Source organism: Neofelis nebulosa, chromosome 3 (assembly GCF_028018385.1).
Source record: "Neofelis nebulosa isolate mNeoNeb1 chromosome 3, mNeoNeb1.pri, whole genome shotgun sequence".
NCBI lineage: Eukaryota > Metazoa > Chordata > Mammalia > Carnivora > Felidae > Neofelis > Neofelis nebulosa.
In genome coordinates this window covers 39,163,909-39,235,166 of record NC_080784.1, presented here as the reverse complement: position 1 = coordinate 39,235,166, position 71,258 = coordinate 39,163,909, and positions in this window count along the sequence as shown.

Below are 71,258 nucleotides of genomic sequence, written 5' to 3'. Positions count from 1 at the left end.
TCCATAATACTCTTTCACACAATCAAGAATATGCCACTTTCATCGTAATTCCCCGAAAATGTTTACAGAAACTTCTAACGGTGAAACAAGATGTTTCAACCGAAGGGCTGAGTTGAGGGCACAAAGGAGGGTGCCGGTCAGGATCCGTCTTTGGCTGCCAAGGCCACACACCTCGATCGGCCCTGGTGGAGGAGGCCTCCAGAATCCTCTCGGGCAGCTGTAGTGGGGCCTGGGAAACGACATGCTGAGCTTCCAGGTTCCATGCCGTGTCAGCCTGCACCGCTTCTGGATCCTAGACGCGTGGTGTTGTCAACCGTTGGAATTCGGTCCCCATGGCGAGAGAGCCTTAGCTAGGGTTAGGGTTCGGTCCAGGGACGTCGCCCGGGCCGAAGCGACTCCGGTCTCGTGATCTCCCTCGTGGGCTGAAGTGAGGGCACATGACAGAAGGCGGCTCAATTGCAGGGTTAGGGTTCGAGGCAGGCTTACGTTTCGGTGGAGGGTCACGGTTCGCGGAAGTGTTAGGGTTACGGTTACGTCCCAGGAGGCCCCAGGCGCCGAACGCACAGAAGGGCAGTGGTCGCCCCGAAGGGATGAGTTGAGGGCACAAGGGATGGTGCCGGTCAGCATCCGTCTTTGTCTGCCAAAGCCATAGACGTGATTGGGCCCCTGGTCGAGGAGGCCTCCGGAAACCTGTCGGGCAGCTGAGGCCGGACTTGGGAAACGACATGGTGAGCTTCCAGGTTCCATGCCGAATCAGCCTGCACAGCTTCTGGATCCCTGGGGCGTGGTGCTGTGAGACGTTGGAATTGGGTCCCCATGGCGAGAGAGCCTTAGCTAGGGTTAGGGTTCGGTCCAGGGACGTCGCCAGGGCCCAAGCGACTCAGGTCTCATGATCTCTCTCGAGGGCTGAAGTGAGGGCTCAACAACAAGGCGGCTCAAGTGCAGGGTTAGGGTTCCAGGCAGGCTTAGGTTTCGGTGGCGGGTCCCGGTTCGTGGTAGGGTTAGGGTTACGTCCCAGGAGGCTCCAGGCGCCGAACACACAGCAGGGCAATGGTCTCCCCGAAGGGCTGAGTTGATGGCACCAAGGAGGGTGCCGGTCAGGATCCGTCTTTGGCTGCCAAGACCACACACCTCGATCGGCCCCTGGTCGAGGAAGCCTCCGGAATCCTCTCGGGCAGCTGCAGCCGGATCTGGAAACGACCTGGTGAGCTTCCAGGTTCCTTTCTGAGTCAGGCTGCACCGCTTCTGGATCACCGGCGCATGGTGTTGTCAGACGTGGGGATTGGGTCCCCATGGCGACAGAGCCTTACCTAGGGTTAGGGTTCGGTCCAGGGACGTCGCCCGGGCCAACGCGACTCCAGTCTCGTGATCTCCCTCGAGGGCCGAAGTAAGGGCTCAACACCAAGGCGGCTCAAGTGCAGGGTTAGGGTTCGAGGCAGGCTTAGGTCTCGGTGGCGGGTCCCGGTTCGTGGTAGGCTTAGGGTTAGGTTTAGGTCCCATGAGGCTACAGGTGCTGAACCCACAGCAGGGCAGTGGTCTCCCTGAAGGGCTGATTTGAGGGCACAGTGGAAGGTGTCGGTCAGGATTTGTCTTTGTCTTCCAATGCCACACGCGTCGAATGGCCCATGGTTGAGGAGGCCTCCGGATTCCTCTCAGACAGCTGCAGCCGGGCCTGGGAAACGACATGGTGAGCTTCCAGTTTCCATCCTGAGTGTGCACCGCTTCTGGACCCCAGGCGCGTGGTGTTGTCAGACGTTGAAATTGGGTCCCCTTGCGGAGACAGCCTTAGCTAGAGTTAGGGTTCGGTCCAGGGACGTCGCCAGGGCCTAAGCGACTCTGGTCTCGTGATCTCCCTCTTGGGCTGAAGTGAGGGCCCATGCAACAAGGCGGCTCAAGTGTAGGGTTAGGGTTCGAGGCAGGCTTAGGTTTCAGTGGAGGGTCCCAGTTCGGGGTAGGGTTACGGTTAGGGTTAGGGCCCAGGAGGCTCCAGGCGCCAAAGGCAAAGCAGGGCAGTGGTCTCCCTGAACGGCTGAGTTGAGGGCACAAGGGTCGGTGTCAGTCAGGAACCTTCTTAGGCTGCCAAGGCCACACACGTGATTCGACCTCCGGTCGAGAAGGCCTCCGGAATCGTCTCGGGCCACTGCAGCCGGGCCTGGGAAACGACATGGTGAGCTTCCAGGTTCCATGCTGAGTGAGCGTGCACTGCTTCTCGACCCCAGGCGCGTGGTGTCGTTAGACATTTGTATTGGGTCCTCATGGGGAGAGAGCCTTAGCTAGGGTTAGGGTTCGGTCCAGGGACTTTGCCTGGGCCGAAGAGACTCCGGTCTCATGATCTCCCTCGAGGGCTGAAGTGAGGGCCCTTGCCACAGGGCGGCTCAAGTGTAGGGTTAGGGTTCAAGGCAAGCTTAGGTTTCGGCGAAGTGTCCTGGTTCAGGGTAGGGGTAGGGTTAGGGGGTTCGGGGCTCGGAGGCTCCAGGCGTCGAACCCACAACAGGGCATGGGTCTCCCCAAAGGGCTGAGTGGAGGGCACAAGAGACGGTGTCGGTCAGGGTCCGTCTTTGGCTGCCAAGGCCACACAAGTGATTGGGACCCTGGTGGAGGAGGCCTCCGGAATCCTCTCGGGAAGCTGCTGCCGGGATTAGGAAACGACACGGTGAGCTCCAGGTCCCATGCCGGGTGAGCCTGCACCGCTTATGGACCCCAGGCGCGTGGTGTTGTCTGACGTTGCAATTGGGTCCCCTTGAGGAGAGCGCCTTAGCTAGGGTTAGGTTTCGGTTCAGGGACGTCGCCAGGGCTGAATCGACTCTGGTCTCCTGATCTCCCTCGAGAGCTGAAGTGAAGGTCCATGCCACAAGGTGGCTCAAGTGCAGGGTTAGGGATCGAGGCAGGCTTAGGTGTGGGTGGAGAGTCCCGGTTCGGGGTAGGTTAGCGTTAGGTTTAGGTCCCAGGAGGCTCCAGGCGCTGAACCCACAGCAGGGCAGTGCTCTCCCCGAAGGGCTGAGTTGAGGGCACAAGGGAGGGTGTCGGTCAGGATCCGTCTTTGCCTGCCAAGGTCACACACGTGATTGGGCCCCTGATCGAGAAGGTCTCGGGAATCCTCTCGGGCAGCGGCAGCCGTGCCTGGGAAACATGGTGAGCTTCAAGTTTCCATGCTGAGTGAGCCTGCACGGCTTTGGATCTCAGGAGCGTGGTATTGTCAGATGTTGGAATTGTGTCTTTTACGGGAGAGAGCCTCAGCTAGCGTTAGGGTTCGGTCCAGGGAGGTCGCCAGGGCTGAAGCGACTCCGGTCTCGTGATCTCCCTGTAGCGCTGAAGTGAGGGCCCATGCCACAATGCGGCTCAAGTGTAAGGTTAGGGTTCGAGGCAGGCTTAGGTTTCGGTGGAAGGTCCCGGTGTGGAGTAGGGTTAAGGTTAGGGTTAGGTCCCAGGAGGCTCCAGGCGCCGAACCCACAGCAGAGCAGTGGTCTCCCCGAAGGATTGAGTTGAGAGGGCACAAGGGAAGGTGCCGGTCAGGATCCGTCTTTGCCGAGGCTACACACGTCGATTGGCCCCTGGTCGTGGAGGCCTCCGGAATCCTCTCGGGCAGCCGCAGCTGGGCCTGGGAAAGGAAATGGTGAGTTTCCAGGTTCCATGCTGAGTGAGCCTGCACGGCTTCTGGACCCCAGGCGCGTGGTGTTTTCAGACGTTGCAATTGGGTCCCCTTGCGGAGACAGCCTTAGCTAGAGTTAGGGTTCGGTCCAGGGACGTCGCCAGGGCCTAAGCGACTCTGGTCTCGTGATCTCCCTCTTGGGCTGAAGTGAGGGCCCATGCAACAATGCGGCTCAAGTGTAGGTTTAGGGTTCGAGGCAGGCGTAGGTTTCGGTGGAGGGTCCTGGTTCTTGGTAGTGTTATGGTTAGTGTTAGGTCCCAGGAGGGTCCAGGCGCCGAACCCACAGCAGGGCAGTGCTCTCCCCGAAGGGCTGAGTAGAGGGCACAAGGAAGGGTGTCGGTTAGGATGCGTCTTAGCCTGCCAAGGACACACACGTGATGCGGCCCTGGTGGAGGATGCCTCTGGAATCCTCTCGGGCAGCTGCAGCCCAGCCTGGGAAAAGACATGGTGAGCTCCAAGTTTCATGTGTGGTGCGCCTGCATCGCTTCTGGACCCCAGGCGTGTGGTGTTGTCAGACGTTGCAATTGGGTCCCCTTGGGGAGACAGCCTTAGCTAGGGTTAGTGCTCGGTCCAGGGACGTCGTCAGCGTTGAAGCGACTCAAGTCTCGTGATCTCCCTCGAGGGCTGAAGTGAGGGCCCACGGCCCAAGGCAGCTCAAGGGTAGCATTAGGTTTCGAGGCAGGCTTAGGTTTCGGTAGAGGGTCACGGTTCCGGGTAGGTTAGGGTTAGGTTTAGGTCCCAGGAGGTTCTAGGCGCCGAATCCACAGCAGGGCAGTGGTCTCCCCGAAGGGCTGAGTTGAGGGCACTTGGGAGGGGGGGTGGGGTGCTGGTCAGGATCCGTCTTGGCTGCCAAGGACACACATGTCGATGGGCCTCTGGTCGTGGAGGTTTCCGGAATCTTCTCAGGCAGCTGCAGCCCGGCCTGGGAAAAGACATGGTGAATTTCCAGGTTCCATGCCGAGTGAGACTGCACTGCTTCTGGACCCCAGGCGCGTGGCGTTGTTAGACATTTGTATTGTGTCTCCATGAGGAGAGAGCTTTAGCTAGCGTTAGGGTTCGGTCCAGGGACGTCGCCAGGGCTGAAGCGACTCCGGTCTCGTGATCTCCCATGAGGGCTGAAGTGAGGGCCCATGCCACAATGCGGCTCAAGTGTAAGGTTAGGGTTCGAGGCAGGCTTAGGTTTCGGTGGAGGGTCCCGGTGTGGAGTAGGGTTAAGGTTAGGGTTAGGTCCCAGGAGGCTCCAGGCGCCGAACCCACAGCAGAGCAGTGGTCTCCCCGAAGGGTTGAGTTGAGAGGGCACAAGGGAAGGTGCCGGTCAGGATCCGTCTTTGCCGAGGCTACACACGTCGATTGGCCCCTGGTCGTGGAGGCCTCCGGAATCCTCTCGGGCAGCCGCAGCTGGGCCTGGGAAAGGAAATGGTGAGTTTCCAGGTTCCATGCTGAGTGAGCCTGCACGGCTTCTGGACCCCAGGCGCGTGGTGTTTTCAGACGTTGCAATTGGGTCCCCTTGCGGAGACAGACTTAGCTGAGGTTAGGGTTCAGTCCACGGACGTCGCCAGCGCTGAAGACACTCTGGTCTCGTGAGTGAGACTGCACCGCTTCAGAAACCTCTAAGGGTGAAACAAGATGTTAGTTGAAGGATGGTTTCACCACACTATTGCTTCGCAGAGCTGAGTGATGGCGCTTTCCGTAGAGTTGCCCACGTGGGTTTTCTAACAGGTACAAACTAGTGACATCAAGTGGTAGTTGAGAGATGGTTTCACCACAGAGTGGAGGATATGGCGCTTCTCTCATAGTTGCTCGCGTACGTTTTCCACCCCGTCCAAATTAGTGAAACCGAATGTTTCTTGAAAGAGGGTTCCCCGAAATGTTGTTGTTTCCCATATTTGAGTATAAGGCACTTTCCCTGTAGGTGTCGCATAGGTTTTCAAACTGTTCCAACCTTGTGCAACAAGAGGTTAGTTGACTGAGGGTTTGAGCAGACTCTTGTGCAGAGTTGAGTGTATGGCACTTTCCGCATAGGCTCCGCATAGGTTTCAAAGATGTTTTTCATCGTAGGGATACCAGATGTCAGTTGAAAGATGTTTCATACAGTCGTGCATACGGCAGTTTCGGTGTTGGCCCCACATGGGTCTTCAAACACTTCTAACTTGGTGACGCCCGACGTCAGTGGATAGATAGATGGTTTCACCACACGGTTGTTTCCCAGGGTTGAGTGCATGGCACATTCGGTGTAGGCCCCACATGGGTCTTCAAACTAAGAGCGGTCTAATGTACTGAAACAGGATGCTGGTTGAAAGATGGTTTCCGCACAGTGCTTTTTGCCAGACCCGAGTATATGACACTTTATTCTTAGGCCCCACATAGGTTGTCGAATACCTCTAACGTAGTGAGACCTGATGGTAGTTGAAGGATGGTTTCTCCACGGTAATTTTTCAGCGTGGAGTGTATCTCGTTTTCCTCATAGGTTTTCAAACACTTCTCAGCGAAGCAAGATGTTAGTTGATAAATGGCTTATTTATGAAAAGTGTCACATACTTAACGCGGTGTAAAATCACTGTGCGGAAACATCTTTCAACCCACAACTTGTTCCACAAAGTTAGAAATGTTGGAATCCTAGACATAGAAGTAACAAGGAAAGTGCACTTTACTCACTTTGTCAAGGATCGTTGTAGACAAACCACTTTTCAACCAAACTCTGGTTTAACTAAGTGGGAAGTGTTCGCAAACGCTTGCGGGGCCACAAAGACACTGCCATGTACTCAGCGCTGTGAAACACCAGTGTGGTGATGCCTTTTACCAACTAACATCTGCTTTCACGGCATAGGTTTTCAAGTGTTTGAAAACCCATGTGGGGACGAAACGGAAAGGGCCATAGGCTGAAGTGTATGAAACACTGTTGGGGGAACCACCTTCCAACTAAAATGCTGTTTCAGTATGTTGGAAGCGTTTGCAAACCTCTGCGGGGCTTAGGCGGAAATGCCTACACGCAGCTCTGTGAAACAACCACGGGGAAAGAGTCTTTCACCTAACATCAGGTTTCAGTAAGCGAGAACTCTTTGAAAACCTATGCGGGGCCTACAGGGTAAGGGCCAGAGAGTCACCTCCGTGAAACAACACCGTGGGGAAACCGACTTTCAAGTAACATCTATGTGATTTCACAAAGTGAGAAGTGTTTGAAAACCCATGCAGGGCCTGGGCGGCGAGGGCCCGTACACTCAACTCCGTGAAAAAACACTGTGGGGTATCCAGCTTGCAACTAACCTCTTCTTTCGGCAAGTAGAATTGGAAAGCCTAGGTGGGTCGTACGGGGACAGTGCCATGCACTCAACTCTGTGAAACAGAAAAGGGTGAGGGAAACATCTTTCCACTAACATCTTGTTTCACCAAGTTAAAAATGTTTCAAAGCCAATGCAGCACCTACACCGAGTGTGCCTTATACCCAATACCATGAAAACACGCTAGGGAAATCTTTCTCCCATCGTCTTATTCATTAAGTTTGAAGCGTCTGGAGACCTATGCGGAGCCTAGGTGGAAAGTTCTATGTACTCAACTCTACCAGGCAGCACTTGAGGGAGACTATCTTTCAACGAACATCTTGTTTCACTAAGTCACAAGTGTTTGGAAAACACTGTAGGCCTACCCTGACCAGTGCCTTGTACCTAACTTTAGGAAGTACCGTGGGGATACCATCATTCAACTAACGGCTACGTTTCACAACGTGAGAAACGTTAGTAAATACGTGCGGGGCCTACACGGAAAGTGCCTTATACTCACCTCTGGAAAAAAGAGTGAAACATCGGGTTTCGCTACGTTACAATTGCTTGAAAACTAGGCGGGACCTAGAGGTGCCCTGGGCACCGTCACGGTCGAGAGACAATCTCCCAACATCTGGTTTCACTCGGTTACAAGTGTTTAAAACACACGCGGGGCCTCTGTGGAGAGTACCCAACACTCCACTCCGTGAAACACACACTGTGGGGAAACCACCTGTCAACCTCTATGGGGTTTCTTTGAGGTAGAAGTGTTTGAAAACCTATGAGAAGCCAACTGGTTAAGTGCCATACCTGCGCTCAACGGTGAACAACGACGGTGTGCTAAAACAATATTTCAACTAACAACATCTGGTTACACTAATTTAAAAGTGTTGGAAAACTATTCAGGGTCTGGGAGGAGAGTGCCATATGCTCAACTCTGTGACAGAACACAGTGGGGAACACCGTCTTCCGACTAACGTGTGTCAGTTTGAAAACCATGAGGAGCTACACCCGGAAGGGACTTACTCTATGAGACGCCCTAGGGAAACCGTCTTTGAAGTAACTTCTCGTTTCACAAACTTACAAGTGTTTGAAAACCCATGCATGCAAGGCCTGCGCAGAAAGTGCCTATAGTCAACCCTGTGAAACAACACTGTGGGTCTCCACGTTTCAACCAACCTCTCGTTTCACTTAGTGAGAAGGGTTTGAAAAACCTACGTGCGTTCTACGCAATGAGTGCCATATGCTCAACTCTGTAAGACAACACTGGTGAAACCATCCTTCAAATAGCATCATGGTTCACTGTTGGAAGTGTTTGAAAACCTATGCGGAGCCTACCCCGAAAGTATCTTACACTGCACTCTGGCAAAGACTTTGGGGAAGCCGTCCTTCAACTGACATTTTACTTCACTATGTTACATGTGGTTGCAAACCATGCGGCGCCTACAGCCAAAGTGCCACCCATATACTCAACTCTGTGAAACAACGTTGTGGGGAAACGGGTTCAACTAACACCTGGTTTCACTACGTAAGAAGTGTTTGAGAAACCCGTCGGGCCCTCTGTCAAACTGCACATTGCAGAAGCCCTCTTTTAGCCAACATCTTACATCTCTAGCGTATGGATGGCACGTATGCTATGTACATTGTTTGTGTCTGTGTGTTATTTGTGTGGTGAATGTGGTGTGTGTATGGTGTGTCAGTGCTTTGTAGGTGCTGAATGTGTCCTTCTGTGTTGTCCTCGAGTGTCATATATGTGTTGTGATTGTAGTATATCAGCTACGTATGCGCCGCATAGAACGTTTGTGCGTGTGTGTGTGTTTTGTATGTGGTGCACGTGGGGTTTTGTGGTGTGGCATACGGGTGGAGTTTGGGCAGTAAAAGTGTGGTGTGTGTGGTGTGCGTGGTGTCTGTATTTCATAGATGTATGGACTCTCATGGCGTGTGTATTGTGGATGTGGTGTCTGTGTAGTGTAAGTGCGTGGTGTGCGGTATAAGTTTGGCATGTATGTGGTGTATATATGGAGTGTGTTTGTGTGCTATACGTGTGTACGGTGTGTATATGTGTGGTACGTGTATTAGGTGTAGTAAGTAGTGTGTGGAAGATGTCTGTGTGATGTGTAAGTGGTTTGGTGTGTATGTGGTGACTGGGTGAGGTGTTTGTGTGGTATTCACGTGTCATGCGAGGTATGTTTGTACCCTGTTGTGTGTCCGGTGTAGGAGGGGTGTGGCTGTGTGGCATATGTGTCACCGTTGTGTCTCTATGTGCAGTGTGTGTGGTGTCCTTGTAGTCGATGCGTAGAGGAGGGAGCATCTGTCTTCCGTATAAGTGGCGTAGGTTTGGGGTGTGGGGCGTGTATGTGGAGGGTGTATGCGTGGTATACGAGCAGTGGTTTGTTTGGAAACTGTGTGCTGTATGTGTGTTGAGTGTGGTAATACTGTGCGAGGGTGATAACTGTGGGTGTGTGGGGCATGTGTGATGTGTGTTGGATATGTCTGTGGCATATGCATGGTGTGTGTGTGGTGAGCATGTGGTGTGTGTGATGTATGCATGTGTAGACGGTGTATGTGGCATGCAGGTGTGTAGGTCGTAGGAAGGTGGCCAATGCGGCGTGCCAGGTGTGTGGAATGTGCAGGGGGTGCGTGAATGTGTGTTATAAGTGTCTTGAGTGTCTTGCACGGGTGGCCGTGTGTGGTGTGTTTTCCTTAAATGTTTTGGGTGTGTGTGTTGTGTGTTTGGGTACTGTGGTATGTGTGATATATGTGTGGGTTTCCGTGTAATTCGTGTCTTGTGTAGGCTGCACGTTAGTTGAAAGTGCAGTTTGACAGAGTTGATTGAGTATATGGCACTTTCCACATGGTCCCCGCCTAGGTTTTCAAACACTTCTAACTCAGTGAAACAAGGTGTTAGCAACACGATGGGTTTTCCCCACAGTGTTATTTCACAGAGTTGAGTGTATGGCACGTTCGTCGTCGTTCCCAGCAGTGTTTCAAACGCTTCTAACTTGGAGAAACAAGATGTTAGTTGAAAGACGCTTTCCCCAAAGTGCCATTTTCACAGAGTTGAATATATGGCACTTTCTTTCTGCACAGTCCCTGAATAATTTTTCAAACCCTTCTAACAGTGAAACTGGATGTTAGTTCAAAGGACGCTTTCCCACCGTGTTGGTTCCCAGAGATGAGTATATGGCGGAGACCTTGGAGGCCCTGCATACGTTCTCAAAACTTCCAACTGGGTGAAACATGTGAGTTGAAAGATGCTTTCTCCACAGGAGTCTTTCGCGACGGCTGGTGTGTGTGACTTTCCACATCATTCCCTGCATAGGTTGTCAAACTCTTCTCACGTAGTGAAACGACAGGCTAGTTACAAGACATTCTCCCCACAGTGTTGTATCACAGGGTTGAGTATATGGCACTTACCCTCTAGGCCCCGCGTAGGTTTTCACACGGTTCTCACTGAGCGAAACCACATATCAGGTGAAAGCTGGTTTCGCTACAGTGTTTTTTGGCAGGATTGGGTATACGGCCCTTTCCGCATGGGCCCGCGTAAGTTTTTCAAACACTTCTAACTTAGAGACACCAGATGTGACTTGAAAGATGGTTTCTCCACAGTATGTTTTCTGTGAATCGAGAATTCTGAGAAACTCGAGAATTCCGTTGAAGACGAATCTTCGTTCCCAAAGCAGTTTTTCAAACACTTCTAACATGGTGAAATAAGATGGTAGTGGAAAGATGGTTTCCCCAAGAGCTGCTTGACAGAGTGGAGTGTATGACACTTTCCGCCAAAGCCCCCACAGGTTTGCCAACACTTCTTACTTAGAGAAACAAGATGTGAGTGGAAAGATGGTTTCCCCACAGTGTTGTTTTCACAGGGTTGAGGGTATGGCACTTTCCTTCCAGGCCCCACATGGGTTTTCCAACACTTCCACGTTAGTGGAGCCAGAGGTTAGTGGAAAGATGGTTTCCGTAGAGTGCAGATTGACTGAGTTGTGTACAAGGCACTTCACTCTCCACATAGGCCTCCCACATGGGTGTTCCAACACTTCCAACGTTGTGACACCAGACGTTAGGTGAAAGATGGTTTCTCCACAGGATTCTTTCACAGTGGCTGGTATATGTCACTTTCCACATCGTTCCCCACATAGGTTTTCAAACTCTTCTAACCTAGTGATTGATACAAGCTGTTAGTTGAATGTTGGTTTTCCCCAGAGTGAAGTCTGACAGAGTTGGGTACATGGAACTTGACGCGTAGTCCCCGCGCAGGTTTTCAAGCCCTTGGAACTGAGTGAAACTAGGTGTTAGCTAAAAGATGGTGTCCTCTGAGTGTGCCTTCACGCGGGTGACTATACGGCACCTACCTTGCCGGCCCCGCAAAGTTGTCAGACAGCTCTCTTCTAGTGCAGCAAGATATTAGGAGAAAGACCGTTTCGCCACACCATGTTTCACATGATGGAGCGTAGGGCACTTTCTACGCAAGCCACCGTAGGTTCGCAAACACTCGGACCCGAGTGAAATGAGATGCTAGCTGAAAGATGGTTTCTCCACAGGGTGGAGGGTGACTTTCCACGTCGTTCTCCGCATAGAATTTCAAACAGTGCCAACCTGGTGATACAACATGTTCCTGGAAAGATGGTTTCCCCAAATGTGCAGCCTTCACTATAGGCCTCCCATCACTGTTCCGCCTCTTCTCACTTAGGGAAAGGAGATGTTAGCTGAAAGGTGTTTCCTCCCACCCCCCCACCCCCGCCCCCCACGGTTTTGTTACACACAGTCGAGGACAGAGCACTTGCCGTGTACGTCTGCATACGCTTTCAAACTCTTGCAACTTAGTCAAACAAGGTGTCAGCTGAGAGACGGTTTCTCTGCAGGACTCTTTCAGAGTATCGAGTACTTGTCACTTTCCACATCATGCCCCGCGTAGGTTTTCAAACGCTTCTGACTTAGTGATACAAGATGTCAGTTGAAGGGCGGTTTCCCCGAAGGGCAAACATTTGACAGAGTTGAGTGGCACGCGCCGCATAAAGCCCCCACAGGCTTCACACGCTTCTTACCTGGTGAAACCCAATGTAGTTGAAAGAAGGTTTTCCCCAACAGTGTTGTTTCACAGCGCTGAGAGTCTAGGCCCCACATGGGATTGCAAACACTTCCAAGTTAGTGGAACCAGAGGTGAGTGGAAAGCGTCTCTCCAAAGTGCAGTTTGCCCGAGTCGACTATATGGCACCTTCCACGGAGGCCCCACGATACGCGTTTGTTCAAACGCAGGTCTAACTTAGCGATACAAGATGTTCCTTCACAGAGCCGAGTTTGTGGCACTGACCTTACATGTGGGCGCCGCATAGGTTTTTCGAACAGTTCTCCCCCAGTGAGCCAAGATGTTAGTTGCCAGATGGCTTCTCCACTGGACTTTCTCACACTGCCGAGTAAATGTCACTTGCCCCTTCTTTGCCCGCAGAGGATTTCCGGCAAAGCTAACCTAGTGATACGGGATGTTATTTGAAAGGTGGTTTCCCCAAAGTGCCTCTTGACAGAGTCGCGTATATGGCACCTTCATCATAGGCCCCGAATGGGTTTTCAGACACCTGTGCCCAGTGAAACGTGATGTCAGTCCACAGTATTCTCTCCCACTGTCGAGTATATGTCACTTTCCCCCTGGCTCCCCACAGAGGGTTTCAAACACTTCTATGTTAGTGATGCAAGCTGTTAGCCAGAAGAAGGCTCCTGCAATGTGCAGTGTGACCGTGCTCTGTATATATATGTATATGTATATGTATATGTATATGTATATGTATATATATGTATATGTATATGTATATGTATACACACATAGCACTTTGTGCTTAGGCCCCGACGGGTTTCTCAAACACTTCTAATTTAGTGAAACCACGTGTTAGTTGAAACGGTCTCCCCACAGTGTTGTTTCAGAGTTGAGTATGTGGCACTTTCGCTGTAGGCCCCGCACGAACGGTTTGCAACCACAGGTAACATAGTGAAGTAAGCTGTTAGTTGAAGGACGGCTTCTCTGCCCTCCCCCCTCCCCACACACACACCCCAGGTGTTGTTTGACAGAGTGGGGTGTCTCATACTTTTGGTGGGAGCTCCGCATAGCTTTTCAGACACGTCTAACAAGGGAACCCAGATGCTATTTGAAGGATGTTTTCACCACAGTGTTGTTTTACAGAGTTGAGCACATGGCGCTTTCTGCGTAGGAAGCCCCTCGTTTCCGAAACTCTTCTCAGTAAGGGAAACGAGAGGTGTGTTGAAAGGCCACGTCTCCACGGTGTTGTTTCACAGAGTTGACTCTACAGCACTTTCGTCGCAGGCCCTGCATGGGTCTTGAAGCCCTTGTCACTTTGGGAAACGAGCTGTTATTTGAAAAGTGGTCTCCCCCCAACGTCTCAGAGTTGAGGGTAGGGCCCTTGCCGCGTAGACCCCCAGCAGTTTCCAAACACTCTTAAGTTAGTGAAACCCGGTGTTATTTGAGTGCTCGTTTCAGCACACCATCGTTTCTCACAGTTGAGTAGACGGCACTCAACCGTTAGGCTTCTCGTAGGTTTTCAAACCCTTCTACCTTAGAGAAACCACATGGTAGTTGAAGGGCGGTTTGCCCACAGTGTTGTTCCCAAGAGTTGAGAGCATACGGTCCCGTGCGCTAGGCGCCTGCGAGCCTTTTGAAACACCTGTGGTTTAGTGAACCCAGATGTTAAGAGACAGATTGTGTCCCCACAGTGTCGTCTCACAGGGTTCATTATATGGCACTCTCGTGGTAGGCCCCGCAACGTTTGGAGCTACGTCTACCTTAGCGAAGCGAGATGTCAGTGGAACGACGGCTTTCACCGTGTTATTTGCCAGAGCGCAGTGTGAGATACGTTCGGGCTAGGCTCCGCGTAGCTTTGCAAACACTTAAAAGTGTTAAAACGAGGGAACACAGATGCTGTTTGAAGGAGGGTTTCACCAGTGTTGTTTTACAGACTTGCGCACAAGGCCCTCTCTGCGTAGTACCCACGTAGGCTTTCGAACCCTTCTCACTAAGCGAAACGAGCGGCTAGGTGAAACGTGGAGACTCACAGTGTTGTCTCACAGAGTTGAGTGTATGGCATTTTCCGTCTAGGCCCTGCATAGGTTGTCAAACACTTCTCACTTTGTGAAACGAGATGTGACGGGAAAGATGGTTTCCCCCACAGCGTCTCAGAGAGTTGAGTATACGGCAGGTTCGTTGTAGTCTCCGGATGCTTCTCAAACACTTCCAACTTAGTGAAACCACTTGGTAAGTGGAAGAAGCTTTCCCCACAAGGTCGTGTCACAGAGTTGAGTGTAAGTCACTTTCTACATAAGCCTCCGCAGGTCTTCAAACACGTCTGCCTTAGTGAACTGAGATGTTAGTTGAAAGGTGTTTTCTCCACCGTGTTTTTCCCCATAGCCGAGTATATGGCACTCACCGTCCACGTCTGCATACGTTTTCAAACTCTTCTAACTTAGGCAAACAAGGTGTTAGTTGAAAGATGGTTTCTCCACAGTATGTTTTCACAGAGTCGAGAACATGGCTCTTTCCTCATTGTTCCTAGCAACGTACGTCTAACATGGTGAAACAAGATATTAGTTGGAAGATGGTTTCCCTAAAAATTGACAGTGGAGCAGATGGCACTTTCCGCCTAAGCACCCCCCCCCCCGCAAGTTGCGAAACACTCCTACGAAATGAACCCAGATGTTACTTGAAAGACGGTTTCACCACAGTCGTGTTGCGCAGCGTTGAGCAAATGACACTTTCTTTGTAGACCTGGCATAGGTTTTCAACCACTTCTAGGTGAAGAGCAGTTAGCTGCAACTTGGATTCACCACAGTGTTGTGTCACAGAGTTGAATGCATGCTCTACGCGCCTAGGTCCCGTGGGTCTTCTCAGACACTTGTAACCGAGTGAAACCAGAGGCTAGAAGAAAGAGTCTTTCCCCCACAGTGCTGTTTCACAGAGTTGAGTGTATGGCACTTTCGGACTAGGCCCCACATGGTTTGCATCTACATCTAACATAGTGAATTAAAATGTGAGTTGGAGGACGGCTTCCCCAGGTGTTGTTTGACAGAGTGGAGTGTATGATTCTTGCGGTGTAGGCTCTGCATAAGTTTTCAAACACTTCTAACAGGGGAGCCCAGATGGTATGTGAAGGGTGGTCCCCCACCGTGTTGCTTTAGAGAGTTGAGCACATGGCACTTTCTACGTAGAACGGCATACGTCTCTCAAACACTTCTAACTGAAACGAGAGGTTAGTTGAAGGTGGAGTCCCCACAGTGTTGTTTCACAGAGTTGACCAGGTGGCACTTTCGGCGCAGGCCCTACAAGGGTTTTCAAACGCTTGTAAGTTTGTGAAATGAGATGTGAGTTGAAAGATGGTTTCTCCACAGTGTCTCACAGAGTTGAGTCTGTGGCGCTTTCGGTGTCATCTCCGCGTGGTTTTCAAACACTGCTAACTTACCGAAACAACATGTTAGTTGGAAGAGGGTTTCCCCGACTGTGTTGTGTCTCGGAGTTGAAAATATGGCACTCTCCTCATAGACCCTGGATAGTTTTCAAACAAGCTTGAAGCAGGGAAACCAGATGTCAGCTGAAAGATCGTTTTGCCACACCATTGTCTCTCACAGTCGAGTCCATGGCACTTAACCGTTAGGCTTCCCATGGGTTTTCAAAGACTTCTACCTTAGGGAAACCAGACGGTAGTTGAACGATGGTTTCCCCATAGTGTTGTTTCACAGACTTGACTGTATGGCACTGTCCGTGTGGCCTCCACTTAGGTTTTCAAACCCTTGTAACTACGCGCACTGAGAAGCTAATGATAAGGTCGTTTCACCACAGTGTTGTTTGATTGAGTGGCGCGTATGGCGCTAGCCACATGGGCCCCGCATGTGTTTTCAAACACTTGTAACAGTGAAACCAGATAGTAGTTGAGCGATCCTTTCACCACACTGGTATTCACACAGTTGAGTATAAGGCACCTTGCGATTAGGCAATCCTACGAGAGCATAGGATTTCCACACACTGCTCACTTAGAGAAACCAGCTGGTAGTCGAAGATCGTTTTCCCACAGTGTTGTTTCACAGAGTCGAGTATATGGCACGGTCTTCATAGGCCCCTCAGGGGTTTGAAACCCTTCTAACTCTTTTTTAGTTAAAAGTTTTTAGTTAAAAGTCAGTTTGTCCTATGTTGTTTCCCAGAGTTGAGCGTACGGTGGGTGCTATGCACCTAAGCCCCCTCCCCCCGTCTTTTCAAACCCTTGTAACCTCGCGAATCCAGATGCTCGGAGAAAGACTGTGTCACCATAGTGTCTGTTCTCGGGGCTGAGTATATGGCACTTTCGTTGTGGGCCCCGCGTGGTTTTCAAACACATCAAACTTAGGGAAATAAGATGTGAGTTGGAGGACGGCTTCCACCAAGTGTTGTTCGACACAGTGCAATGTAAGATACACTCGGTGTAGCCGACGCATGGCATTTCAAACACGTCTGACAAGTGAACCCAGGTGATATTTGGAGGATGGTATCACCACACTGTTGTTTTACAGAGTTGAGCATACGGCACTCTCTGCGTAGTCCCTGCATAGGTCTTCAAACACTTCGAACTTAGTGCACCAAGATGTTAGTTGAAAGAGGGTTTCTCCACAGGATTCTCTACAGTGTCCTGTACATGTCACTCTCCACATCGTTCCCCACATAGAGCTTCACAGACTTCTACGCGACACGACACGTTAATTGACAGGCCATTTCCACAAAGTGCATTTTGACAGAGTTGAGGATGTGGCACTTTCACCATAAGCCCTGCATTGATTTTCCAACACTTCGAACCTAGCGAAACAAGATGGTAGTTGAACGATTGTTTTCATTACACTGCTGCTTCACAGAATCGAGCCTATGGCACTTTCATGTATCCCGAGCACAGTTTTCCAAACACTCGAACCTTAGTGAAACCTGATGTTAATCGAACAGTGGTCTCCTCACAGAGTTGTGTAGATGGCACCTTGCGGAGGCCATTCAAGTGTTTCTAAACACTTCAGACTTTGTGAAACCAGGTATTAGTTGAAAGACGGTTGCCCCACAGTGTTGTTTCACAGGGAGATGGGTGTTTAGCACCTTCCGCTTGGGCCCCTCATAGGTTTTCAAACACTTCCACCTTAGCGTAATGGGCTGTCACTTGAAAGATGGTTTCCCCCGTAACTTATCAGACAGGTGTGTATGTGACACTTTTGATGTCGCCCCCCGCATGGGTGTTCAAGCACACTAAGATAGCGACACCAGATGTTAACGGATAGATGTTTGCACCACACAATCGTTTCAGAGGGTTGAGTACCGGGCACTTTGGCTGTAGTCCCCGCATGAGTTTTTAGCCACTTCTAGTGTCGTGAAACAAGACATTGGTTGAAAGATGTGTTGTTTGCCAGAGTTGACTATGTGGCACCTTATGCATAAGCTTTATGCAAAGGCTTTGGAACACGCCTAGCAACGTGAAACCGTTAAGTTAGTTGAAAGATGGTTTCCCCACAGCAGTTTTTAGAGTCGAGTATATGTCACTTTCCCCATAGTCCCTAGTGTATGTTTTAAAGCAGTTCTAACAGTGAAACAAGTTGTTAATGGGAAAGTTTTTATCCCACAATATTGTTTCACAGAGTGGAGTATATGGCGCCTTCCTCTAGGGCCCTCATAAGTTTTTAAACTTTTCTGAATTTCTGACATCAGATGGTAGTTGAAAGAGGATTTCACCTCTTTCACGTGTTGTCTCACGGAGTTGAGTATACGGCACTTTCCTCATAGACCCGGCATAGGGTTTCAAGTACTTCGGTTAGTGAAACAAGATATTAGTTGAAAGACCGTTTCTCCATAATACTCTTTCACACAATCAAGAATATGCCACTTTCATCGTAATTCCCCGAAAATGTTTACAGAAACTTCTAACGGTGAAACAAGATGTTTCAACCGAAGGGCTGAGTTGAGGGCACAAAGGAGGGTGCCGGTCAGGATCCGTCTTTGGCTGCCAAGGCCACACACCTCGATCGGCCCTGGTGGAGGAGGCCTCCAGAATCCTCTCGGGCAGCTGTAGTGGGGCCTGGGAAACGACATGCTGAGCTTCCAGGTTCCATGCCGTGTCAGCCTGCACCGCTTCTGGATCCTAGACGCGTGGTGTTGTCAACCGTTGGAATTCGGTCCCCATGGCGAGAGAGCCTTAGCTAGGGTTAGGGTTCGGTCCAGGGACGTCGCCCGGGCCGAAGCGACTCCGGTCTCGTGATCTCCCTCGTGGGCTGAAGTGAGGGCACATGACAGAAGGCGGCTCAATTGCAGGGTTAGGGTTCGAGGCAGGCTTACGTTTCGGTGGAGGGTCACGGTTCGCGGAAGTGTTAGGGTTACGGTTACGTCCCAGGAGGCCCCAGGCGCCGAACGCACAGAAGGGCAGTGGTCGCCCCGAAGGGATGAGTTGAGGGCACAAGGGATGGTGCCGGTCAGCATCCGTCTTTGTCTGCCAAAGCCATAGACGTGATTGGGCCCCTGGTCGAGGAGGCCTCCGGAAACCTGTCGGGCAGCTGAGGCCGGACTTGGGAAACGACATGGTGAGCTTCCAGGTTCCATGCCGAATCAGCCTGCACAGCTTCTGGATCCCTGGGGCGTGGTGCTGTGAGACGTTGGAATTGGGTCCCCATGGCGAGAGAGCCTTAGCTAGGGTTAGGGTTCGGTCCAGGGACGTCGCCAGGGCCCAAGCGACTCAGGTCTCATGATCTCTCTCGAGGGCTGAAGTGAGGGCTCAACAACAAGGCGGCTCAAGTGCAGGGTTAGGGTTCCAGGCAGGCTTAGGTTTCGGTGGCGGGTCCCGGTTCGTGGTAGGGTTAGGGTTACGTCCCAGGAGGCTCCAGGCGCCGAACACACAGCAGGGCAATGGTCTCCCCGAAGGGCTGAGTTGATGGCACCAAGGAGGGTGCCGGTCAGGATCCGTCTTTGGCTGCCAAGACCACACACCTCGATCGGCCCCTGGTCGAGGAAGCCTCCGGAATCCTCTCGGGCAGCTGCAGCCGGATCTGGAAACGACCTGGTGAGCTTCCAGGTTCCTTTCTGAGTCAGGCTGCACCGCTTCTGGATCACCGGCGCATGGTGTTGTCAGACGTGGGGATTGGGTCCCCATGGCGACAGAGCCTTACCTAGGGTTAGGGTTCGGTCCAGGGACGTCGCCCGGGCCAACGCGACTCCAGTCTCGTGATCTCCCTCGAGGGCCGAAGTAAGGGCTCAACACCAAGGCGGCTCAAGTGCAGGGTTAGGGTTCGAGGCAGGCTTAGGTCTCGGTGGCGGGTCCCGGTTCGTGGTAGGCTTAGGGTTAGGTTTAGGTCCCATGAGGCTACAGGTGCTGAACCCACAGCAGGGCAGTGGTCTCCCTGAAGGGCTGATTTGAGGGCACAGTGGAAGGTGTCGGTCAGGATTTGTCTTTGTCTTCCAATGCCACACGCGTCGAATGGCCCATGGTTGAGGAGGCCTCCGGATTCCTCTCAGACAGCTGCAGCCGGGCCTGGGAAACGACATGGTGAGCTTCCAGTTTCCATCCTGAGTGTGCACCGCTTCTGGACCCCAGGCGCGTGGTGTTGTCAGACGTTGAAATTGGGTCCCCTTGCGGAGACAGCCTTAGCTAGAGTTAGGGTTCGGTCCAGGGACGTCGCCAGGGCCTAAGCGACTCTGGTCTCGTGATCTCCCTCTTGGGCTGAAGTGAGGGCCCATGCAACAAGGCGGCTCAAGTGTAGGGTTAGGGTTCGAGGCAGGCTTAGGTTTCAGTGGAGGGTCCCAGTTCGGGGTAGGGTTACGGTTAGGGTTAGGGCCCAGGAGGCTCCAGGCGCCAAAGGCAAAGCAGGGCAGTGGTCTCCCTGAACGGCTGAGTTGAGGGCACAAGGGTCGGTGTCAGTCAGGAACCTTCTTAGGCTGCCAAGGCCACACACGTGATTCGACCTCCGGTCGAGAAGGCCTCCGGAATCGTCTCGGGCCACTGCAGCCGGGCCTGGGAAACGACATGGTGAGCTTCCAGGTTCCATGCTGAGTGAGCGTGCACTGCTTCTCGACCCCAGGCGCGTGGTGTCGTTAGACATTTGTATTGGGTCCTCATGGGGAGAGAGCCTTAGCTAGGGTTAGGGTTCGGTCCAGGGACTTTGCCTGGGCCGAAGAGACTCCGGTCTCATGATCTCCCTCGAGGGCTGAAGTGAGGGCCCTTGCCACAGGGCGGCTCAAGTGTAGGGTTAGGGTTCAAGGCAAGCTTAGGTTTCGGCGAAGTGTCCTGGTTCAGGGTAGGGGTAGGGTTAGGGGGTTCGGGGCTCGGAGGCTCCAGGCGTCGAACCCACAACAGGGCATGGGTCTCCCCAAAGGGCTGAGTGGAGGGCACAAGAGACGGTGTCGGTCAGGGTCCGTCTTTGGCTGCCAAGGCCACACAAGTGATTGGGACCCTGGTGGAGGAGGCCTCCGGAATCCTCTCGGGAAGCTGCTGCCGGGATTAGGAAACGACACGGTGAGCTCCAGGTCCCATGCCGGGTGAGCCTGCACCGCTTATGGACCCCAGGCGCGTGGTGTTGTCTGACGTTGCAATTGGGTCCCCTTGAGGAGAGCGCCTTAGCTAGGGTTAGGTTTCGGTTCAGGGACGTCGCCAGGGCTGAATCGACTCTGGTCTCCTGATCTCCCTCGAGAGCTGAAGTGAAGGTCCATGCCACAAGGTGGCTCAAGTGCAGGGTTAGGGATCGAGGCAGGCTTAGGTGTGGGTGGAGAGTCCCGGTTCGGGGTAGGTTAGCGTTAGGTTTAGGTCCCAGGAGGCTCCAGGCGCTGAACCCACAGCAGGGCAGTGCTCTCCCCGAAGGGCTGAGTTGAGGGCACAAGGGAGGGTGTCGGTCAGGATCCGTCTTTGCCTGCCAAGGTCACACACGTGATTGGGCCCCTGATCGAGAAGGTCTCGGGAATCCTCTCGGGCAGCGGCAGCCGTGCCTGGGAAACATGGTGAGCTTCAAGTTTCCATGCTGAGTGAGCCTGCACGGCTTTGGATCTCAGGAGCGTGGTATTGTCAGATGTTGGAATTGTGTCTTTTACGGGAGAGAGCCTCAGCTAGCGTTAGGGTTCGGTCCAGGGAGGTCGCCAGGGCTGAAGCGACTCCGGTCTCGTGATCTCCCTGTAGCGCTGAAGTGAGGGCCCATGCCACAATGCGGCTCAAGTGTAAGGTTAGGGTTCGAGGCAGGCTTAGGTTTCGGTGGAAGGTCCCGGTGTGGAGTAGGGTTAAGGTTAGGGTTAGGTCCCAGGAGGCTCCAGGCGCCGAACCCACAGCAGAGCAGTGGTCTCCCCGAAGGATTGAGTTGAGAGGGCACAAGGGAAGGTGCCGGTCAGGATCCGTCTTTGCCGAGGCTACACACGTCGATTGGCCCCTGGTCGTGGAGGCCTCCGGAATCCTCTCGGGCAGCCGCAGCTGGGCCTGGGAAAGGAAATGGTGAGTTTCCAGGTTCCATGCTGAGTGAGCCTGCACGGCTTCTGGACCCCAGGCGCGTGGTGTTTTCAGACGTTGCAATTGGGTCCCCTTGCGGAGACAGCCTTAGCTAGAGTTAGGGTTCGGTCCAGGGACGTCGCCAGGGCCTAAGCGACTCTGGTCTCGTGATCTCCCTCTTGGGCTGAAGTGAGGGCCCATGCAACAATGCGGCTCAAGTGTAGGTTTAGGGTTCGAGGCAGGCGTAGGTTTCGGTGGAGGGTCCTGGTTCTTGGTAGTGTTATGGTTAGTGTTAGGTCCCAGGAGGGTCCAGGCGCCGAACCCACAGCAGGGCAGTGCTCTCCCCGAAGGGCTGAGTAGAGGGCACAAGGAAGGGTGTCGGTTAGGATGCGTCTTAGCCTGCCAAGGACACACACGTGATGCGGCCCTGGTGGAGGATGCCTCTGGAATCCTCTCGGGCAGCTGCAGCCCAGCCTGGGAAAAGACATGGTGAGCTCCAAGTTTCATGTGTGGTGCGCCTGCATCGCTTCTGGACCCCAGGCGTGTGGTGTTGTCAGACGTTGCAATTGGGTCCCCTTGGGGAGACAGCCTTAGCTAGGGTTAGTGCTCGGTCCAGGGACGTCGTCAGCGTTGAAGCGACTCAAGTCTCGTGATCTCCCTCGAGGGCTGAAGTGAGGGCCCACGGCCCAAGGCAGCTCAAGGGTAGCATTAGGTTTCGAGGCAGGCTTAGGTTTCGGTAGAGGGTCACGGTTCCGGGTAGGTTAGGGTTAGGTTTAGGTCCCAGGAGGTTCTAGGCGCCGAATCCACAGCAGGGCAGTGGTCTCCCCGAAGGGCTGAGTTGAGGGCACTTGGGAGGGGGGGTGGGGTGCTGGTCAGGATCCGTCTTGGCTGCCAAGGACACACATGTCGATGGGCCTCTGGTCGTGGAGGTTTCCGGAATCTTCTCAGGCAGCTGCAGCCCGGCCTGGGAAAAGACATGGTGAATTTCCAGGTTCCATGCCGAGTGAGACTGCACTGCTTCTGGACCCCAGGCGCGTGGCGTTGTTAGACATTTGTATTGTGTCTCCATGAGGAGAGAGCTTTAGCTAGCGTTAGGGTTCGGTCCAGGGACGTCGCCAGGGCTGAAGCGACTCCGGTCTCGTGATCTCCCATGAGGGCTGAAGTGAGGGCCCATGCCACAATGCGGCTCAAGTGTAAGGTTAGGGTTCGAGGCAGGCTTAGGTTTCGGTGGAGGGTCCCGGTGTGGAGTAGGGTTAAGGTTAGGGTTAGGTCCCAGGAGGCTCCAGGCGCCGAACCCACAGCAGAGCAGTGGTCTCCCCGAAGGGTTGAGTTGAGAGGGCACAAGGGAAGGTGCCGGTCAGGATCCGTCTTTGCCGAGGCTACACACGTCGATTGGCCCCTGGTCGTGGAGGCCTCCGGAATCCTCTCGGGCAGCCGCAGCTGGGCCTGGGAAAGGAAATGGTGAGTTTCCAGGTTCCATGCTGAGTGAGCCTGCACGGCTTCTGGACCCCAGGCGCGTGGTGTTTTCAGACGTTGCAATTGGGTCCCCTTGCGGAGACAGACTTAGCTGAGGTTAGGGTTCAGTCCACGGACGTCGCCAGCGCTGAAGACACTCTGGTCTCGTGAGTGAGACTGCACCGCTTCAGAAACCTCTAAGGGTGAAACAAGATGTTAGTTGAAGGATGGTTTCACCACACTATTGCTTCGCAGAGCTGAGTGGTGGCGCTTTCCGTAGAGTTGCCCACGTGGGTTTTCTAACAGGTACAAACTAGTGACATCAAGTGGTAGTTGAGAGATGGTTTCACCACAGAGTGGAGGATATGGCGCTTCTCTCATAGTTGCTCGCGTACGTTTTCCACCCCGTCCAAATTAGTGAAACCGAATGTTTCTTGAAAGAGGGTTCCCCGAAATGTTGTTGTTTCCCATATTTGAGTATAAGGCACTTTCCCTGTAGGTGTCGCATAGGTTTTCAAACTGTTCCAACCTTGTGCAACAAGAGGTTAGTTGACTGAGGGTTTGAGCAGACTCTTGTGCAGAGTTGAGTGTATGGCACTTTCCGCATAGGCTCCGCATAGGTTTCAAAGATGTTTTTCATCGTAGGGATACCAGATGTCAGTTGAAAGATGTTTCATACAGTCGTGCATACGGCAGTTTCGGTGTTGGCCCCACATGGGTCTTCAAACACTTCTAACTTGGTGACGCCCGACGTCAGTGGATAGATAGATGGTTTCACCACACGGTTGTTTCCCAGGGTTGAGTGCATGGCACATTCGGTGTAGGCCCCACATGGGTCTTCAAACTAAGAGCGGTCTAATGTACTGAAACAGGATGCTGGTTGAAAGATGGTTTCCGCACAGTGCTTTTTGCCAGACCCGAGTATATGACACTTTATTCTTAGGCCCCACATAGGTTGTCGAATACCTCTAACGTAGTGAGACCTGATGGTAGTTGAAGGATGGTTTCTCCACGGTAATTTTTCAGCGTGGAGTGTATCTCGTTTTCCTCATAGGTTTTCAAACACTTCTCAGCGAAGCAAGATGTTAGTTGATAAATGGCTTATTTATGAAAAGTGTCACATACTTAACGCGGTGTAAAATCACTGTGCGGAAACATCTTTCAACCCACAACTTGTTCCACAAAGTTAGAAATGTTGGAATCCTAGACATAGAAGTAACAAGGAAAGTGCACTTTACTCACTTTGTCAAGGATCGTTGTAGACAAACCACTTTTCAACCAAACTCTGGTTTAACTAAGTGGGAAGTGTTCGCAAACGCTTGCGGGGCCACAAAGACACTGCCATGTACTCAGCGCTGTGAAACACCAGTGTGGTGATGCCTTTTACCAACTAACATCTGCTTTCACGGCATAGGTTTTCAAGTGTTTGAAAACCCATGTGGGGACGAAACGGAAAGGGCCATAGGCTGAAGTGTATGAAACACTGTTGGGGGAACCACCTTCCAACTAAAATGCTGTTTCAGTATGTTGGAAGCGTTTGCAAACCTCTGCGGGGCTTAGGCGGAAATGCCTACACGCAGCTCTGTGAAACAACCACGGGGAAAGAGTCTTTCACCTAACATCAGGTTTCAGTAAGCGAGAACTCTTTGAAAACCTATGCGGGGCCTACAGGGTAAGGGCCAGAGAGTCACCTCCGTGAAACAACACCGTGGGGAAACCGACTTTCAAGTAACATCTATGTGATTTCACAAAGTGAGAAGTGTTTGAAAACCCATGCAGGGCCTGGGCGGCGAGGGCCCGTACACTCAACTCCGTGAAAAAACACTGTGGGGTATCCAGCTTGCAACTAACCTCTTCTTTCGGCAAGTAGAATTGGAAAGCCTAGGTGGGTCGTACGGGGACAGTGCCATGCACTCAACTCTGTGAAACAGAAAAGGGTGAGGGAAACATCTTTCCACTAACATCTTGTTTCACCAAGTTAAAAATGTTTCAAAGCCAATGCAGCACCTACACCGAGTGTGCCTTATACCCAATACCATGAAAACACGCTAGGGAAATCTTTCTCCCATCGTCTTATTCATTAAGTTTGAAGCGTCTGGAGACCTATGCGGAGCCTAGGTGGAAAGTTCTATGTACTCAACTCTACCAGGCAGCACTTGAGGGAGACTATCTTTCAACGAACATCTTGTTTCACTAAGTCACAAGTGTTTGGAAAACACTGTAGGCCTACCCTGACCAGTGCCTTGTACCTAACTTTAGGAAGTACCGTGGGGATACCATCATTCAACTAACGGCTACGTTTCACAACGTGAGAAACGTTAGTAAATACGTGCGGGGCCTACACGGAAAGTGCCTTATACTCACCTCTGGAAAAAAGAGTGAAACATCGGGTTTCGCTACGTTACAATTGCTTGAAAACTAGGCGGGACCTAGAGGTGCCCTGGGCACCGTCACGGTCGAGAGACAATCTCCCAACATCTGGTTTCACTCGGTTACAAGTGTTTAAAACACACGCGGGGCCTCTGTGGAGAGTACCCAACACTCCACTCCGTGAAACACACACTGTGGGGAAACCACCTGTCAACCTCTATGGGGTTTCTTTGAGGTAGAAGTGTTTGAAAACCTATGAGAAGCCAACTGGTTAAGTGCCATACCTGCGCTCAACGGTGAACAACGACGGTGTGCTAAAACAATATTTCAACTAACAACATCTGGTTACACTAATTTAAAAGTGTTGGAAAACTATTCAGGGTCTGGGAGGAGAGTGCCATATGCTCAACTCTGTGACAGAACACAGTGGGGAACACCGTCTTCCGACTAACGTGTGTCAGTTTGAAAACCATGAGGAGCTACACCCGGAAGGGACTTACTCTATGAGACGCCCTAGGGAAACCGTCTTTGAAGTAACTTCTCGTTTCACAAACTTACAAGTGTTTGAAAACCCATGCATGCAAGGCCTGCGCAGAAAGTGCCTATAGTCAACCCTGTGAAACAACACTGTGGGTCTCCACGTTTCAACCAACCTCTCGTTTCACTTAGTGAGAAGGGTTTGAAAAACCTACGTGCGTTCTACGCAATGAGTGCCATATGCTCAACTCTGTAAGACAACACTGGTGAAACCATCCTTCAAATAGCATCATGGTTCACTGTTGGAAGTGTTTGAAAACCTATGCGGAGCCTACCCCGAAAGTATCTTACACTGCACTCTGGCAAAGACTTTGGGGAAGCCGTCCTTCAACTGACATTTTACTTCACTATGTTACATGTGGTTGCAAACCATGCGGCGCCTACAGCCAAAGTGCCACCCATATACTCAACTCTGTGAAACAACGCTGTGGGGAAACGGGTTCAACTAACACCTGGTTTCACTACGTTAGAAGTGTTTGAGAAACCCGTCGGGCCCTCTGTCAAACTGCACATTGCAGAAGCCCTTTTTTAGCCAACATCTTACATCTCTAGCGTATGGATGGCACGTATGCTATGTACATTGTTTGTGTCTGTGTGTTATTTGTGTGGTGAATGTGGTGTGTGTATGGTGTGTCAGTGCTTTGTAGGTGCTGAATGTGTCCTTCTGTGTTGTCCTCGAGTGTCATATATGTGTTGTGATTGTAGTATATCAGCTACGTATGCGCCGCATAGAACGTTTGTGCGTGTGTGTGTGTTTTGTATGTGGTGCACGTGGGGTTTTGTGGTGTGGCATACGGGTGGAGTTTGGGCAGTAAAAGTGTGGTGTGTGTGGTGTGCGTGGTGTCTGTATTTCATAGATGTATGGACTCTCATGGCGTGTGTATTGTGGATGTGGTGTCTGTGTAGTGTAAGTGCGTGGTGTGCGGTATAAGTTTGGCATGTATGTGGTGTATATATGGAGTGTGTTTGTGTGCTATACGTGTGTACGGTGTGTATATGTGTGGTACGTGTATTAGGTGTAGTAAGTAGTGTGTGGAAGATGTCTGTGTGATGTGTAAGTGGTTTGGTGTGTATGTGGTGACTGGGTGAGGTGTTTGTGTGGTATTCACGTGTCATGCGAGGTATGTTTGTACCCTGTTGTGTGTCCGGTGTAGGAGGGGTGTGGCTGTGTGGCATATGTGTCACCGTTGTGTCTCTATGTGCAGTGTGTGTGGTGTCCTTGTAGTCGATGCGTAGAGGAGGGAGCATCTGTCTTCCGTATAAGTGGCGTAGGTTTGGGGTGTGGGGCGTGTATGTGGAGGGTGTATGCGTGGTATACGAGCAGTGGTTTGTTTGGAAACTGTGTGCTGTATGTGTGTTGAGTGTGGTAATACTGTGCGAGGGTGATAACTGTGGGTGTGTGGGGCATGTGTGATGTGTGTTGGATATGTCTGTGGCATATGCATGGTGTGTGTGTGGTGAGCATGTGGTGTGTGTGATGTATGCATGTGTAGACGGTGTATGTGGCATGCAGGTGTGTAGGTCGTAGGAAGGTGGCCAATGCGGCGTGCCAGGTGTGTGGAATGTGCAGGGGGTGCGTGAATGTGTGTTATAAGTGTCTTGAGTGTCTTGCACGGGTGGCCGTGTGTGGTGTGTTTTCCTTAAATGTTTTGGGTGTGTGTGTTGTGTGTTTGGGTACTGTGGTATGTGTGATATATGTGTGGGTTTCCGTGTAATTCGTGTCTTGTGTAGGCTGCACGTTAGTTGAAAGTGCAGTTTGACAGAGTTGATTGAGTATATGGCACTTTCCACATGGTCCCCGCCTAGGTTTTCAAACACTTCTAACTCAGTGAAACAAGGTGTTAGCAACACGATGGGTTTTCCCCACAGTGTTATTTCACAGAGTTGAGTGTATGGCACGTTCGTCGTCGTTCCCAGCAGTGTTTCAAACGCTTCTAACTTGGAGAAACAAGATGTTAGTTGAAAGACGCTTTCCCCAAAGTGCCATTTTCACAGAGTTGAATATATGGCACTTTCTTTCTGCACAGTCCCTGAATAATTTTTCAAACCCTTCTAACAGTGAAACTGGATGTTAGTTCAAAGGACGCTTTCCCACCGTGTTGGTTCCCAGAGATGAGTATATGGCGGAGACCTTGGAGGCCCTGCATACGTTCTCAAAACTTCCAACTGGGTGAAACATGTGAGTTGAAAGATGCTTTCTCCACAGGAGTCTTTCGCGACGGCTGGTGTGTGTGACTTTCCACATCATTCCCTGCATAGGTTGTCAAACTCTTCTCACGTAGTGAAACGACAGGCTAGTTACAAGACATTCTCCCCACAGTGTTGTATCACAGGGTTGAGTATATGGCACTTACCCTCTAGGCCCCGCGTAGGTTTTCACACGGTTCTCACTGAGCGAAACCACATATCAGGTGAAAGCTGGTTTCGCTACAGTGTTGTTTGGCAGGATTGGGTATACGGCCCTTTCCGCATGGGCCCGCGTAAGTTTTTCAAACACTTCTAACTTAGAGACACCAGATGTGACTTGAAAGATGGTTTCTCCACAGTATGTTTTCTGTGAATCGAGAATTCTGAGAAACTCGAGAATTCCGTTGAAGACGAATCTTCGTTCCCAAAGCAGTTTTTCAAACACTTCTAACATGGTGAAATAAGATGGTAGTGGAAAGATGGTTTCCCCAAGAGCTGCTTGACAGAGTGGAGTGTATGACACTTTCCGCCAAAGCCCCCACAGGTTTGCCAACACTTCTTACTTAGAGAAACAAGATGTGAGTGGAAAGATGGTTTCCCCACAGTGTTGTTTTCACAGGGTTGAGGGTATGGCACTTTCCTTCCAGGCCCCACATGGGTTTTCCAACACTTCCACGTTAGTGGAGCCAGAGGTTAGTGGAAAGATGGTTTCCGTAGAGTGCAGATTGACTGAGTTGTGTACAAGGCACTTCACTCTCCACATAGGCCTCCCACATGGGTGTTCCAACACTTCCAACGTTGTGACACCAGACGTTAGGTGAAAGATGGTTTCTCCACAGGATTCTTTCACAGTGGCTGGTATATGTCACTTTCCACATCGTTCCCCACATAGGTTTTCAAACTCTTCTAACCTAGTGATTGATACAAGCTGTTAGTTGAATGTTGGTTTTCCCCAGAGTGAAGTCTGACAGAGTTGGGTACATGGAACTTGACGCGTAGTCCCCGCGCAGGTTTTCAAGCCCTTGGAACTGAGTGAAACTAGGTGTTAGCTAAAAGATGGTGTCCTCTGAGTGTGCCTTCACGCGGGTGACTATACGGCACCTACCTTGCCGGCCCCGCAAAGTTGTCAGACAGCTCTCTTCTAGTGCAGCAAGATATTAGGAGAAAGACCGTTTCGCCACACCATGTTTCACATGATGGAGCGTAGGGCACTTTCTACGCAAGCCACCGTAGGTTCGCAAACACTCGGACCCGAGTGAAATGAGATGCTAGCTGAAAGATGGTTTCTCCACAGGGTGGAGGGTGACTTTCCACGTCGTTCTCCGCATAGAATTTCAAACAGTGCCAACCTGGTGATACAACATGTTCCTGGAAAGATGGTTTCCCCAAATGTGCAGCCTTCACTATAGGCCTCCCATCACTGTTCCGCCTCTTCTCACTTAGGGAAAGGAGATGTTAGCTGAAAGGTGTTTCCTCCCACCCCCCCACCCCCGCCCCCCACGGTTTTGTTACACACAGTCGAGGACAGAGCACTTGCCGTGTACGTCTGCATACGCTTTCAAACTCTTGCAACTTAGTCAAACAAGGTGTCAGCTGAGAGACGGTTTCTCTGCAGGACTCTTTCAGAGTATCGAGTACTTGTCACTTTCCACATCATGCCCCGCGTAGGTTTTCAAACGCTTCTGACTTAGTGATACAAGATGTCAGTTGAAGGGCGGTTTCCCCGAAGGGCAAACATTTGACAGAGTTGAGTGGCACGCGCCGCATAAAGCCCCCACAGGCTTCACACGCTTCTTACCTGGTGAAACCCAATGTAGTTGAAAGAAGGTTTTCCCCAACAGTGTTGTTTCACAGCGCTGAGAGTCTAGGCCCCACATGGGATTGCAAACACTTCCAAGTTAGTGGAACCAGAGGTGAGTGGAAAGCGTCTCTCCAAAGTGCAGTTTGCCCGAGTCGACTATATGGCACCTTCCACGGAGGCCCCACGATACGCGTTTGTTCAAACGCAGGTCTAACTTAGCGATACAAGATGTTCCTTCACAGAGCCGAGTTTGTGGCACTGACCTTACATGTGGGCGCCGCATAGGTTTTTCGAACAGTTCTCCCCCAGTGAGCCAAGATGTTAGTTGCCAGATGGCTTCTCCACTGGACTTTCTCACACTGCCGAGTAAATGTCACTTGCCCCTTCTTTGCCCGCAGAGGATTTCCGGCAAAGCTAACCTAGTGATACGGGATGTTATTTGAAAGGTGGTTTCCCCAAAGTGCCTCTTGACAGAGTCGCGTATATGGCACCTTCATCATAGGCCCCGAATGGGTTTTCAGACACCTGTGCCCAGTGAAACGTGATGTCAGTCCACAGTATTCTCTCCCACTGTCGAGTATATGTCACTTTCCCCCTGGCTCCCCACAGAGGGTTTCAAACACTTCTATGTTAGTGATGCAAGCTGTTAGCCAGAAGAAGGCTCCTGCAATGTGCAGTGTGACCGTGCTCTGTATATATATGTATATGTATATGTATATGTATATGTATATGTATATATATGTATATGTATATGTATATGTATACACACATAGCACTTTGTGCTTAGGCCCCGACGGGTTTCTCAAACACTTCTAATTTAGTGAAACCACGTGTTAGTTGAAACGGTCTCCCCACAGTGTTGTTTCAGAGTTGAGTATGTGGCACTTTCGCTGTAGGCCCCGCACGAACGGTTTGCAACCACAGGTAACATAGTGAAGTAAGCTGTTAGTTGAAGGACGGCTTCTCTGCCCTCCCCCCTCCCCACACACACACCCCAGGTGTTGTTTGACAGAGTGGGGTGTCTCATACTTTTGGTGGGAGCTCCGCATAGCTTTTCAGACACGTCTAACAAGGGAACCCAGATGCTATTTGAAGGATGTTTTCACCACAGTGTTGTTTTACAGAGTTGAGCACATGGCGCTTTCTGCGTAGGAAGCCCCTCGTTTCCGAAACTCTTCTCAGTAAGGGAAACGAGAGGTGTGTTGAAAGGCCACGTCTCCACGGTGTTGTTTCACAGAGTTGACTCTACAGCACTTTCGTCGCAGGCCCTGCATGGGTCTTGAAGCCCTTGTCACTTTGGGAAACGAGCTGTTATTTGAAAAGTGGTCTCCCCCCAACGTCTCAGAGTTGAGGGTAGGGCCCTTGCCGCGTAGACCCCCAGCAGTTTCCAAACACTCTTAAGTTAGTGAAACCCGGTGTTATTTGAGTGCTCGTTTCAGCACACCATCGTTTCTCACAGTTGAGTAGACGGCACTCAACCGTTAGGCTTCTCGTAGGTTTTCAAACCCTTCTACCTTAGAGAAACCACATGGTAGTTGAAGGGCGGTTTGCCCACAGTGTTGTTCCCAAGAGTTGAGAGCATACGGTCCCGTGCGCTAGGCGCCTGCGAGCCTTTTGAAACACCTGTGGTTTAGTGAACCCAGATGTTAAGAGACAGATTGTGTCCCCACAGTGTCGTCTCACAGGGTTCATTATATGGCACTCTCGTGGTAGGCCCCGCAACGTTTGGAGCTACGTCTACCTTAGCGAAGCGAGATGTCAGTGGAACGACGGCTTTCACCGTGTTATTTGCCAGAGCGCAGTGTGAGATACGTTCGGGCTAGGCTCCGCGTAGCTTTGCAAACACTTAAAAGTGTTAAAACGAGGGAACACAGATGCTGTTTGAAGGAGGGTTTCACCAGTGTTGTTTTACAGACTTGCGCACAAGGCCCTCTCTGCGTAGTACCCACGTAGGCTTTCGAACCCTTCTCACTAAGCGAAACGAGCGGCTAGGTGAAACGTGGAGACTCACAGTGTTGTCTCACAGAGTTGAGTGTATGGCATTTTCCGTCTAGGCCCTGCATAGGTTGTCAAACACTTCTCACTTTGTGAAACGAGATGTGACGGGAAAGATGGTTTCCCCCACAGCGTCTCAGAGAGTTGAGTATACGGCAGGTTCGTTGTAGTCTCCGGATGCTTCTCAAACACTTCCAACTTAGTGAAACCACTTGGTAAGTGGAAGAAGCTTTCCCCACAAGGTCGTGTCACAGAGTTGAGTGTAAGTCACTTTCTACATAAGCCTCCGCAGGTCTTCAAACACGTCTGCCTTAGTGAACTGAGATGTTAGTTGAAAGGTGTTTTCTCCACCGTGTTTTTCCCCATAGCCGAGTATATGGCACTCACCGTCCACGTCTGCATACGTTTTCAAACTCTTCTAACTTAGGCAAACAAGGTGTTAGTTGAAAGATGGTTTCTCCACAGTATGTTTTCACAGAGTCGAGAACATGGCTCTTTCCTCATTGTTCCTAGCAACGTACGTCTAACATGGTGAAACAAGATATTAGTTGGAAGATGGTTTCCCTAAAAATTGACAGTGGAGCAGATGGCACTTTCCGCCTAAGCACCCCCCCCCCCGCAAGTTGCGAAACACTCCTACGAAATGAACCCAGATGTTACTTGAAAGACGGTTTCACCACAGTCGTGTTGCGCAGCGTTGAGCAAATGACACTTTCTTTGTAGACCTGGCATAGGTTTTCAACCACTTCTAGGTGAAGAGCAGTTAGCTGCAACTTGGATTCACCACAGTGTTGTGTCACAGAGTTGAATGCATGCTCTACGCGCCTAGGTCCCGTGGGTCTTCTCAGACACTTGTAACCGAGTGAAACCAGAGGCTAGAAGAAAGAGTCTTTCCCCCACAGTGCTGTTTCACAGAGTTGAGTGTATGGCACTTTCGGACTAGGCCCCACATGGTTTGCATCTACATCTAACATAGTGAATTAAAATGTGAGTTGGAGGACGGCTTCCCCAGGTGTTGTTTGACAGAGTGGAGTGTATGATTCTTGCGGTGTAGGCTCTGCATAAGTTTTCAAACACTTCTAACAGGGGAGCCCAGATGGTATGTGAAGGGTGGTCCCCCACCGTGTTGCTTTAGAGAGTTGAGCACATGGCACTTTCTACGTAGAACGGCATACGTCTCTCAAACACTTCTAACTGAAACGAGAGGTTAGTTGAAGGTGGAGTCCCCACAGTGTTGTTTCACAGAGTTGACCAGGTGGCACTTTCGGCGCAGGCCCTACAAGGGTTTTCAAACGCTTGTAAGTTTGTGAAATGAGATGTGAGTTGAAAGATGGTTTCTCCACAGTGTCTCACAGAGTTGAGTCTGTGGCGCTTTCGGTGTCATCTCCGCGTGGTTTTCAAACACTGCTAACTTACCGAAACAACATGTTAGTTGGAAGAGGGTTTCCCCGACTGTGTTGTGTCTCGGAGTTGAAAATATGGCACTCTCCTCATAGACCCTGGATAGTTTTCAAACAAGCTTGAAGCAGGGAAACCAGATGTCAGCTGAAAGATCGTTTTGCCACACCATTGTCTCTCACAGTCGAGTCCATGGCACTTAACCGTTAGGCTTCCCATGGGTTTTCAAAGACTTCTACCTTAGGGAAACCAGACGGTAGTTGAACGATGGTTTCCCCATAGTGTTGTTTCACAGACTTGACTGTATGGCACTGTCCGTGTGGCCTCCACTTAGGTTTTCAAACCCTTGTAACTACGCGCACTGAGAAGCTAATGATAAGGTCGTTTCACCACAGTGTTGTTTGATTGAGTGGCGCGTATGGCGCTAGCCACATGGGCCCCGCATGTGTTTTCAAACACTTGTAACAGTGAAACCAGATAGTAGTTGAGCGATCCTTTCACCACACTGGTATTCACACAGTTGAGTATAAGGCACCTTGCGATTAGGCAATCCTACGAGAGCATAGGATTTCCACACACTGCTCACTTAGAGAAACCAGCTGGTAGTCGAAGATCGTTTTCCCACAGTGTTGTTTCACAGAGTCGAGTATATGGCACGGTCTTCATAGGCCCCTCAGGGGTTTGAAACCCTTCTAACTCTTTTTTAGTTAAAAGTTTTTAGTTAAAAGTCAGTTTGTCCTATGTTGTTTCCCAGAGTTGAGCGTACGGTGGGTGCTATGCACCTAAGCCCCCTCCCCCCGTCTTTTCAAACCCTTGTAACCTCGCGAATCCAGATGCTCGGAGAAAGACTGTGTCACCATAGTGTCTGTTCTCGGGGCTGAGTATATGGCACTTTCGTTGTGGGCCCCGCGTGGTTTTCAAACACATCAAACTTAGGGAAATAAGATGTGAGTTGGAGGACGGCTTCCACCAAGTGTTGTTCGACACAGTGCAATGTAAGATACACTCGGTGTAGCCGACGCATGGCATTTCAAACACGTCTGACAAGTGAACCCAGGTGATATTTGGAGGATGGTATCACCACACTGTTGTTTTACAGAGTTGAGCATACGGCACTCTCTGCGTAGTCCCTGCATAGGTCTTCAAACACTTCGAACTTAGTGCACCAAGATGTTAGTTGAAAGAGGGTTTCTCCACAGGATTCTCTACAGTGTCCTGTACATGTCACTCTCCACATCGTTCCCCACATAGAGCTTCACAGACTTCTACGCGACACGACACGTTAATTGACAGGCCATTTCCACAAAGTGCATTTTGACAGAGTTGAGGATGTGGCACTTTCACCATAAGCCCTGCATTGATTTTCCAACACTTCGAACCTAGCGAAACAAGATGGTAGTTGAACGATTGTTTTCATTACACTGCTGCTTCACAGAATCGAGCCTATGGCACTTTCATGTATCCCGAGCACAGTTTTCCAAACACTCGAACCTTAGTGAAACCTGATGTTAATCGAACAGTGGTCTCCTCACAGAGTTGTGTAGATGGCACCTTGCGGAGGCCATTCAAGTGTTTCTAAACACTTCAGACTTTGTGAAACCAGGTATTAGTTGAAAGACGGTTGCCCCACAGTGTTGTTTCACAGGGAGATGGGTGTTTAGCACCTTCCGCTTGGGCCCCTCATAGGTTTTCAAACACTTCCACCTTAGCGTAATGGGCTGTCACTTGAAAGATGGTTTCCCCCGTAACTTATCAGACAGGTGTGTATGTGACACTTTTGATGTCGCCCCCCGCATGGGTGTTCAAGCACACTAAGATAGCGACACCAGATGTTAACGGATAGATGTTTGCACCACACAATCGTTTCAGAGGGTTGAGTACCGGGCACTTTGGCTGTAGTCCCCGCATGAGTTTTTAGCCACTTCTAGTGTCGTGAAACAAGACATTGGTTGAAAGATGTGTTGTTTGCCAGAGTTGACTATGTGGCACCTTATGCATAAGCTTTATGCAAAGGCTTTGGAACACGCCTAGCAACGTGAAACCGTTAAGTTAGTTGAAAGATGGTTTCCCCACAGCAGTTTTTAGAGTCGAGTATATGTCACTTTCCCCATAGTCCCTAGTGTATGTTTTAAAGCAGTTCTAACAGTGAAACAAGTTGTTAATGGGAAAGTTTTTATCCCACAATATTGTTTCACAGAGTGGAGTATATGGCGCCTTCCTCTAGGGCCCTCATAAGTTTTTAAACTTTTCTGAATTTCTGACATCAGATGGTAGTTGAAAGAGGATTTCACCTCTTTCACGTGTTGTCTCACGGAGTTGAGTATACGGCACTTTCCTCATAGACCCGGCATAGGGTTTCAAGTACTTCGGTTAGTGAAACAAGATATTAGTTGAAAGACCGTTTCTCCATAATACTCTTTCACACAATCAAGAATATGCCACTTTCATCGTAATTCCCCGAAAATGTTTACAGAAACTTCTAACGGTGAAACAAGATGTTTCAACCGAAGGGCTGAGTTGAGGGCACAAAGGAGGGTGCCGGTCAGGATCCGTCTTTGGCTGCCAAGGCCACACACCTCGATCGGCCCTGGTGGAGGAGGCCTCCAGAATCCTCTCGGGCAGCTGTAGTGGGGCCTGGGAAACGACATGCTGAGCTTCCAGGTTCCATGCCGTGTCAGCCTGCACCGCTTCTGGATCCTAGACGCGTGGTGTTGTCAACCGTTGGAATTCGGTCCCCATGGCGAGAGAGCCTTAGCTAGGGTTAGGGTTCGGTCCAGGGACGTCGCCCGGGCCGAAGCGACTCCGGTCTCGTGATCTCCCTCGTGGGCTGAAGTGAGGGCACATGACAGAAGGCGGCTCAATTGCAGGGTTAGGGTTCGAGGCAGGCTTACGTTTCGGTGGAGGGTCACGGTTCGCGGAAGTGTTAGGGTTACGGTTACGTCCCAGGAGGCCCCAGGCGCCGAACGCACAGAAGGGCAGTGGTCGCCCCGAAGGGATGAGTTGAGGGCACAAGGGATGGTGCCGGTCAGCATCCGTCTTTGTCTGCCAAAGCCATAGACGTGATTGGGCCCCTGGTCGAGGAGGCCTCCGGAAACCTGTCGGGCAGCTGAGGCCGGACTTGGGAAACGACATGGTGAGCTTCCAGGTTCCATGCCGAATCAGCCTGCACAGCTTCTGGATCCCTGGGGCGTGGTGCTGTGAGACGTTGGAATTGGGTCCCCATGGCGAGAGAGCCTTAGCTAGGGTTAGGGTTCGGTCCAGGGACGTCGCCAGGGCCCAAGCGACTCAGGTCTCATGATCTCTCTCGAGGGCTGAAGTGAGGGCTCAACAACAAGGCGGCTCAAGTGCAGGGTTAGGGTTCCAGGCAGGCTTAGGTTTCGGTGGCGGGTCCCGGTTCGTGGTAGGGTTAGGGTTACGTCCCAGGAGGCTCCAGGCGCCGAACACACAGCAGGGCAATGGTCTCCCCGAAGGGCTGAGTTGATGGCACCAAGGAGGGTGCCGGTCAGGATCCGTCTTTGGCTGCCAAGACCACACACCTCGATCGGCCCCTGGTCGAGGAAGCCTCCGGAATCCTCTCGGGCAGCTGCAGCCGGATCTGGAAACGACCTGGTGAGCTTCCAGGTTCCTTTCTGAGTCAGGCTGCACCGCTTCTGGATCACCGGCGCATGGTGTTGTCAGACGTGGGGATTGGGTCCCCATGGCGACAGAGCCTTACCTAGGGTTAGGGTTCGGTCCAGGGACGTCGCCCGGGCCAACGCGACTCCAGTCTCGTGATCTCCCTCGAGGGCCGAAGTAAGGGCTCAACACCAAGGCGGCTCAAGTGCAGGGTTAGGGTTCGAGGCAGGCTTAGGTCTCGGTGGCGGGTCCCGGTTCGTGGTAGGCTTAGGGTTAGGTTTAGGTCCCATGAGGCTACAGGTGCTGAACCCACAGCAGGGCAGTGGTCTCCCTGAAGGGCTGATTTGAGGGCACAGTGGAAGGTGTCGGTCAGGATTTGTCTTTGTCTTCCAATGCCACACGCGTCGAATGGCCCATGGTTGAGGAGGCCTCCGGATTCCTCTCAGACAGCTGCAGCCGGGCCTGGGAAACGACATGGTGAGCTTCCAGTTTCCATCCTGAGTGTGCACCGCTTCTGGACCCCAGGCGCGTGGTGTTGTCAGACGTTGAAATTGGGTCCCCTTGCGGAGACAGCCTTAGCTAGAGTTAGGGTTCGGTCCAGGGACGTCGCCAGGGCCTAAGCGACTCTGGTCTCGTGATCTCCCTCTTGGGCTGAAGTGAGGGCCCATGCAACAAGGCGGCTCAAGTGTAGGGTTAGGGTTCGAGGCAGGCTTAGGTTTCAGTGGAGGGTCCCAGTTCGGGGTAGGGTTACGGTTAGGGTTAGGGCCCAGGAGGCTCCAGGCGCCAAAGGCAAAGCAGGGCAGTGGTCTCCCTGAACGGCTGAGTTGAGGGCACAAGGGTCGGTGTCAGTCAGGAACCTTCTTAGGCTGCCAAGGCCACACACGTGATTCGACCTCCGGTCGAGAAGGCCTCCGGAATCGTCTCGGGCCACTGCAGCCGGGCCTGGGAAACGACATGGTGAGCTTCCAGGTTCCATGCTGAGTGAGCGTGCACTGCTTCTCGACCCCAGGCGCGTGGTGTCGTTAGACATTTGTATTGGGTCCTCATGGGGAGAGAGCCTTAGCTAGGGTTAGGGTTCGGTCCAGGGACTTTGCCTGGGCCGAAGAGACTCCGGTCTCATGATCTCCCTCGAGGGCTGAAGTGAGGGCCCTTGCCACAGGGCGGCTCAAGTGTAGGGTTAGGGTTCAAGGCAAGCTTAGGTTTCGGCGAAGTGTCCTGGTTCAGGGTAGGGGTAGGGTTAGGGGGTTCGGGGCTCGGAGGCTCCAGGCGTCGAACCCACAACAGGGCATGGGTCTCCCCAAAGGGCTGAGTGGAGGGCACAAGAGACGGTGTCGGTCAGGGTCCGTCTTTGGCTGCCAAGGCCACACAAGTGATTGGGACCCTGGTGGAGGAGGCCTCCGGAATCCTCTCGGGAAGCTGCTGCCGGGATTAGGAAACGACACGGTGAGCTCCAGGTCCCATGCCGGGTGAGCCTGCACCGCTTATGGACCCCAGGCGCGTGGTGTTGTCTGACGTTGCAATTGGGTCCCCTTGAGGAGAGCGCCTTAGCTAGGGTTAGGTTTCGGTTCAGGGACGTCGCCAGGGCTGAATCGACTCTGGTCTCCTGATCTCCCTCGAGAGCTGAAGTGAAGGTCCATGCCACAAGGTGGCTCAAGTGCAGGGTTAGGGATCGAGGCAGGCTTAGGTGTGGGTGGAGAGTCCCGGTTCGGGGTAGGTTAGCGTTAGGTTTAGGTCCCAGGAGGCTCCAGGCGCTGAACCCACAGCAGGGCAGTGCTCTCCCCGAAGGGCTGAGTTGAGGGCACAAGGGAGGGTGTCGGTCAGGATCCGTCTTTGCCTGCCAAGGTCACACACGTGATTGGGCCCCTGATCGAGAAGGTCTCGGGAATCCTCTCGGGCAGCGGCAGCCGTGCCTGGGAAACATGGTGAGCTTCAAGTTTCCATGCTGAGTGAGCCTGCACGGCTTTGGATCTCAGGAGCGTGGTATTGTCAGATGTTGGAATTGTGTCTTTTACGGGAGAGAGCCTCAGCTAGCGTTAGGGTTCGGTCCAGGGAGGTCGCCAGGGCTGAAGCGACTCCGGTCTCGTGATCTCCCTGTAGCGCTGAAGTGAGGGCCCATGCCACAATGCGGCTCAAGTGTAAGGTTAGGGTTCGAGGCAGGCTTAGGTTTCGGTGGAAGGTCCCGGTGTGGAGTAGGGTTAAGGTTAGGGTTAGGTCCCAGGAGGCTCCAGGCGCCGAACCCACAGCAGAGCAGTGGTCTCCCCGAAGGATTGAGTTGAGAGGGCACAAGGGAAGGTGCCGGTCAGGATCCGTCTTTGCCGAGGCTACACACGTCGATTGGCCCCTGGTCGTGGAGGCCTCCGGAATCCTCTCGGGCAGCCGCAGCTGGGCCTGGGAAAGGAAATGGTGAGTTTCCAGGTTCCATGCTGAGTGAGCCTGCACGGCTTCTGGACCCCAGGCGCGTGGTGTTTTCAGACGTTGCAATTGGGTCCCCTTGCGGAGACAGCCTTAGCTAGAGTTAGGGTTCGGTCCAGGGACGTCGCCAGGGCCTAAGCGACTCTGGTCTCGTGATCTCCCTCTTGGGCTGAAGTGAGGGCCCATGCAACAATGCGGCTCAAGTGTAGGTTTAGGGTTCGAGGCAGGCGTAGGTTTCGGTGGAGGGTCCTGGTTCTTGGTAGTGTTATGGTTAGTGTTAGGTCCCAGGAGGGTCCAGGCGCCGAACCCACAGCAGGGCAGTGCTCTCCCCGAAGGGCTGAGTAGAGGGCACAAGGAAGGGTGTCGGTTAGGATGCGTCTTAGCCTGCCAAGGACACACACGTGATGCGGCCCTGGTGGAGGATGCCTCTGGAATCCTCTCGGGCAGCTGCAGCCCAGCCTGGGAAAAGACATGGTGAGCTCCAAGTTTCATGTGTGGTGCGCCTGCATCGCTTCTGGACCCCAGGCGTGTGGTGTTGTCAGACGTTGCAATTGGGTCCCCTTGGGGAGACAGCCTTAGCTAGGGTTAGTGCTCGGTCCAGGGACGTCGTCAGCGTTGAAGCGACTCAAGTCTCGTGATCTCCCTCGAGGGCTGAAGTGAGGGCCCACGGCCCAAGGCAGCTCAAGGGTAGCATTAGGTTTCGAGGCAGGCTTAGGTTTCGGTAGAGGGTCACGGTTCCGGGTAGGTTAGGGTTAGGTTTAGGTCCCAGGAGGTTCTAGGCGCCGAATCCACAGCAGGGCAGTGGTCTCCCCGAAGGGCTGAGTTGAGGGCACTTGGGAGGGGGGGTGGGGTGCTGGTCAGGATCCGTCTTGGCTGCCAAGGACACACATGTCGATGGGCCTCTGGTCGTGGAGGTTTCCGGAATCTTCTCAGGCAGCTGCAGCCCGGCCTGGGAAAAGACATGGTGAATTTCCAGGTTCCATGCCGAGTGAGACTGCACTGCTTCTGGACCCCAGGCGCGTGGCGTTGTTAGACATTTGTATTGTGTCTCCATGAGGAGAGAGCTTTAGCTAGCGTTAGGGTTCGGTCCAGGGACGTCGCCAGGGCTGAAGCGACTCCGGTCTCGTGATCTCCCATGAGGGCTGAAGTGAGGGCCCATGCCACAATGCGGCTCAAGTGTAAGGTTAGGGTTCGAGGCAGGCTTAGGTTTCGGTGGAGGGTCCCGGTGTGGAGTAGGGTTAAGGTTAGGGTTAGGTCCCAGGAGGCTCCAGGCGCCGAACCCACAGCAGAGCAGTGGTCTCCCCGAAGGGTTGAGTTGAGAGGGCACAAGGGAAGGTGCCGGTCAGGATCCGTCTTTGCCGAGGCTACACACGTCGATTGGCCCCTGGTCGTGGAGGCCTCCGGAATCCTCTCGGGCAGCCGCAGCTGGGCCTGGGAAAGGAAATGGTGAGTTTCCAGGTTCCATGCTGAGTGAGCCTGCACGGCTTCTGGACCCCAGGCGCGTGGTGTTTTCAGACGTTGCAATTGGGTCCCCTTGCGGAGACAGACTTAGCTGAGGTTAGGGTTCAGTCCACGGACGTCGCCAGCGCTGAAGACACTCTGGTCTCGTGAGTGAGACTGCACCGCTTCAGAAACCTCTAAGGGTGAAACAAGATGTTAGTTGAAGGATGGTTTCACCACACTATTGCTTCGCAGAGCTGAGTGGTGGCGCTTTCCGTAGAGTTGCCCACGTGGGTTTTCTAACAGGTACAAACTAGTGACATCAAGTGGTAGTTGAGAGATGGTTTCACCACAGAGTGGAGGATATGGCGCTTCTCTCATAGTTGCTCGCGTACGTTTTCCACCCCGTCCAAATTAGTGAAACCGAATGTTTCTTGAAAGAGGGTTCCCCGAAATGTTGTTGTTTCCCATATTTGAGTATAAGGCACTTTCCCTGTAGGTGTCGCATAGGTTTTCAAACTGTTCCAACCTTGTGCAACAAGAGGTTAGTTGACTGAGGGTTTGAGCAGACTCTTGTGCAGAGTTGAGTGTATGGCACTTTCCGCATAGGCTCCGCATAGGTTTCAAAGATGTTTTTCATCGTAGGGATACCAGATGTCAGTTGAAAGATGTTTCATACAGTCGTGCATACGGCAGTTTCGGTGTTGGCCCCACATGGGTCTTCAAACACTTCTAACTTGGTGACGCCCGACGTCAGTGGATAGATAGATGGTTTCACCACACGGTTGTTTCCCAGGGTTGAGTGCATGGCACATTCGGTGTAGGCCCCACATGGGTCTTCAAACTAAGAGCGGTCTAATGTACTGAAACAGGATGCTGGTTGAAAGATGGTTTCCGCACAGTGCTTTTTGCCAGACCCGAGTATATGACACTTTATTCTTAGGCCCCACATAGGTTGTCGAATACCTCTAACGTAGTGAGACCTGATGGTAGTTGAAGGATGGTTTCTCCACGGTAATTTTTCAGCGTGGAGTGTATCTCGTTTTCCTCATAGGTTTTCAAACACTTCTCAGCGAAGCAAGATGTTAGTTGATAAATGGCTTATTTATGAAAAGTGTCACATACTTAACGCGGTGTAAAATCACTGTGCGGAAACATCTTTCAACCCACAACTTGTTCCACAAAGTTAGAAATGTTGGAATCCTAGACATAGAAGTAACAAGGAAAGTGCACTTTACTCACTTTGTCAAGGATCGTTGTAGACAAACCACTTTTCAACCAAACTCTGGTTTAACTAAGTGGGAAGTGTTCGCAAACGCTTGCGGGGCCACAAAGACACTGCCATGTACTCAGCGCTGTGAAACACCAGTGTGGTGATGCCTTTTACCAACTAACATCTGCTTTCACGGCATAGGTTTTCAAGTGTTTGAAAACCCATGTGGGGACGAAACGGAAAGGGCCATAGGCTGAAGTGTATGAAACACTGTTGGGGGAACCACCTTCCAACTAAAATGCTGTTTCAGTATGTTGGAAGCGTTTGCAAACCTCTGCGGGGCTTAGGCGGAAATGCCTACACGCAGCTCTGTGAAACAACCACGGGGAAAGAGTCTTTCACCTAACATCAGGTTTCAGTAAGCGAGAACTCTTTGAAAACCTATGCGGGGCCTACAGGGTAAGGGCCAGAGAGTCACCTCCGTGAAACAACACCGTGGGGAAACCGACTTTCAAGTAACATCTATGTGATTTCACAAAGTGAGAAGTGTTTGAAAACCCATGCAGGGCCTGGGCGGCGAGGGCCCGTACACTCAACTCCGTGAAAAAACACTGTGGGGTATCCAGCTTGCAACTAACCTCTTCTTTCGGCAAGTAGAATTGGAAAGCCTAGGTGGGTCGTACGGGGACAGTGCCATGCACTCAACTCTGTGAAACAGAAAAGGGTGAGGGAAACATCTTTCCACTAACATCTTGTTTCACCAAGTTAAAAATGTTTCAAAGCCAATGCAGCACCTACACCGAGTGTGCCTTATACCCAATACCATGAAAACACGCTAGGGAAATCTTTCTCCCATCGTCTTATTCATTAAGTTTGAAGCGTCTGGAGACCTATGCGGAGCCTAGGTGGAAAGTTCTATGTACTCAACTCTACCAGGCAGCACTTGAGGGAGACTATCTTTCAACGAACATCTTGTTTCACTAAGTCACAAGTGTTTGGAAAACACTGTAGGCCTACCCTGACCAGTGCCTTGTACCTAACTTTAGGAAGTACCGTGGGGATACCATCATTCAACTAACGGCTACGTTTCACAACGTGAGAAACGTTAGTAAATACGTGCGGGGCCTACACGGAAAGTGCCTTATACTCACCTCTGGAAAAAAGAGTGAAACATCGGGTTTCGCTACGTTACAATTGCTTGAAAACTAGGCGGGACCTAGAGGTGCCCTGGGCACCGTCACGGTCGAGAGACAATCTCCCAACATCTGGTTTCACTCGGTTACAAGTGTTTAAAACACACGCGGGGCCTCTGTGGAGAGTACCCAACACTCCACTCCGTGAAACACACACTGTGGGGAAACCACCTGTCAACCTCTATGGGGTTTCTTTGAGGTAGAAGTGTTTGAAAACCTATGAGAAGCCAACTGGTTAAGTGCCATACCTGCGCTCAACGGTGAACAACGACGGTGTGCTAAAACAATATTTCAACTAACAACATCTGGTTACACTAATTTAAAAGTGTTGGAAAACTATTCAGGGTCTGGGAGGAGAGTGCCATATGCTCAACTCTGTGACAGAACACAGTGGGGAACACCGTCTTCCGACTAACGTGTGTCAGTTTGAAAACCATGAGGAGCTACACCCGGAAGGGACTTACTCTATGAGACGCCCTAGGGAAACCGTCTTTGAAGTAACTTCTCGTTTCACAAACTTACAAGTGTTTGAAAACCCATGCATGCAAGGCCTGCGCAGAAAGTGCCTATAGTCAACCCTGTGAAACAACACTGTGGGTCTCCACGTTTCAACCAACCTCTCGTTTCACTTAGTGAGAAGGGTTTGAAAAACCTACGTGCGTTCTACGCAATGAGTGCCATATGCTCAACTCTGTAAGACAACACTGGTGAAACCATCCTTCAAATAGCATCATGGTTCACTGTTGGAAGTGTTTGAAAACCTATGCGGAGCCTACCCCGAAAGTATCTTACACTGCACTCTGGCAAAGACTTTGGGGAAGCCGTCCTTCAACTGACATTTTACTTCACTATGTTACATGTGGTTGCAAACCATGCGGCGCCTACAGCCAAAGTGCCACCCATATACTCAACTCTGTGAAACAACGCTGTGGGGAAACGGGTTCAACTAACACCTGGTTTCACTACGTTAGAAGTGTTTGAGAAACCCGTCGGGCCCTCTGTCAAACTGCACATTGCAGAAGCCCTTTTTTAGCCAACATCTTACATCTCTAGCGTATGGATGGCACGTATGCTATGTACATTGTTTGTGTCTGTGTGTTATTTGTGTGGTGAATGTGGTGTGTGTATGGTGTGTCAGTGCTTTGTAGGTGCTGAATGTGTCCTTCTGTGTTGTCCTCGAGTGTCATATATGTGTTGTGATTGTAGTATATCAGCTACGTATGCGCCGCATAGAACGTTTGTGCGTGTGTGTGTGTTTTGTATGTGGTGCACGTGGGGTTTTGTGGTGTGGCATACGGGTGGAGTTTGGGCAGTAAAAGTGTGGTGTGTGTGGTGTGCGTGGTGTCTGTATTTCATAGATGTATGGACTCTCATGGCGTGTGTATTGTGGATGTGGTGTCTGTGTAGTGTAAGTGCGTGGTGTGCGGTATAAGTTTGGCATGTATGTGGTGTATATATGGAGTGTGTTTGTGTGCTATACGTGTGTACGGTGTGTATATGTGTGGTACGTGTATTAGGTGTAGTAAGTAGTGTGTGGAAGATGTCTGTGTGATGTGTAAGTGGTTTGGTGTGTATGTGGTGACTGGGTGAGGTGTTTGTGTGGTATTCACGTGTCATGCGAGGTATGTTTGTACCCTGTTGTGTGTCCGGTGTAGGAGGGGTGTGGCTGTGTGGCATATGTGTCACCGTTGTGTCTCTATGTGCAGTGTGTGTGGTGTCCTTGTAGTCGATGCGTAGAGGAGGGAGCATCTGTCTTCCGTATAAGTGGCGTAGGTTTGGGGTGTGGGGCGTGTATGTGGAGGGTGTATGCGTGGTATACGAGCAGTGGTTTGTTTGGAAACTGTGTGCTGTATGTGTGTTGAGTGTGGTAATACTGTGCGAGGGTGATAACTGTGGGTGTGTGGGGCATGTGTGATGTGTGTTGGATATGTCTGTGGCATATGCATGGTGTGTGTGTGGTGAGCATGTGGTGTGTGTGATGTATGCATGTGTAGACGGTGTATGTGGCATGCAGGTGTGTAGGTCGTAGGAAGGTGGCCAATGCGGCGTGCCAGGTGTGTGGAATGTGCAGGGGGTGCGTGAATGTGTGTTATAAGTGTCTTGAGTGTCTTGCACGGGTGGCCGTGTGTGGTGTGTTTTCCTTAAATGTTTTGGGTGTGTGTGTTGTGTGTTTGGGTACTGTGGTATGTGTGATATATGTGTGGGTTTCCGTGTAATTCGTGTCTTGTGTAGGCTGCACGTTAGTTGAAAGTGCAGTTTGACAGAGTTGATTGAGTATATGGCACTTTCCACATGGTCCCCGCCTAGGTTTTCAAACACTTCTAACTCAGTGAAACAAGGTGTTAGCAACACGATGGGTTTTCCCCACAGTGTTATTTCACAGAGTTGAGTGTATGGCACGTTCGTCGTCGTTCCCAGCAGTGTTTCAAACGCTTCTAACTTGGAGAAACAAGATGTTAGTTGAAAGACGCTTTCCCCAAAGTGCCATTTTCACAGAGTTGAATATATGGCACTTTCTTTCTGCACAGTCCCTGAATAATTTTTCAAACCCTTCTAACAGTGAAACTGGATGTTAGTTCAAAGGACGCTTTCCCACCGTGTTGGTTCCCAGAGATGAGTATATGGCGGAGACCTTGGAGGCCCTGCATACGTTCTCAAAACTTCCAACTGGGTGAAACATGTGAGTTGAAAGATGCTTTCTCCACAGGAGTCTTTCGCGACGGCTGGTGTGTGTGACTTTCCACATCATTCCCTGCATAGGTTGTCAAACTCTTCTCACGTAGTGAAACGACAGGCTAGTTACAAGACATTCTCCCCACAGTGTTGTATCACAGGGTTGAGTATATGGCACTTACCCTCTAGGCCCCGCGTAGGTTTTCACACGGTTCTCACTGAGCGAAACCACATATCAGGTGAAAGCTGGTTTCGCTACAGTGTTGTTTGGCAGGATTGGGTATACGGCCCTTTCCGCATGGGCCCGCGTAAGTTTTTCAAACACTTCTAACTTAGAGACACCAGATGTGACTTGAAAGATGGTTTCTCCACAGTATGTTTTCTGTGAATCGAGAATTCTGAGAAACTCGAGAATTCCGTTGAAGACGAATCTTCGTTCCCAAAGCAGTTTTTCAAACACTTCTAACATGGTGAAATAAGATGGTAGTGGAAAGATGGTTTCCCCAAGAGCTGCTTGACAGAGTGGAGTGTATGACACTTTCCGCCAAAGCCCCCACAGGTTTGCCAACACTTCTTACTTAGAGAAACAAGATGTGAGTGGAAAGATGGTTTCCCCACAGTGTTGTTTTCACAGGGTTGAGGGTATGGCACTTTCCTTCCAGGCCCCACATGGGTTTTCCAACACTTCCACGTTAGTGGAGCCAGAGGTTAGTGGAAAGATGGTTTCCGTAGAGTGCAGATTGACTGAGTTGTGTACAAGGCACTTCACTCTCCACATAGGCCTCCCACATGGGTGTTCCAACACTTCCAACGTTGTGACACCAGACGTTAGGTGAAAGATGGTTTCTCCACAGGATTCTTTCACAGTGGCTGGTATATGTCACTTTCCACATCGTTCCCCACATAGGTTTTCAAACTCTTCTAACCTAGTGATTGATACAAGCTGTTAGTTGAATGTTGGTTTTCCCCAGAGTGAAGTCTGACAGAGTTGGGTACATGGAACTTGACGCGTAGTCCCCGCGCAGGTTTTCAAGCCCTTGGAACTGAGTGAAACTAGGTGTTAGCTAAAAGATGGTGTCCTCTGAGTGTGCCTTCACGCGGGTGACTATACGGCACCTACCTTGCCGGCCCCGCAAAGTTGTCAGACAGCTCTCTTCTAGTGCAGCAAGATATTAGGAGAAAGACCGTTTCGCCACACCATGTTTCACATGATGGAGCGTAGGGCACTTTCTACGCAAGCCACCGTAGGTTCGCAAACACTCGGACCCGAGTGAAATGAGATGCTAGCTGAAAGATGGTTTCTCCACAGGGTGGAGGGTGACTTTCCACGTCGTTCTCCGCATAGAATTTCAAACAGTGCCAACCTGGTGATACAACATGTTCCTGGAAAGATGGTTTCCCCAAATGTGCAGCCTTCACTATAGGCCTCCCATCACTGTTCCGCCTCTTCTCACTTAGGGAAAGGAGATGTTAGCTGAAAGGTGTTTCCTCCCACCCCCCCACCCCCGCCCCCCACGGTTTTGTTACACACAGTCGAGGACAGAGCACTTGCCGTGTACGTCTGCATACGCTTTCAAACTCTTGCAACTTAGTCAAACAAGGTGTCAGCTGAGAGACGGTTTCTCTGCAGGACTCTTTCAGAGTATCGAGTACTTGTCACTTTCCACATCATGCCCCGCGTAGGTTTTCAAACGCTTCTGACTTAGTGATACAAGATGTCAGTTGAAGGGCGGTTTCCCCGAAGGGCAAACATTTGACAGAGTTGAGTGGCACGCGCCGCATAAAGCCCCCACAGGCTTCACACGCTTCTTACCTGGTGAAACCCAATGTAGTTGAAAGAAGGTTTTCCCCAACAGTGTTGTTTCACAGCGCTGAGAGTCTAGGCCCCACATGGGATTGCAAACACTTCCAAGTTAGTGGAACCAGAGGTGAGTGGAAAGCGTCTCTCCAAAGTGCAGTTTGCCCGAGTCGACTATATGGCACCTTCCACGGAGGCCCCACGATACGCGTTTGTTCAAACGCAGGTCTAACTTAGCGATACAAGATGTTCCTTCACAGAGCCGAGTTTGTGGCACTGACCTTACATGTGGGCGCCGCATAGGTTTTTCGAACAGTTCTCCCCCAGTGAGCCAAGATGTTAGTTGCCAGATGGCTTCTCCACTGGACTTTCTCACACTGCCGAGTAAATGTCACTTGCCCCTTCTTTGCCCGCAGAGGATTTCCGGCAAAGCTAACCTAGTGATACGGGATGTTATTTGAAAGGTGGTTTCCCCAAAGTGCCTCTTGACAGAGTCGCGTATATGGCACCTTCATCATAGGCCCCGAATGGGTTTTCAGACACCTGTGCCCAGTGAAACGTGATGTCAGTCCACAGTATTCTCTCCCACTGTCGAGTATATGTCACTTTCCCCCTGGCTCCCCACAGAGGGTTTCAAACACTTCTATGTTAGTGATGCAAGCTGTTAGCCAGAAGAAGGCTCCTGCAATGTGCAGTGTGACCGTGCTCTGTATATATATATATATATGTATATGTATGTGTATGTATATGTATATGTATATGTATATGTATATGTATACACACATAGCACTTTGTGCTTAGGCCCCGACGGGTTTCTCAAACACTTCTAATTTAGTGAAACCACGTGTTAGTTGAAACGGTCTCCCCACAGTGTTGTTTCAGAGTTGAGTATGTGGCACTTTCGCTGTAGGCCCCGCACGAACGGTTTGCAACCACAGGTAACATAGTGAAGTAAGCTGTTAGTTGAAGGACGGCTTCTCTGCCCTCCCCCCTCCCCACACACACACCCCAGGTGTTGTTTGACAGAGTGGGGTGTCTCATACTTTTGGTGGGAGCTCCGCATAGCTTTTCAGACACGTCTAACAAGGGAACCCAGATGCTATTTGAAGGATGGTTTCACCACAGTGTTGTTTTACAGAGTTGAGCACATGGCGCTTTCTGCGTAGGAAGCCCCTCGTTTCCGAAACTCTTCTCAGTAAGGGAAACGAGAGGTGTGTTGAAAGGCCGCGTCTCCACGGTGTTGTTTCACAGAGTTGACTCTACAGCACTTTCGTCGCAGGCCCTGCATGGGTCTTGAAGCCCTTGTCACTTTGGGAAACGAGCTGTTATTTGAAAAGTGGTCTCCCCCCAACGTCTCACAGAGTTGAGGGTAGGGCCCTTGCCGCGTAGACCCCCAGCAGTTTCCAAACACTCTTAAGTTAGTGAAACCCGGTGTTATTTGAGTGCTCGTTTCAGCACACCATCGTTTCTCACAGTTGAGTAGACGGCACTCAACCGTTAGGCTTCTCGTAGGTTTTCAAACCCTTCTACCTTAGAGAAACCACATGGTAGTTGAAGGGCGGTTTGCCCACAGTGTTGTTCCCAAGAGTTGAGAGCATACGGTCCCGTGCGCTAGGCGCCTGCGAGCCTTTTGAAACACCTGTGGTTTAGTGAACCCAGATGTTAAGAGACAGATTGTGTCCCCACAGTGTCGTCTCACAGGGTTCATTATATGGCACTCTCGTGGTAGGCCCCGCAACGTTTGGAGCTACGTCTACTTAGCGAAGCGAGATGTCAGTGGAACGACGGCTTTCACCGTGTTATTTGCCAGAGCGCAGTGTGAGATACGTTCGGGCTAGGCTCCGCGTAGCTTTGCAAACACTTAAAAGTGTTAAAACGAGGGAACACAGATGCTGTTTGAAGGAGGGTTTCACCAGTGTTGTTTTACAGACTTGCGCACAAGGCCCTCTCTGCGTAGTACCCACGTAGGCTTTCGAACCCTTCTCACTAAGCGAAACGAGCGGCTAGGTGAAACGTGGAGACTCACAGTGTTGTCTCACAGAGTTGAGTGTATGGCATTTTCCGTCTAGGCCCTGCATAGGTTGTCAAACACTTCTCACTTTGTGAAACGAGATGTGACGGGAAAGATGGTTTCCCCCACAGCGTCTCAGAGAGTTGAGTATACGGCAGGTTCGTTGTAGTCTCCGGATGCTTCTCAAACACTTCCAACTTAGTGAAACCACTTGGTAAGTGGAAGAAGCTTTCCCCACAAGGTCGTGTCACAGAGTTGAGTGTAAGTCACTTTCTACATAAGCCTCCGCAGGTCTTCAAACACGTCTGCCTTAGTGAACTGAGATGTTAGTTGAAAGGTGTTTTCTCCACCGTGTTTTTCCCCATAGCCGAGTATATGGCACTCACCGTCCACGTCTGCATACGTTTTCAAACTCTTCTAACTTAGGCAAACAAGGTGTTAGTTGAAAGATGGTTTCTCCACAGTATGTTTTCACAGAGTCGAGAACGTGGCTCTTTCCTCATTGTTCCTAGCAACGTACGTCTAACATGGTGAAACAAGATATTAGTTGGAAGATGGTTTCCCTAAAAATTGACAGTGGAGCAGATGGCACTTTCCGCCTAAGCACCCCCCCCCCCCGCAAGTTGCGAAACACTCCTACGAAATGAACCCAGATGTTACTTGAAAGACGGTTTCACCACAGTCGTGTTGCGCAGCGTTGAGCAAATGACACTTTCTTTGTAGACCTGGCATAGGTTTTCAACCACTTCTAGGTGAAGAGCAGTTAGCTGCAACTTGGATTCACCACAGTGTTGTGTCACAGAGTTGAATGCATGCTCTACGCGCCTAGGTCCCGTGGGTCTTCTCAGACACTTGTAACCGAGTGAAACCAGAGGCTAGAAGAAAGAGTCTTTCCCCCACAGTGCTGTTTCACAGAGTTGAGTGTATGGCACTTTCGGACTAGGCCCCACATGGTTTGCATCTACATCTAACATAGTGAATTAAAATGTGAGTTGGAGGACGGCTTCCCCAGGTGTTGTTTGACAGAGTGGAGTGTATGATTCTTGCGGTGTAGGCTCTGCATAAGTTTTCAAACACTTCTAACAGGGGAGCCCAGATGGTATGTGAAGGGTGGTCCCCCACCGTGTTGCTTTAGAGAGTTGAGCACATGGCACTTTCTACGTAGAACGGCATACGTCTCTCAAACACTTCTAACTGAAACGAGAGGTTAGTTGAAGGTGGAGTCCCCACAGTGTTGTTTCACAGAGTTGACCAGGTGGCACTTTCGGCGCAGGCCCTACAAGGGTTTTCAAACGCTTGTAAGTTTGTGAAATGAGATGTGAGTTGAAAGATGGTTTCTCCACAGTGTCTCACAGAGTTGAGTCTGTGGCGCTTTCGGTGTCATCTCCGCGTGGTTTTCAAACACTGCTAACTTACCGAAACAACATGTTAGTTGGAAGAGGGTTTCCCCGACTGTGTTGTGTCTCGGAGTTGAAAATATGGCACTCTCCTCATAGACCCTGGATAGTTTTCAAACAAGCTTGAAGCAGGGAAACCAGATGTCAGCTGAAAGATCGTTTTGCCACACCATTGTCTCTCACAGTCGAGTCCATGGCACTTAACCGTTAGGCTTCCCATGGGTTTTCAAAGACTTCTACCTTAGGGAAACCAGACGGTAGTTGAACGATGGTTTCCCCATAGTGTTGTTTCACAGACTTGACTGTATGGCACTGTCCGTGTGGCCTCCACTTAGGTTTTCAAACCCTTGTAACTACGCGCACTGAGAAGCTAATGATAAGGTCGTTTCACCACAGTGTTGTTTGATTGAGTGGCGCGTATGGCGCTAGCCACATGGGCCCCGCATGTGTTTTCAAACACTTGTAACAGTGAAACCAGATAGTAGTTGAGCGATCCTTTCACCACACTGGTATTCACACAGTTGAGTATAAGGCACCTTGCGATTAGGCAATCCTACGAGAGCATAGGATTTCCACACACTGCTCACTTAGAGAAACCAGCTGGTAGTCGAAGATCGTTTTCCCACAGTGTTGTTTCACAGAGTCGAGTATATGGCACGGTCTTCATAGGCCCCTCAGGGGTTTGAAACCCTTCTAACTCTTTTTTAGTTAAAAGTTTTTAGTTAAAAGTCAGTTTGTCCTATGTTGTTTCCCAGAGTTGAGCGTACGGTGGGTGCTATGCACCTAAGCCCCCTCCCCCCGTCTTTTCAAACCCTTGTAACCTCGCGAATCCAGATGCTCGGAGAAAGACTGTGTCACCATAGTGTCTGTTCTCGGGGCTGAGTATATGGCACTTTCGTTGTGGGCCCCGCGTGGTTTTCAAACACATCAAACTTAGGGAAATAAGATGTGAGTTGGAGGACGGCTTCCACCAAGTGTTGTTCGACACGGTGCAATGTAAGATACACTCGGTGTAGCCGACGCATGGCATTTCAAACACGTCTGACAAGTGAACCCAGGTGATATTTGGAGGATGGTATCACCACACTGTTGTTTTACAGAGTTGAGCATACGGCACTCTCTGCGTAGTCCCTGCATAGGTCTTCAAACACTTCGAACTTAGTGCACCAAGATGTTAGTTGAAAGAGGGTTTCTCCACAGGATTCTCTACAGTGTCCTGTACATGTCACTCTCCACATCGTTCCCCACATAGAGCTTCACAGACTTCTACGCGACACGACACGTTAATTGACAGGCCATTTCCACAAAGTGCATTTTGACAGAGTTGAGGATGTGGCACTTTCACCATAAGCCCTGCATTGATTTTCCAACACTTCGAACCTAGCGAAACAAGATGGTAGTTGAACGATTGTTTTCATTACACTGCTGCTTCACAGAATCGAGCCTATGGCACTTTCATGTATCCCGAGCACAGTTTTCCAAACACTCGAACCTTAGTGAAACCTGATGTTAATCGAACAGTGGTCTCCTCACAGAGTTGTGTAGATGGCACCTTGCGGAGGCCATTCAAGTGTTTCTAAACACTTCAGACTTTGTGAAACCAGGTATTAGTTGAAAGACGGTTGCCCCACAGTGTTGTTTCACAGGGAGATGGGTGTTTAGCACCTTCCGCTTGGGCCCCTCATAGGTTTTCAAACACTTCCACCTTAGCGTAATGGGCTGTCACTTGAAAGATGGTTTCCCCCGTAACTTATCAGACAGGTGTGTATGTGACACTTTTGATGTCGCCCCCCGCATGGGTGTTCAAGCACACTAAGATAGCGACACCAGATGTTAACGGATAGATGTTTGCACCACACAATCGTTTCAGAGGGTTGAGTACCGGGCACTTTGGCTGTAGTCCCCGCATGAGTTTTTAGCCACTTCTAGTGTCGTGAAACAAGACATTGGTTGAAAGATGTGTTGTTTGCCAGAGTTGACTATGTGGCACCTTATGCATAAGCTTTATGCAAAGGCTTTGGAACACGCCTAGCAACGTGAAACCGTTAAGTTAGTTGAAAGATGGTTTCCCCACAGCAGTTTTTAGAGTCGAGTATATGTCACTTTCCCCATAGTCCCTAGTGTATGTTTTAAAGCAGTTCTAACAGTGAAACAAGTTGTTAATGGGAAAGTTTTTATCCCACAATATTGTTTCACAGAGTGGAGTATATGGCGCCTTCCTCTAGGGCCCTCATAAGTTTTTAAACTTTTCTGAATTTCTGACATCAGATGGTAGTTGAAAGAGGATTTCACCTCTTTCACGTGTTGTCTCACGGAGTTGAGTATACGGCACTTTCCTCATAGACCCGGCATAGGGTTTCAAGTACTTCGGTTAGTGAAACAAGATATTAGTTGAAAGACCGTTTCTCCATAATACTCTTTCACACAATCAAGAATATGCCACTTTCATCGTAATTCCCCGAAAATGTTTACAGAAACTTCTAACGGTGAAACAAGATGTTTCAACCGAAGGGCTGAGTTGAGGGCACAAAGGAGGGTGCCGGTCAGGATCCGTCTTTGGCTGCCAAGGCCACACACCTCGATCGGCCCTGGTGGAGGAGGCCTCCAGAATCCTCTCGGGCAGCTGTAGTGGGGCCTGGGAAACGACATGCTGAGCTTCCAGGTTCCATGCCGTGTCAGCCTGCACCGCTTCTGGATCCTAGACGCGTGGTGTTGTCAACCGTTGGAATTCGGTCCCCATGGCGAGAGAGCCTTAGCTAGGGTTAGGGTTCGGTCCAGGGACGTCGCCCGGGCCGAAGCGACTCCGGTCTCGTGATCTCCCTCGTGGGCTGAAGTGAGGGCACATGACAGAAGGCGGCTCAATTGCAGGGTTAGGGTTCGAGGCAGGCTTACGTTTCGGTGGAGGGTCACGGTTCGCGGAAGTGTTAGGGTTACGGTTACGTCCCAGGAGGCCCCAGGCGCCGAACGCACAGAAGGGCAGTGGTCGCCCCGAAGGGATGAGTTGAGGGCACAAGGGATGGTGCCGGTCAGCATCCGTCTTTGTCTGCCAAAGCCATAGACGTGATTGGGCCCCTGGTCGAGGAGGCCTCCGGAAACCTGTCGGGCAGCTGAGGCCGGACTTGGGAAACGACATGGTGAGCTTCCAGGTTCCATGCCGAATCAGCCTGCACAGCTTCTGGATCCCTGGGGCGTGGTGCTGTGAGACGTTGGAATTGGGTCCCCATGGCGAGAGAGCCTTAGCTAGGGTTAGGGTTCGGTCCAGGGACGTCGCCAGGGCCCAAGCGACTCAGGTCTCATGATCTCTCTCGAGGGCTGAAGTGAGGGCTCAACAACAAGGCGGCTCAAGTGCAGGGTTAGGGTTCCAGGCAGGCTTAGGTTTCGGTGGCGGGTCCCGGTTCGTGGTAGGGTTAGGGTTACGTCCCAGGAGGCTCCAGGCGCCGAACACACAGCAGGGCAATGGTCTCCCCGAAGGGCTGAGTTGATGGCACCAAGGAGGGTGCCGGTCAGGATCCGTCTTTGGCTGCCAAGACCACACACCTCGATCGGCCCCTGGTCGAGGAAGCCTCCGGAATCCTCTCGGGCAGCTGCAGCCGGATCTGGAAACGACCTGGTGAGCTTCCAGGTTCCTTTCTGAGTCAGGCTGCACCGCTTCTGGATCACCGGCGCATGGTGTTGTCAGACGTGGGGATTGGGTCCCCATGGCGACAGAGCCTTACCTAGGGTTAGGGTTCGGTCCAGGGACGTCGCCCGGGCCAACGCGACTCCAGTCTCGTGATCTCCCTCGAGGGCCGAAGTAAGGGCTCAACACCAAGGCGGCTCAAGTGCAGGGTTAGGGTTCGAGGCAGGCTTAGGTCTCGGTGGCGGGTCCCGGTTCGTGGTAGGCTTAGGGTTAGGTTTAGGTCCCATGAGGCTACAGGTGCTGAACCCACAGCAGGGCAGTGGTCTCCCTGAAGGGCTGATTTGAGGGCACAGTGGAAGGTGTCGGTCAGGATTTGTCTTTGTCTTCCAATGCCACACGCGTCGAATGGCCCATGGTTGAGGAGGCCTCCGGATTCCTCTCAGACAGCTGCAGCCGGGCCTGGGAAACGACATGGTGAGCTTCCAGTTTCCATCCTGAGTGTGCACCGCTTCTGGACCCCAGGCGCGTGGTGTTGTCAGACGTTGAAATTGGGTCCCCTTGCGGAGACAGCCTTAGCTAGAGTTAGGGTTCGGTCCAGGGACGTCGCCAGGGCCTAAGCGACTCTGGTCTCGTGATCTCCCTCTTGGGCTGAAGTGAGGGCCCATGCAACAAGGCGGCTCAAGTGTAGGGTTAGGGTTCGAGGCAGGCTTAGGTTTCAGTGGAGGGTCCCAGTTCGGGGTAGGGTTACAGTTAGGGTTAGGGCCCAGGAGGCTCCAGGCGCCAAAGGCAAAGCAGGGCAGTGGTCTCCCTGAACGGCTGAGTTGAGGGCACAAGGGTCGGTGTCAGTCAGGAACCTTCTTAGGCTGCCAAGGCCACACACGTGATTCGACCTCCGGTCGAGAAGGCCTCCGGAATCGTCTCGGGCCACTGCAGCCGGGCCTGGGAAACGACATGGTGAGCTTCCAGGTTCCATGCTGAGTGAGCGTGCACTGCTTCTCGACCCCAGGCGCGTGGTGTCGTTAGACATTTGTATTGGGTCCTCATGGGGAGAGAGCCTTAGCTAGGGTTAGGGTTCGGTCCAGGGACTTTGCCTGGGCCGAAGAGACTCCGGTCTCATGATCTCCCTCGAGGGCTGAAGTGAGGGCCCTTGCCACAGGGCGGCTCAAGTGTAGGGTTAGGGTTCAAGGCAAGCTTAGGTTTCGGCGAAGTGTCCTGGTTCAGGGTAGGGGTAGGGTTAGGGGGTTCGGGGCTCGGAGGCTCCAGGCGTCGAACCCACAACAGGGCATGGGTCTCCCCAAAGGGCTGAGTGGAGGGCACAAGAGACGGTGTCGGTCAGGGTCCGTCTTTGGCTGCCAAGGCCACACAAGTGATTGGGACCCTGGTGGAGGAGGCCTCCGGAATCCTCTCGGGAAGCTGCTGCCGGGATTAGGAAACGACACGGTGAGCTCCAGGTCCCATGCCGGGTGAGCCTGCACCGCTTATGGACCCCAGGCGCGTGGTGTTGTCTGACGTTGCAATTGGGTCCCCTTGAGGAGAGCGCCTTAGCTAGGGTTAGGTTTCGGTTCAGGGATGTCGCCAGGGCTGAATCGACTCTGGTCTCCTGATCTCCCTCGAGAGCTGAAGTGAAGGTCCATGCCACAAGGTGGCTCAAGTGCAGGGTTAGGGATCGAGGCAGGCTTAGGTGTGGGTGGAGAGTCCCGGTTCGGGGTAGGTTAGCGTTAGGTTTAGGTCCCAGGAGGCTCCAGGCGCTGAACCCACAGCAGGGCAGTGCTCTCCCCGAAGGGCTGAGTTGAGGGCACAAGGGAGGGTGTCGGTCAGGATCCGTCTTTGCCTGCCAAGGTCACACACGTGATTGGGCCCCTGATCGAGAAGGTCTCGGGAATCCTCTCGGGCAGCGGCAGCCGTGCCTGGGAAACATGGTGAGCTTCAAGTTTCCATGCTGAGTGAGCCTGCACGGCTTTGGATCTCAGGAGCGTGGTATTGTCAGATGTTGGAATTGTGTCTTTTACGGGAGAGAGCCTCAGCTAGCGTTAGGGTTCGGTCCAGGGAGGTCGCCAGGGCTGAAGCGACTCCGGTCTCGTGATCTCCCTGTAGCGCTGAAGTGAGGGCCCATGCCACAATGCGGCTCAAGTGTAAGGTTAGGGTTCGAGGCAGGCTTAGGTTTCGGTGGAAGGTCCCGGTGTGGAGTAGGGTTAAGGTTAGGGTTAGGTCCCAGGAGGCTCCAGGCGCCGAACCCACAGCAGAGCAGTGGTCTCCCCGAAGGATTGAGTTGAGAGGGCACAAGGGAAGGTGCCGGTCAGGATCCGTCTTTGCCGAGGCTACACACGTCGATTGGCCCCTGGTCGTGGAGGCCTCCGGAATCCTCTCGGGCAGCCGCAGCTGGGCCTGGGAAAGGAAATGGTGAGTTTCCAGGTTCCATGCTGAGTGAGCCTGCACGGCTTCTGGACCCCAGGCGCGTGGTGTTTTCAGACGTTGCAATTGGGTCCCCTTGCGGAGACAGCCTTAGCTAGAGTTAGGGTTCGGTCCAGGGACGTCGCCAGGGCCTAAGCGACTCTGGTCTCGTGATCTCCCTCTTGGGCTGAAGTGAGGGCCCATGCAACAATGCGGCTCAAGTGTAGGTTTAGGGTTCGAGGCAGGCGTAGGTTTCGGTGGAGGGTCCTGGTTCTTGGTAGTGTTATGGTTAGTGTTAGGTCCCAGGAGGGTCCAGGCGCCGAACCCACAGCAGGGCAGTGCTCTCCCCGAAGGGCTGAGTAGAGGGCACAAGGAAGGGTGTCGGTTAGGATGCGTCTTAGCCTGCCAAGGACACACACGTGATGCGGCCCTGGTGGAGGATGCCTCTGGAATCCTCTCGGGCAGCTGCAGCCCAGCCTGGGAAAAGACATGGTGAGCTCCAAGTTTCATGTGTGGTGCGCCTGCATCGCTTCTGGACCCCAGGCGTGTGGTGTTGTCAGACGTTGCAATTGGGTCCCCTTGGGGAGACAGCCTTAGCTAGGGTTAGTGCTCGGTCCAGGGACGTCGTCAGCGTTGAAGCGACTCAAGTCTCGTGATCTCCCTCGAGGGCTGAAGTGAGGGCCCACGGCCCAAGGCAGCTCAAGGGTAGCATTAGGTTTCGAGGCAGGCTTAGGTTTCGGTAGAGGGTCACGGTTCCGGGTAGGTTAGGGTTAGGTTTAGGTCCCAGGAGGTTCTAGGCGCCGAATCCACAGCAGGGCAGTGGTCTCCCCGAAGGGCTGAGTTGAGGGCACTTGGGAGGGGGGGTGGGGTGCTGGTCAGGATCCGTCTTGGCTGCCAAGGACACACATGTCGATGGGCCTCTGGTCGTGGAGGTTTCCGGAATCTTCTCAGGCAGCTGCAGCCCGGCCTGGGAAAAGACATGGTGAATTTCCAGGTTCCATGCCGAGTGAGACTGCACTGCTTCTGGACCCCAGGCGCGTGGCGTTGTTAGACATTTGTATTGTGTCTCCATGAGGAGAGAGCTTTAGCTAGCGTTAGGGTTCGGTCCAGGGACGTCGCCAGGGCTGAAGCGACTCCGGTCTCGTGATCTCCCATGAGGGCTGAAGTGAGGGCCCATGCCACAATGCGGCTCAAGTGTAAGGTTAGGGTTCGAGGCAGGCTTAGGTTTCGGTGGAGGGTCCCGGTGTGGAGTAGGGTTAAGGTTAGGGTTAGGTCCCAGGAGGCTCCAGGCGCCGAACCCACAGCAGAGCAGTGGTCTCCCCGAAGGGTTGAGTTGAGAGGGCACAAGGGAAGGTGCCGGTCAGGATCCGTCTTTGCCGAGGCTACACACGTCGATTGGCCCCTGGTCGTGGAGGCCTCCGGAATCCTCTCGGGCAGCCGCAGCTGGGCCTGGGAAAGGAAATGGTGAGTTTCCAGGTTCCATGCTGAGTGAGCCTGCACGGCTTCTGGACCCCAGGCGCGTGGTGTTTTCAGACGTTGCAATTGGGTCCCCTTGCGGAGACAGACTTAGCTGAGGTTAGGGTTCAGTCCACGGACGTCGCCAGCGCTGAAGACACTCTGGTCTCGTGAGTGAGACTGCACCGCTTCAGAAACCTCTAAGGGTGAAACAAGATGTTAGTTGAAGGATGGTTTCACCACACTATTGCTTCGCAGAGCTGAGTGATGGCGCTTTCCGTAGAGTTGCCCACGTGGGTTTTCTAACAGGTACAAACTAGTGACATCAAGTGGTAGTTGAGAGATGGTTTCACCACAGAGTGGAGGATATGGCGCTTCTCTCATAGTTGCTCGCGTACGTTTTCCACCCCGTCCAAATTAGTGAAACCGAATGTTTCTTGAAAGAGGGTTCCCCGAAATGTTGTTTCCCATATTTGAGTATAAGGCACTTTCCCTGTAGGTGTCGCATAGGTTTTCAAACTGTTCCAACCTTGTGCAACAAGAGGTTAGTTGACTGAGGGTTTGAGCAGACTCTTGTGCAGAGTTGAGTGTATGGCACTTTCCGCATAGGCTCCGCATAGGTTTCAAAGATGTTTTTCATCGTAGGGATACCAGATATCAGTTGAAAGATGTTTCATACAGTCGTGCATACGGCAGTTTCGGTGTTGGCCCCACATGGGTCTTCAAACACTTCTAACTTGGTGACGCCCGACGTCAGTGGATAGATAGATGGTTTCACCACACGGTTGTTTCCCAGGGTTGAGTGCATGGCACATTCGGTGTAGGCCCCACATGGGTCTTCAAACTAAGAGCGGTCTAATGTACTGAAACAGGATGCTGGTTGAAAGATGGTTTCCGCACAGTGCTTTTTGCCAGACCCGAGTATATGACACTTTATTCTTAGGCCCCACATAGGTTGTCGAATACCTCTAACGTAGTGAGACCTGATGGTAGTTGAAGGATGGTTTCTCCACGGTAATTTTTCAGCGTGGAGTGTATCTCGTTTTCCTCATAGGTTTTCAAACACTTCTCAGCGAAGCAAGATGTTAGTTGATAAATGGCTTATTTATGAAAAGTGTCACATACTTAACGCGGTGTAAAATCACTGTGCGGAAACATCTTTCAACCCACAACTTGTTCCACAAAGTTAGAAATGTTGGAATCCTAGACATAGAAGTAACAAGGAAAGTGCACTTTACTCACTTTGTCAAGGATCGTTGTAGACAAACCACTTTTCAACCAAACTCTGGTTTAACTAAGTGGGAAGTGTTCGCAAACGCTTGCGGGGCCACAAAGACACTGCCATGTACTCAGCGCTGTGAAACACCAGTGTGGTGATGCCTTTTACCAACTAACATCTGCTTTCACGGCATAGGTTTTCAAGTGTTTGAAAACCCATGTGGGGACGAAACGGAAAGGGCCATAGGCTGAAGTGTATGAAACACTGTTGGGGGAACCACCTTCCAACTAAAATGCTGTTTCAGTATGTTGGAAGCGTTTGCAAACCTCTGCGGGGCTTAGGCGGAAATGCCTACACGCAGCTCTGTGAAACAACCACGGGGAAAGAGTCTTTCACCTAACATCAGGTTTCAGTAAGCGAGAACTCTTTGAAAACCTATGCGGGGCCTACAGGGTAAGGGCCAGAGAGTCACCTCCGTGAAACAACACCGTGGGGAAACCGACTTTCAAGTAACATCTATGTGATTTCACAAAGTGAGAAGTGTTTGAAAACCCATGCAGGGCCTGGGCGGCGAGGGCCCGTACACTCAACTCCGTGAAAAAACACTGTGGGGTATCCAGCTTGCAACTAACCTCTTCTTTCGGCAAGTAGAATTGGAAAGCCTAGGTGGGTCGTACGGGGACAGTGCCATGCACTCAACTCTGTGAAACAGAAAAGGGTGAGGGAAACATCTTTCCACTAACATCTTGTTTCACCAAGTTAAAAATGTTTCAAAGCCAATGCAGCACCTACACCGAGTGTGCCTTATACCCAATACCATGAAAACACGCTAGGGAAATCTTTCTCCCATCGTCTTATTCATTAAGTTTGAAGCGTCTGGAGACCTATGCGGAGCCTAGGTGGAAAGTTCTATGTACTCAACTCTACCAGGCAGCACTTGAGGGAGACTATCTTTCAACGAACATCTTGTTTCACTAAGTCACAAGTGTTTGGAAAACACTGTAGGCCTACCCTGACCAGTGCCTTGTACCTAACTTTAGGAAGTACCGTGGGGATACCATCATTCAACTAACGGCTACGTTTCACAACGTGAGAAACGTTAGTAAATACGTGCGGGGCCTACACGGAAAGTGCCTTATACTCACCTCTGGAAAAAAGAGTGAAACATCGGGTTTCGCTACGTTACAATTGCTTGAAAACTAGGCGGGACCTAGAGGTGCCCTGGGCACCGTCACGGTCGAGAGACAATCTCCCAACATCTGGTTTCACTCGGTTACAAGTGTTTAAAACACACGCGGGGCCTCTGTGGAGAGTACCCAACACTCCACTCCGTGAAACACACACTGTGGGGAAACCACCTGTCAACCTCTATGGGGTTTCTTTGAGGTAGAAGTGTTTGAAAACCTATGAGAAGCCAACTGGTTAAGTGCCATACCTGCGCTCAACGGTGAACAACGACGGTGTGCTAAAACAATATTTCAACTAACAACATCTGGTTACACTAATTTAAAAGTGTTGGAAAACTATTCAGGGTCTGGGAGGAGAGTGCCATATGCTCAACTCTGTGACAGAACACAGTGGGGAACACCGTCTTCCGACTAACGTGTGTCAGTTTGAAAACCATGAGGAGCTACACCCGGAAGGGACTTACTCTATGAGACGCCCTAGGGAAACCGTCTTTGAAGTAACTTCTCGTTTCACAAACTTACAAGTGTTTGAAAACCCATGCATGCAAGGCCTGCGCAGAAAGTGCCTATAGTCAACCCTGTGAAACAACACTGTGGGTCTCCACGTTTCAACCAACCTCTCGTTTCACTTAGTGAGAAGGGTTTGAAAAACCTACGTGCGTTCTACGCAATGAGTGCCATATGCTCAACTCTGTAAGACAACACTGGTGAAACCATCCTTCAAATAGCATCATGGTTCACTGTTGGAAGTGTTTGAAAACCTATGCGGAGCCTACCCCGAAAGTATCTTACACTGCACTCTGGCAAAGACTTTGGGGAAGCCGTCCTTCAACTGACATTTTACTTCACTATGTTACATGTGGTTGCAAACCATGCGGCGCCTACAGCCAAAGTGCCACCCATATACTCAACTCTGTGAAACAACGTTGTGGGGAAACGGGTTCAACTAACACCTGGTTTCACTACGTAAGAAGTGTTTGAGAAACCCGTCGGGCCCTCTGTCAAACTGCACATTGCAGAAGCCCTCTTTTAGCCAACATCTTACATCTCTAGCGTATGGATGGCACGTATGCTATGTACATTGTTTGTGTCTGTGTGTTATTTGTGTGGTGAATGTGGTGTGTGTATGGTGTGTCAGTGCTTTGTAGGTGCTGAATGTGTCCTTCTGTGTTGTCCTCGAGTGTCATATATGTGTTGTGATTGTAGTATATCAGCTACGTATGCGCCGCATAGAACGTTTGTGCGTGTGTGTGTGTTTTGTATGTGGTGCACGTGGGGTTTTGTGGTGTGGCATACGGGTGGAGTTTGGGCAGTAAAAGTGTGGTGTGTGTGGTGTGCGTGGTGTCTGTATTTCATAGATGTATGGATTCTCATGGCGTGTGTATTGTGGATGTGGTGTCTGTGTAGTGTAAGTGCGTGGTGTGCGGTATAAGTTTGGCATGTATGTGGTGTATATATGGAGTGTGTTTGTGTGCTATACGTGTGTACGGTGTGTATATGTGTGGTACGTGTATTAGGTGTAGTAAGTAGTGTGTGGAAGATGTCTGTGTGATGTGTAAGTGGTTTGGTGTGTATGTGGTGACTGGGTGAGGTGTTTGTGTGGTATTCACGTGTCATGCGAGGTATGTTTGTACCCTGTTGTGTGTCCGGTGTAGGAGGGGTGTGGCTGTGTGGCATATGTGTCACCGTTGTGTCTCTATGTGCAGTGTGTGTGGTGTCCTTGTAGTCGATGCGTAGAGGAGGGAGCATCTGTCTTCCGTATAAGTGGCGTAGGTTTGGGGTGTGGGGCGTGTATGTGGAGGGTGTATGCGTGGTATACGAGCAGTGGTTTGTTTGGAAACTGTGTGCTGTATGTGTGTTGAGTGTGGTAATACTGTGCGAGGGTGATAACTGTGGGTGTGTGGGGCATGTGTGATGTGTGTTGGATATGTCTGTGGCATATGCATGGTGTGTGTGTGGTGAGCATGTGGTGTGTGTGATGTATGCATGTGTAGACGGTGTATGTGGCATGCAGGTGTGTAGGTCGTAGGAAGGTGGCCAATGCGGCGTGCCAGGTGTGTGGAATGTGCAGGGGGTGCGTGAATGTGTGTTATAAGTGTCTTGAGTGTCTTGCACGGGTGGCCGTGTGTGGTGTGTTTTCCTTAAATGTTTTGGGTGTGTGTGTTGTGTGTTTGGGTACTGTGGTATGTGTGATATATGTGTGGGTTTCCGTGTAATTCGTGTCTTGTGTAGGCTGCACGTTAGTTGAAAGTGCAGTTTGACAGAGTTGATTGAGTATATGGCACTTTCCACATGGTCCCCGCCTAGGTTTTCAAACACTTCTAACTCAGTGAAACAAGGTGTTAGCAACACGATGGGTTTTCCCCACAGTGTTATTTCACAGAGTTGAGTGTATGGCACGTTCGTCGTCGTTCCCAGCAGTGTTTCAAACGCTTCTAACTTGGAGAAACAAGATGTTAGTTGAAAGACGCTTTCCCCAAAGTGCCATTTTCACAGAGTTGAATATATGGCACTTTCTTTCTGCACAGTCCCTGAATAATTTTTCAAACCCTTCTAACAGTGAAACTGGATGTTAGTTCAAAGGACGCTTTCCCACCGTGTTGGTTCCCAGAGATGAGTATATGGCGGAGACCTTGGAGGCCCTGCATACGTTCTCAAAACTTCCAACTGGGTGAAACATGTGAGTTGAAAGATGCTTTCTCCACAGGAGTCTTTCGCGACGGCTGGTGTGTGTGACTTTCCACATCATTCCCTGCATAGGTTGTCAAACTCTTCTCACGTAGTGAAACGACAGGCTAGTTACAAGACATTCTCCCCACAGTGTTGTATCACAGGGTTGAGTATATGGCACTTACCCTCTAGGCCCCGCGTAGGTTTTCACACGGTTCTCACTGAGCGAAACCACATATCAGGTGAAAGCTGGTTTCGCTACAGTGTTGTTTGGCAGGATTGGGTATACGGCCCTTTCCGCATGGGCCCGCGTAAGTTTTTCAAACACTTCTAACTTAGAGACACCAGATGTGACTTGAAAGATGGTTTCTCCACAGTATGTTTTCTGTGAATCGAGAATTCTGAGAAACTCGAGAATTCCGTTGAAGACGAATCTTCGTTCCCAAAGCAGTTTTTCAAACACTTCTAACATGGTGAAATAAGATGGTAGTGGAAAGATGGTTTCCCCAAGAGCTGCTTGACAGAGTGGAGTGTATGACACTTTCCGCCAAAGCCCCCACAGGTTTGCCAACACTTCTTACTTAGAGAAACAAGATGTGAGTGGAAAGATGGTTTCCCCACAGTGTTGTTTTCACAGGGTTGAGGGTATGGCACTTTCCTTCCAGGCCCCACATGGGTTTTCCAACACTTCCACGTTAGTGGAGCCAGAGGTTAGTGGAAAGATGGTTTCCGTAGAGTGCAGATTGACTGAGTTGTGTACAAGGCACTTCACTCTCCACATAGGCCTCCCACATGGGTGTTCCAACACTTCCAACGTTGTGACACCAGACGTTAGGTGAAAGATGGTTTCTCCACAGGATTCTTTCACAGTGGCTGGTATATGTCACTTTCCACATCGTTCCCCACATAGGTTTTCAAACTCTTCTAACCTAGTGATTGATACAAGCTGTTAGTTGAATGTTGGTTTTCCCCAGAGTGAAGTCTGACAGAGTTGGGTACATGGAACTTGACGCGTAGTCCCCGCGCAGGTTTTCAAGCCCTTGGAACTGAGTGAAACTAGGTGTTAGCTAAAAGATGGTGTCCTCTGAGTGTGCCTTCACGCGGGTGACTATACGGCACCTACCTTGCCGGCCCCGCAAAGTTGTCAGACAGCTCTCTTCTAGTGCAGCAAGATATTAGGAGAAAGACCGTTTCGCCACACCATGTTTCACATGATGGAGCGTAGGGCACTTTCTACGCAAGCCACCGTAGGTTCGCAAACACTCGGACCCGAGTGAAATGAGATGCTAGCTGAAAGATGGTTTCTCCACAGGGTGGAGGGTGACTTTCCACGTCGTTCTCCGCATAGAATTTCAAACAGTGCCAACCTGGTGATACAACATGTTCCTGGAAAGATGGTTTCCCCAAATGTGCAGCCTTCACTATAGGCCTCCCATCACTGTTCCGCCTCTTCTCACTTAGGGAAAGGAGATGTTAGCTGAAAGGTGTTTCCTCCCACCCCCCCACCCCCGCCCCCCACGGTTTTGTTACACACAGTCGAGGACAGAGCACTTGCCGTGTACGTCTGCATACGCTTTCAAACTCTTGCAACTTAGTCAAACAAGGTGTCAGCTGAGAGACGGTTTCTCTGCAGGACTCTTTCAGAGTATCGAGTACTTGTCACTTTCCACATCATGCCCCGCGTAGGTTTTCAAACGCTTCTGACTTAGTGATACAAGATGTCAGTTGAAGGGCGGTTTCCCCGAAGGGCAAACATTTGACAGAGTTGAGTGGCACGCGCCGCATAAAGCCCCCACAGGCTTCACACGCTTCTTACCTGGTGAAACCCAATGTAGTTGAAAGAAGGTTTTCCCCAACAGTGTTGTTTCACAGCGCTGAGAGTCTAGGCCCCACATGGGATTGCAAACACTTCCAAGTTAGTGGAACCAGAGGTGAGTGGAAAGCGTCTCTCCAAAGTGCAGTTTGCCCGAGTCGACTATATGGCACCTTCCACGGAGGCCCCACGATACGCGTTTGTTCAAACGCAGGTCTAACTTAGCGATACAAGATGTTCCTTCACAGAGCCGAGTTTGTGGCACTGACCTTACATGTGGGCGCCGCATAGGTTTTTCGAACAGTTCTCCCCCAGTGAGCCAAGATGTTAGTTGCCAGATGGCTTCTCCACTGGACTTTCTCACACTGCCGAGTAAATGTCACTTGCCCCTTCTTTGCCCGCAGAGGATTTCCGGCAAAGCTAACCTAGTGATACGGGATGTTATTTGAAAGGTGGTTTCCCCAAAGTGCCTCTTGACAGAGTCGCGTATATGGCACCTTCATCATAGGCCCCGAATGGGTTTTCAGACACCTGTGCCCAGTGAAACGTGATGTCAGTCCACAGTATTCTCTCCCACTGTCGAGTATATGTCACTTTCCCCCTGGCTCCCCACAGAGGGTTTCAAACACTTCTATGTTAGTGATGCAAGCTGTTAGCCAGAAGAAGGCTCCTGCAATGTGCAGTGTGACCGTGCTCTGTATATATATATATGTATATGTATGTGTATGTATATGTATATGTATATGTATATGTATACACACATAGCACTTTGTGCTTAGGCCCCGACGGGTTTCTCAAACACTTCTAATTTAGTGAAACCACGTGTTAGTTGAAACGGTCTCCCCACAGTGTTGTTTCAGAGTTGAGTATGTGGCACTTTCGCTGTAGGCCCCGCACGAACGGTTTGCAACCACAGGTAACATAGTGAAGTAAGCTGTTAGTTGAAGGACGGCTTCTCTGCCCTCCCCCCTCCCCACACACACACCCCAGGTGTTGTTTGACAGAGTGGGGTGTCTCATACTTTTGGTGGGAGCTCCGCATAGCTTTTCAGACACGTCTAACAAGGGAACCCAGATGCTATTTGAAGGATGGTTTCACCACAGTGTTGTTTTACAGAGTTGAGCACATGGCGCTTTCTGCGTAGGAAGCCCCTCGTTTCCGAAACTCTTCTCAGTAAGGGAAACGAGAGGTGTGTTGAAAGGCCGCGTCTCCACGGTGTTGTTTCACAGAGTTGACTCTACAGCACTTTCGTCGCAGGCCCTGCATGGGTCTTGAAGCCCTTGTCACTTTGGGAAACGAGCTGTTATTTGAAAAGTGGTCTCCCCCCAACGTCTCACAGAGTTGAGGGTAGGGCCCTTGCCGCGTAGACCCCCAGCAGTTTCCAAACACTCTTAAGTTAGTGAAACCCGGTGTTATTTGAGTGCTCGTTTCAGCACACCATCGTTTCTCACAGTTGAGTAGACGGCACTCAACCGTTAGGCTTCTCGTAGGTTTTCAAACCCTTCTACCTTAGAGAAACCACATGGTAGTTGAAGGGCGGTTTGCCCACAGTGTTGTTCCCAAGAGTTGAGAGCATACGGTCCCGTGCGCTAGGCGCCTGCGAGCCTTTTGAAACACCTGTGGTTTAGTGAACCCAGATGTTAAGAGACAGATTGTGTCCCCACAGTGTCGTCTCACAGGGTTCATTATATGGCACTCTCGTGGTAGGCCCCGCAACGTTTGGAGCTACGTCTACTTAGCGAAGCGAGATGTCAGTGGAACGACGGCTTTCACCGTGTTATTTGCCAGAGCGCAGTGTGAGATACGTTCGGGCTAGGCTCCGCGTAGCTTTGCAAACACTTAAAAGTGTTAAAACGAGGGAACACAGATGCTGTTTGAAGGAGGGTTTCACCAGTGTTGTTTTACAGACTTGCGCACAAGGCCCTCTCTGCGTAGTACCCACGTAGGCTTTCGAACCCTTCTCACTAAGCGAAACGAGCGGCTAGGTGAAACGTGGAGACTCACAGTGTTGTCTCACAGAGTTGAGTGTATGGCATTTTCCGTCTAGGCCCTGCATAGGTTGTCAAACACTTCTCACTTTGTGAAACGAGATGTGACGGGAAAGATGGTTTCCCCCACAGCGTCTCAGAGAGTTGAGTATACGGCAGGTTCGTTGTAGTCTCCGGATGCTTCTCAAACACTTCCAACTTAGTGAAACCACTTGGTAAGTGGAAGAAGCTTTCCCCACAAGGTCGTGTCACAGAGTTGAGTGTAAGTCACTTTCTACATAAGCCTCCGCAGGTCTTCAAACACGTCTGCCTTAGTGAACTGAGATGTTAGTTGAAAGGTGTTTTCTCCACCGTGTTTTTCCCCATAGCCGAGTATATGGCACTCACCGTCCACGTCTGCATACGTTTTCAAACTCTTCTAACTTAGGCAAACAAGGTGTTAGTTGAAAGATGGTTTCTCCACAGTATGTTTTCACAGAGTCGAGAACGTGGCTCTTTCCTCATTGTTCCTAGCAACGTACGTCTAACATGGTGAAACAAGATATTAGTTGGAAGATGGTTTCCCTAAAAATTGACAGTGGAGCAGATGGCACTTTCCGCCTAAGCACCCCCCCCCCCGCAAGTTGCGAAACACTCCTACGAAATGAACCCAGATGTTACTTGAAAGACGGTTTCACCACAGTCGTGTTGCGCAGCGTTGAGCAAATGACACTTTCTTTGTAGACCTGGCATAGGTTTTCAACCACTTCTAGGTGAAGAGCAGTTAGCTGCAACTTGGATTCACCACAGTGTTGTGTCACAGAGTTGAATGCATGCTCTACGCGCCTAGGTCCCGTGGGTCTTCTCAGACACTTGTAACCGAGTGAAACCAGAGGCTAGAAGAAAGAGTCTTTCCCCCACAGTGCTGTTTCACAGAGTTGAGTGTATGGCACTTTCGGACTAGGCCCCACATGGTTTGCATCTACATCTAACATAGTGAATTAAAATGTGAGTTGGAGGACGGCTTCCCCAGGTGTTGTTTGACAGAGTGGAGTGTATGATTCTTGCGGTGTAGGCTCTGCATAAGTTTTCAAACACTTCTAACAGGGGAGCCCAGATGGTATGTGAAGGGTGGTCCCCCACCGTGTTGCTTTAGAGAGTTGAGCACATGGCACTTTCTACGTAGAACGGCATACGTCTCTCAAACACTTCTAACTGAAACGAGAGGTTAGTTGAAGGTGGAGTCCCCACAGTGTTGTTTCACAGAGTTGACCAGGTGGCACTTTCGGCGCAGGCCCTACAAGGGTTTTCAAACGCTTGTAAGTTTGTGAAATGAGATGTGAGTTGAAAGATGGTTTCTCCACAGTGTCTCACAGAGTTGAGTCTGTGGCGCTTTCGGTGTCATCTCCGCGTGGTTTTCAAACACTGCTAACTTACCGAAACAACATGTTAGTTGGAAGAGGGTTTCCCCGACTGTGTTGTGTCTCGGAGTTGAAAATATGGCACTCTCCTCATAGACCCTGGATAGTTTTCAAACAAGCTTGAAGCAGGGAAACCAGATGTCAGCTGAAAGATCGTTTTGCCACACCATTGTCTCTCACAGTCGAGTCCATGGCACTTAACCGTTAGGCTTCCCATGGGTTTTCAAAGACTTCTACCTTAGGGAAACCAGACGGTAGTTGAACGATGGTTTCCCCATAGTGTTGTTTCACAGACTTGACTGTATGGCACTGTCCGTGTGGCCTCCACTTAGGTTTTCAAACCCTTGTAACTACGCGCACTGAGAAGCTAATGATAAGGTCGTTTCACCACAGTGTTGTTTGATTGAGTGGCGCGTATGGCGCTAGCCACATGGGCCCCGCATGTGTTTTCAAACACTTGTAACAGTGAAACCAGATAGTAGTTGAGCGATCCTTTCACCACACTGGTATTCACACAGTTGAGTATAAGGCACCTTGCGATTAGGCAATCCTACGAGAGCATAGGATTTCCACACACTGCTCACTTAGAGAAACCAGCTGGTAGTCGAAGATCGTTTTCCCACAGTGTTGTTTCACAGAGTCGAGTATATGGCACGGTCTTCATAGGCCCCTCAGGGGTTTGAAACCCTTCTAACTCTTTTTTAGTTAAAAGTTTTTAGTTAAAAGTCAGTTTGTCCTATGTTGTTTCCCAGAGTTGAGCGTACGGTGGGTGCTATGCACCTAAGCCCCCTCCCCCCGTCTTTTCAAACCCTTGTAACCTCGCGAATCCAGATGCTCGGAGAAAGACTGTGTCACCATAGTGTCTGTTCTCGGGGCTGAGTATATGGCACTTTCGTTGTGGGCCCCGCGTGGTTTTCAAACACATCAAACTTAGGGAAATAAGATGTGAGTTGGAGGACGGCTTCCACCAAGTGTTGTTCGACACAGTGCAATGTAAGATACACTCGGTGTAGCCGACGCATGGCATTTCAAACACGTCTGACAAGTGAACCCAGGTGATATTTGGAGGATGGTATCACCACACTGTTGTTTTACAGAGTTGAGCATACGGCACTCTCTGCGTAGTCCCTGCATAGGTCTTCAAACACTTCGAACTTAGTGCACCAAGATGTTAGTTGAAAGAGGGTTTCTCCACAGGATTCTCTACAGTGTCCTGTACATGTCACTCTCCACATCGTTCCCCACATAGAGCTTCACAGACTTCTACGCGACACGACACGTTAATTGACAGGCCATTTCCACAAAGTGCATTTTGACAGAGTTGAGGATGTGGCACTTTCACCATAAGCCCTGCATTGATTTTCCAACACTTCGAACCTAGCGAAACAAGATGGTAGTTGAACGATTGTTTTCATTACACTGCTGCTTCACAGAATCGAGCCTATGGCACTTTCATGTATCCCGAGCACAGTTTTCCAAACACTCGAACCTTAGTGAAACCTGATGTTAATCGAACAGTGGTCTCCTCACAGAGTTGTGTAGATGGCACCTTGCGGAGGCCATTCAAGTGTTTCTAAACACTTCAGACTTTGTGAAACCAGGTATTAGTTGAAAGACGGTTGCCCCACAGTGTTGTTTCACAGGGAGATGGGTGTTTAGCACCTTCCGCTTGGGCCCCTCATAGGTTTTCAAACACTTCCACCTTAGCGTAATGGGCTGTCACTTGAAAGATGGTTTCCCCCGTAACTTATCAGACAGGTGTGTATGTGACACTTTTGATGTCGCCCCCCGCATGGGTGTTCAAGCACACTAAGATAGCGACACCAGATGTTAACGGATAGATGTTTGCACCACACAATCGTTTCAGAGGGTTGAGTACCGGGCACTTTGGCTGTAGTCCCCGCATGAGTTTTTAGCCACTTCTAGTGTCGTGAAACAAGACATTGGTTGAAAGATGTGTTGTTTGCCAGAGTTGACTATGTGGCACCTTATGCATAAGCTTTATGCAAAGGCTTTGGAACACGCCTAGCAACGTGAAACCGTTAAGTTAGTTGAAAGATGGTTTCCCCACAGCAGTTTTTAGAGTCGAGTATATGTCACTTTCCCCATAGTCCCTAGTGTATGTTTTAAAGCAGTTCTAACAGTGAAACAAGTTGTTAATGGGAAAGTTTTTATCCCACAATATTGTTTCACAGAGTGGAGTATATGGCGCCTTCCTCTAGGGCCCTCATAAGTTTTTAAACTTTTCTGAATTTCTGACATCAGATGGTAGTTGAAAGAGGATTTCACCTCTTTCACGTGTTGTCTCACGGAGTTGAGTATACGGCACTTTCCTCATAGACCCGGCATAGGGTTTCAAGTACTTCGGTTAGTGAAACAAGATATTAGTTGAAAGACCGTTTCTCCATAATACTCTTTCACACAATCAAGAATATGCCACTTTCATCGTAATTCCCCGAAAATGTTTACAGAAACTTCTAACGGTGAAACAAGATGTTTCAACCGAAGGGCTGAGTTGAGGGCACAAAGGAGGGTGCCGGTCAGGATCCGTCTTTGGCTGCCAAGGCCACACACCTCGATCGGCCCTGGTGGAGGAGGCCTCCAGAATCCTCTCGGGCAGCTGTAGTGGGGCCTGGGAAACGACATGCTGAGCTTCCAG